General features: G+C 41.4%; 1 pseudogene; it reads left to right on the top strand.

Moving 5' to 3' along the window:
- The first annotated feature begins 10,998 nt into the window (after positions 1 to 10,998).
- On the top strand, positions 10,999 to 45,170 carry LOC141418108 (ATP-binding cassette sub-family A member 13-like; annotated as a pseudogene).
- The last annotated feature ends 6,149 nt before the right edge of the window (positions 45,171 to 51,319 follow it).

Genomic DNA, 51,319 nt, shown 5'->3' with positions numbered 1-51,319 from the left:
ACAGTCATCCCAACAGATGCGAGATGACATGTCACTGAGTTTTAACATACATATTGACCATTCTGTGTCTTCTTTTGGAATATATCTACACAGGTCCATTGCCTACTTTTAAAATTGTGTTGTTTATTTCTTCCCTTATTGAGTTGTGCAAGTTATTGGGAACTGAGCACCAGGAATTTAAGGGCAGGTCACTCAGCGGAATGATGCTTGTTCTCTGCCATGTGTTGAAGAATATGTTATCTTGCTGGGTTTGTTAATAGAAGAGCCAGGAGTAAAATTTGTTCTTTCTTATTTCCCAACCGAGGATTCTTTCTACTCCACCACAATGCACAGGAGCTATGGGCCATGACATTTTTTCTGTTTCCTGAGACTGCTGAAAGTAAACTAAAAACTTACAATGAATGTAACACTGAGTGTGGGTATGTGTTTATATGGAAACAAGGCTTAAACTCATACAAACAAACCAGTTGTTTCTGATCTGTATCACTGCTATGCTTTTTAGGAAATTGGAAAGATATGGTCCTTGCCCAATCAGCTAAATCGTGAAAGTCTTACAGGAATCTTTCTAGCACCTTGGAATGCTTCAAAAGCAGCTTGGAACATGTCACTGACCAGGACTGCACATGCCAGTCCTCACTAGAAACCATTCAGCAGCATGTGCATGTGTACATGCCACAGAGGGTCTCCTGCCTTCTCCAGAATTTTCATTCATAATGAAGATGTCTAACATTCTTAAATTATAAATTTATGATCTGTACCACACAATGGTAATATGCATATTGATATGTGTGTTGATATGTATATTTAAAGTTTTCTAAGTTTTTATGTGCTAAATCAGAAGAGCAGCATTGGCCATCAGGCTGACTGTGACAATCTGGCATTAAATATGAATACATGATCAGTCACACATTTTCACATCACTGCATATTTGCCTGAGTTTTCTCAGTGTTCTACAGTGTAAGCCACAAGAAGAGGAAATCAGGAATTTTGTGTTCTGTAGCTTATTCACAGAATGATGGCCACCCAACTCTAGTCCATCTATTACTTCTGTACTTATGAAAAGCCACTTACTATGCATCCTTACTCCCCAAATGCACCTTACCTGGCAGGGGGTCTGAATAAAAGAAATATTGGAGTGTTGATATTAACGGATATTCACATATAGATGCTGTCAGGGGATGGACACTACCAAGGGAATTCTGAGGAAATGTGATCTTGTTGTCCAGCTCATCTCCTGGAACTGAAGCAATGTTTTCCCTCTGGTGTGTTTTATCTTGTCTGATTTAGTTTTAATTTTCTGCCATTTTAAGGTTGGCCAAAACCTCTGAGGCATGTGGTTATCAAACAATCCCCTTATAACTTTTCTTAGCAATTTCACAGTCACTAAGAATAAGTCTGTGGTTTTCCCAATTGGCTTTATTAAAAATTAAACTTAGTTTCTCCCTCAAATGTATTATCAAAATAAAACATAAGAGGAAAAGTTTTGCTATATGTAATAGATAACAGTTTAGAACTTGGTTTGTCTGACATATTGAGGGTTTGTGAGTAAAGCCCTAAAATCCTGGGGTACCAAAAAATCAAGCAGAGAAAGAAAGAGAAACACATGTGGTATGGGTTTTGCTCTGGCCCTTTCTCCCTGCATAGCCATTTGATGCCTACAAATCTCTTTCCATGTCTACTCCAACTAAAAAATTATTAAAACTTTGTAAAATCAGTGTGCCAAGTCTGAAGATTTTTGGCAAATCCTTAAATGGCATTCTTCTTGTTATAAAGGTAAGATAAGTAGGTACCTGTGTAGAAGAGTGTTTCCTAAAACACTTAGTCATTGTTCCCAAGAAAAACTCTTTGGAAGGTAAGGGCTTAGGGAGAGCAAACAAGTGGCCAGCAAATACTACATACCCCCAGGTTTTGATTTACTTATGATATAAACCATCTCAGTTATCCCTAAAGGAGTAAGATGTAACTTCATTTAGTGTCTGTGATAAGATGAACATTGTGAAGGAAACTATTTTTGCCAGGGGTAATATTTTATTTTCTCAGTTAATAAAAATCTAAACATCTATTTTTATCTTATTTATTTACCTTTATTATCACTGCACTGGGGGTACATTGTGACATTTACAAAAGTTCTTACAATACATCATAGTTGAGTTCACCCCCTCCATCATTCTCCTTTATCCCCCACTCCCTCCATTCCTGGAATAGTTTCAACAGATCTCATTTTTCCATTTTCATATATGAGTACATGATATTCCTACCATGTTCACCTTCCTTCATCCTTTCCTTATATCTTTCCCCCTCCCATGTACCAAACCCTAAACGGGACCTGTTTTACTTTCCTGTTCTCCATTTTTGGGAAAAAAAAGACATTTTTATTTGTTTAAGATAGCTACACAGGGAGTTTCGTTGTGACATTTCCATGTATATATGTATTATAATCCGAATTGGTTCATCCCCTCTATTTTTCTTCTTTCTACCATAGTCCCTTTTAAGTGAAGAGTCACTGTGTACAATGTGACTGTCTGCCACAGTAGTGACTCATGGAGCAGATGAGTGACAACAGGTGACTGACATCTCCAAGGGGATCGAGAGGTGCTGGTAAAGCGACTGAAAAAAAGGCATGAAATTATTAAAGAGCTTTTGCAACAAGTCACGGGATGAGTAACACATACCAGCTGGCTGGCATTTGGATGACTTATCACAGGGGAAGGGAGCAGGTAAAGTTCATATCCACCTTAGCCAATGTCACCTAGATCCTTGGCAGGTGCTTTTTTGAGAGACACCTCAAAAAAGGAGGGTTTCACCTTCCTTTATAGAGAAACAGGAAACTGCCTAACAAGCAAGCTTTCAACTGCCAATCAGTTGGATCTTAATGCACAATTTCATATCAGTTCTGACTAATTGGGGCCAGAATGCAAGTTTGGTAGGTAGGATTTGTTAAGAATAATCTAAGAAAGAGATAAGCTAGGAACTCAAAATTATAGTATTTCCAAGTTGTTAACAGCACCAGTGCTGTGATCAGAAAACTTCCAAATTCTTTGTGATCCACCAGGAAGAATCCGTGGCAGGACACGTGGTTATAAAGGGAGTTTATTAAAAGTTAGGGATGGGACTTATAAAGGGAGCATGGTGAGCGCAGGTGGAGTCTGGAGGCAGAGAGAGCTTCTCTTCCCCAGGTGCTTTTAAAACTTAGGCTAATCTATATGAAGGGAGAACCAGGTGATTCCCATCCAGTAATCAATGAGTGGGGAGGGGCAAGGGTGGTTCCCAGCCAGGTGAGGGTGATCTGGGCAGTCCCTGGGCAACCTACACCTGAGTCCTAAACTTTTCCTACTTCTAGCCTGCCTCAAAGTTACTTAAAGTAAGATGAAACTACCTGAGTTTCAATAAAAATATCAAATTCACCTTATTAAACACCAAATATAAGTGGAGAATTGGGGGATGAAGGTAGAGGGAGGACAGCAAGGAGCAGTGGTGACATTTCTTCTGCTCAGCACACAGGCAGCCTTATGAAGAAATACTGGTGACTTTGCATTTGAAATCTGCAGTTACAGGAACAAGTAACAAAGGAATAGAGCAGTGACTGAATTAATTTAAGCAGCTAACTAGGATTGCTTTAAGAGAAGCTTCAGATTAACTAGCTTTGTGGGTCCCTTTTAACTTGGGGCTGGGCACAGCTGCTGGATGCTTGCTGCCTGCCTAGCGAGCAGCCACCAGGTGTCACTGATGTTCTACGAGAGAGGGCTGTCTCTGAAAAGGCTGAGTCATTAGGCCATGGTGCTACACAGATGATTCTGTAGTGCTTCTCTGTAGTCTTGTGCCTTTCTCTGCCTCTTTGGCAGTGTAAGTCATGTGGTCACCTATGTTACCTATCTGGATAGTTAGGTAGTTGGGAGGGCCATAAAGAAAGTTGTGTTTTCACCATTCAAGCACACCACTGTGACTGGCTTGTTTTTTGAGATAGGTTCTTGCTAACTTTTGCCCAGGCTGGTCTCAAAATACAATCCTCCCATCTCTGCCTCTGTCTCATAGTTGGGAATAGAGGTATATACCACCACTAGGATATATTCATTGTACAAAGGGATTCATTGTGACAATTTAGAACAGGCTCACATTGTACATAGACTAGATGCCTCCAGAACTCCCTCCCCACAACCTCTTCCCCATCCCACTTAAAGTAATTGCAAGAGGTTTTATTGTTCTACTTTGTAGATGAAACCCATCAACCATATTCCCCCTTCTCTTGACTTCTTAAACACTGTAAGTAGTAGAACCATTGTCCTATATGAAGGCATAGAAGGGAAGAGGAGCTGGACATGGAGGCATAGAGGACTGGGTGGAGGGTGGCAGCTGGGGCCACTCCCTTGAGCTGAGCCAGCCAGCTGGTGCCTGTCCCAGAGGGCAGGGGAGCCCATTTGTGTCACCCAAAGCTACTTGCCAGGGCACACCATCAAGCTGGAAAGAGCACAAAATGGTTCTGTTTAGGAATATGGAGACACAGAGGAGTTAATTAGCTTTACCATCTCTCTCTCTCCCTTTAAATGTAATTATCTTCATCAATGAATCAATCTAATTCTTATTCATCGTGTTCTCAAAATACCCTGTAGGTCAAAGTTGTGTCGGTGCTGGTAGGCAGTTCAGTGTAATAACAATCATGGTTGAGTACTCACACACATCGTAACCTGCTGCTGAGTCTTATATCTCTAATTCTCCTAACAAACTGAAACTGGAGTTTTGGACCCAAGGCCCAAACTCCTGAGATTCACATGCCAGGTTCAGCCACCCGCCCCTTAACACCAAATAAACAGGCATGGTGAAGGCAGAGAAAGGAGGTTTATCACACGGCTTGGGACATGCTGTGGGAGGAGCCAGAGTAAGCACTCAGCCATCTTCAGCCATCTTCCAGGTACAGACATGAGCTATAGATTTAAGAAGACAAAAGAACTGGGGACAGGGCACAAAAGGTGTGCATAGTTAAATAGTTTAGTCACAGGTGTGGTCTGGTTGGTCATTACCTCAGTCTTTGTCCTGGGAGTATTATCTGGAGCCTGGCAGGTGATCCATCTTGAGGAAGGTCTACTATTGGGGTAGTTTCTGTTCCTTGTCTTGAAGATGTTATTATCTGTCTTTCCTGGAATCCAGGGTGATTGCAAGATGACTGAAAAGACAATGGCTTAGAGCAAAGACAGATACAAAATAGAGACAGGGATGCCAAGCTTCTCCTGTTTTCATTTAATTTGTGTGCCCAAGTAAGGAGTCAGTGCTTTTCAGCAAAAGTAATTTGAGTATCTCTTACAAAACCTTTAGAATCTTTGGGCCTTATGATAACCCCTACTGTGCAGACAAGGAAACTGAGCTTATAGATGCTCAGTAAGAGCTGAGCCAAATCCAACTAATATTGGCTCTACTGTAGCTCATTCTAACTCATTACCACTGACTTTCCATCCTTCCAGACAGATCCTTGTAGCTCTCTCATGGTCCTCTCTTGTATTTGCCTCCTCACCAGCAGGTCTGAGCTCAGATGCATCCCTCAGGCAGAGAAATGCTTGCAGACATGTGCAGACCTAGTTTTTCTCATCTTACCTGATTTTACTTTCTTTGCTTTCAAGCAGAGTCATTCTTCCTGGTGATCTCTGGGCTCTCATTACTGTCAGTGTTTCCTTCCTGGTTACAAAGAGACTGAGCATAGCATAGCTATCCACTGTATACTTTGACTGCATCTCTGGGTCTAAAATGATTATCTTCGCCACATTGGGACCATCTCCTGTGTTCTCTCTGAATGTAACCAGAGTGTTTACCTGTATAATAAACAAGCTCTTGCTGAAAATGTCACTGCCTCTCCTGGAGATCATGCTGTTTAAAAATGATTAACTAAGTGGCCAAGTATATCTGCCAGGGATGGGAAGCCCTGCCCCTGATCCCTGGTCCTCTTGCAGTGTTTTAAGCCAAACATGGATGCATAGGGAAAGCATCAGGAACTCAGCATCCACATCTCTGATAATTTGTGGTATTAGCCTGAGCAAGGCCCAAGTTGAAAGATTCCTGTTGTACTTTGAACAGAATAACACACTTTGTTTCCAACCTAGCAAAACAGTGTTACCCTAATTTTTTATTCATCACCTGGTTCCCCTAGCTTCAGGTGTCATTCAAATAAGAAAAAAGGCATATATTTTAAAAAGATAAATGGCAAAATTTAGAAAACCATAGAAAGGAAGTGCAAGGAAACATGTCACCAGGGTTGTTTTCCTGTATGCTGTTACTGTGGAGCTTCCAGAGATGGGGAGTGAGGTGGGATCCTCCATATTTGGGAAAAGAGTTGCAAGAAATTTCAAGACAAAGAATTTTGCCCTGGGACTAAATTCTAAGACCTCACCTTTGAACCACTGAGTGATGCAGAGACCATGATTGATACAGAGGCTTGTAGTAAGTACAGAAGGACTTTCATTGAGCCCGTTGGAGTTGCTGCTCACAAAAAAGCTGTGAGAAGATCCTATGAGGTCAAGGGATTATATCTGGATGAGCCCCACATCCCAGAAAAGTTTTATCCTAGAGCCCATGTATGCAACTAACTGGAGAGGGGAGGTGCTAATGAAAGCCAAGGGTGGACGCCTATGTCTCACCCCTCAGAGTTCTCCCAGGAACTGCCTCCTCCCTCCAGAGAGTGCATCTGGAAGCAGAAAACATTAAGAAAACATCAGCAAAGTGTGAGTGCTCCATGCACATCGAGTATGAACGAAGGACTTCTTAGTTATTCATAAAAGCAAACATTGTTTTATTTATTATTTTTTAAATTAATTTTTTTAGTTGTGCTGGGTGGGGAAACATTGCGGCATTTATAAAAGATCTTACAATATATCAAATACATCATGGTTTAATTCACCCCCTCTGCCATCCTCTTTAGCTCCTCCTCCCCTCATTCCTGGAACAATTTCAACAGGTCTTATTTTTCCATTTTTCATACATGTGTATACAATATTTATACCATATTCACCCTCCTAAGCCTTTTCCCCACCTCCTCTCTTCTTCCACTGGTACCAACCCCCTCAGACAGGACCTTTTCTGCCCTCCTGTTATCTGATTTTGTAAATGAAAAAAAAAAAGATATTTCTTTCTTTAAGATAGGTATACAGGGAGTTTATTTGTGGCATTTCCATATATATATGTATTATAACCTGAATTTGGTTCATCTCTTCTATTTTTCTCCTTTCTACCTTAGTCCCTTTCTTATGATAATTTCTATAGGTTTAAAAATTCTATATTCATTCTTTTATAGAAAGTAGATCAACCATATTCACCTTCTGAACTACCTTCTTTTACCCTCCCTCTCTCGTATATGACCTCCCCTTAGCGTGACCTGTTTTTCATAATATTGCTGTATTTGTATTAGGTCTATATTCCACATATGAGAGGAAACATGTGGCCTTTGGCTTATTTTCTTTCTTTTTTTAAAATGTCTCAAAGAAACAACAAAAAAAAGTTTTTTGGCATAGTTGTAGGTAAGAGAAACTACTGATAAAAATGGGCTACTGAAGAAGAAAAGGAGAATGAGAAAAGTTGGAAAAGTGAAAGACAGAGCTGGAGGACAGAGACACTCAGACACATAGCATCTGTCTTCTCCACAGCCAGGCCACTCTCAGTGCAAACTCTGTATCAGCTCCTGTGTGATGGCTCTTGCAATTAGCTTATTTTCCACCAAAGAACAAGAAACATGCAAGTATCTTTAACAGAAGAATTTTAATAATTTTTTTTGTGTGTGTGTGTGTGTGAGAGGTACTTGAGTCTGAACTCAGGGCCTGCACCTTGAGCCACTCCACCAGCCCTTTTTTGATGAAGGTTTTTTTTCAAGATAGGGTCTTGCAGAACTATTTGCCTGGGCTGGCTTCAAACTGTATCCTCTTGATCTCTGCCTCCTTAGTAGCTAGGATTACAGGAGTGAGCCACCAGCGCTCAGCATAAATGGGCTTTTAACACTGCTCAGGTTGGGTTATTGCTGGTTCAAAAAGTGGCAAGAAGAGGTGTATCCGTGTTATTTTTAACTTTACATTCAGATTCAGCCTTCAGAATTAATTTCTGGAAACATCCACACCAGAAATGGATTCTTATATGCCATGATTGAGCACTAGTTTTCTGTTGTCTGAAGGTGGTCTTCTTTGATCTTTTGATACTTATAAACCAGTAAGTAGAGAGAAAAGGTGCCCTCCTGGCAAGCAAAACATGAACATCAGCAGGAGGTGCTGATAGATGCTGCAGCCAGACATGTCCACAGCTTGGAAATAACTGTGCTTTTACTTCTTTTTCTTTAATCAATGTATCGAATATAAAAATCCATAGGTTTGTAATGAAATTAAATGGATCACTTTGGCTACCTCACTCTAGCAGTATTAAAAGGTGAAGTGGAACAAAACGAGAAGGTATTTTCTTAACACCATTGCTTCTCAAAATTTAATGTGCACCATGATCACCTGGAGCTCTAGTTAAAATGCAGACTGTGCATCAGCAAACCTGAGAGTGGGCCTGAGACTCTGCATTTCTAATGAGCTCCCAAGTGATCTCTATGAGTCACATTTTGAGTAGCAAGACATCATACCTTGCTACTTTTACTTTCATTGTCTTGCTTAGGATCATGATTCTGGAGATGATAAGGTACACATGGTGTCCTAGGTTGATAGCTGGGAGAGTCTTCAGCAGCACCAATGGATCAGATTGCCTTTTTTATTCTTTGAAAATATCACCAGAGTTCATTATGTTCATGAGAGAAATTGAGAGCTTGAAGTGTTTGCCATAATGCACTTTTGATCACTTCATCAGCAATTCATTTGGGTTTCTTTTCAGCTCATTTTAAAATGTATGATCACAGTATTCAAAAACTAAGTGCATTTTCCTTTTTCTTCTGAACACCTCATTGAGGTTCACAAGATTTGGGTGTTTTAACTGCTTCAACATATGTATTTCTCTTAGTGCTCTTTTCTTAACAACAGGATCATCTCCAGATTCCTCAAATTTTTTGATAGGTACTACTTGTCCACAGGATTTGTTTCTGCATTTCAATACAACCCTATAAGACCCTTCTCTAATCTTAGTTACTTTTTCATATTTTTCCATTATATTTAAAGTGACCCAACCTTTGTCTTTCTGAACCTGGCCAACTTCTCTTAAGATGATATTCTCCAGTTCCATCCATTCACCTGCAAATGACAAAATTCATTCTTCTTTATGGCTGAATAAAATTCCATTGTATATAAATACCACATTTTCTTAATCCACTCATCAGTAGTGGGACATCTTGGCTGTTTCCATAGCTTGGCTATTGTGAATAGTGCTGCAACAAACTAGGTGTGCAGTTATCTTTATTGTATCCTGACTTACATTCCTTTGGGTATATCCCTAAGAGTAGTATTGCTGGATCATATGGCAGTTCTGTTTTTAGTTTTTTGAAGAGCCTCCATACTGTCCTCCATAGTGGTTGTACTAATTTACATTCCCATCATCACTGTATGAGGGTTTCTTTTCCCTCACATGCTCACCAACATTTGTCATTGAAGCAAACATTATTTTAAATGTCCCCATGAAGCTATTTTTCAGATAACATTAGCTTTAAAAATCAGCAGATACTAGGCAAAGCAGATTGCTCACCCTGGTGTGATGGGCCTCAGTAGATCCACTGATGGCCTTGAGAGAAAAAGAGACTGAGGACCCCCAAGGAAGAAGGAATTCTGCCTTTAGGTGGTCTCCGGATTTGAGCTGCAACATCAGCTCCTTCCTGGGTTCTTGTCTTACTGGTCCTCTGTGCAGATTTTGTGTCTGTTAGTCCCCACAGCTGCATGAGCCTATTCCTTAAAATAAATCTGCATGTGTGTTTTTTTTCCTTACTTTGAAGATGAATTACACACACACACACACACACACACACACACACACACACACACACATACATACATACATACATATACACCCACACCCACACACACTCTTACTTTTGTTTCCCTAGGGAATCCTGACTAATATACCACACTATCTCATTTTATTATTATTATTATTATTGTGCTAAGTGGGGGGGTACAGTGTGGCATTTACAAAAGTTGTTACAATATGTCATAGTTGAATTCACCTTCCCTGTCATTCTCCTTTATCTCCCTTTCCCCTATTCCTGGAATAGTTTCAACAGGTCTCATTTTTCCATTCCCATACATGTCTACACAGGGTTTATACCATATTCAACTTCCCATACCCTTTTCCCACCTCTTTCCCCCTCCCACTGGTATAAACACACACTATCTCTTAATACTTTTTTTTTTTTCTTTTGGGCATTTTATGGCAATGGAAGTATTCAATGAGCCCTGCCTGATCACAGGGCTCCTAAAAATTCAACAGTATCTCCTGTCACTAGAGTTCACACTTAGTCCTGACTTGAGTAGAATATGTCACAGATATCATACCCAGCAAAAGTATAAGAATACAGTAGGAAGTATATTTGTTTTTCTCTTCTCTTTATAATTTTATTACAAAAGTCATGAAGTGAAAGACATGCCCAGGAAGATGCACCTCAGAGCCCCTGAATGTGGTATATGATACTAATAAACTAGGTACAGTACAGACTACTTGGTGCCTCCTTCTGCATTTTATTTGCTTTTCCTTTATAAAAAAGTATGACAAACTTGGTAATTCTGCTCTCAATCTACAAATGGAGGGGGCAAAATATATTAGTTTCAGACTGCTAACAGTGAAATGTTAACAGTCAGCTGATAAACTGAAAGCAAAGGGTAAGACTTAATATCAGAAAAACAAGACTCAGACACTAACCATGAGTGTGGGGTGGAGTGGGTAGGACTCGGATGAGAGGGATGAGAGTGTCTGTGCCCTCAAACAAGGGAAAGCTACATAAGCAATCAGAGGATGATGTGTGTGTGGTTTCTGAAACATTTCCACTCAAAATGTTGCAAACAGAACAGAGTGGGGCTCTGCTATAGTTTGGATCTTGAATGTCTCCCAAAGGCGCATATGTTTAAGCTTGAGCTCCAGCACTACCGGGATGTGGTGGAACCTGTAAGAGGTGGGGCCTAGGGGAAGAGAACATTGGAACCCTAGCCTCCTTTGCTTCCTGACCTCCAGGAGGTGAGCAGCTTATTCTGTCATGGGCTTCCAACCACGATTTTCCACCTCACTAATTCACCACAGACTTCAGTTGAAAAATTTGAACTCATGAACCCAAATAAACTTTTCTTCCTTATAGTTGTTTATCTGAAGTATTTTGTCACAATGACACAAAGCTGACTAACACAGACTCCAAAGTGTGTGGGGTGAGTCTTCAGCACAGTGGGAACATGGACTCCCAGGCTATTATCCTTGAGGAAGCTGAGACTGAGGCTGATGCTCGAAAGGTCCTAGGTGTGCTCACCTCTGATCCTTATCTTTGAAACAGGTTCTCTCCAGTGCCCTCACCTTAGCTTTGTCTGGAAAGTGTGACCAAGACACTCTTTATCTCCTGCTGACATTTCCTGAGGTTAAAACAGTCTTGCTTTGCTATGTGGGAACTCTGTGGCTTGCCTGGTTCTCAAGTGCATCTTCTGATTGTGGCAATGAGTTGAAACCTGAACATGAAGACTTTCATTTACAAAGTACGTGGAGAGGGCAACTGTGGCATGTTGAACTCTGCAGAGGAGCAGCTTCCTGGCTGTGCTGATGAGTACACAGTGACCCGTGCAATTATCCTAGCCTTGTTATATAGGGTATTGGTTCCAGGATCCCCTTTGGTACTAAACTCCAAGGATGAACAAATCCCTTATATAAAATAGTGTAGTGTTTGCATAAAACCAATGCATAACATTTCACATACTTTTAATCATCTCTAGATTACTTGTAATACCTAATACCCAGTAAATACTGTGTAAATAGTTCTACTATAATATTAGGAAACAATGACAAGGGAAAAGTCAGTATAGATGTAGTTTTTTTTTTTTTTTTTATATTCGGTCTCTGAGTTGGTTGAATTCATGGACGGCTCATGGCCAGCTATATTATTTGCAGCATGACATCAACAACCAGTAACTCTGTAGCAGCCTCAGCCACCTCTCTGTCACCTGCTCTCTGACCTTGGGGCTGGGGCTCACAGTTGGCCTTGTCAGACTAAAGGGAGGTTCAGAAGACCTTGAGGGGTGTTCTTGGAGATGGGCATTTGACATGACATTTGTGGCAATCTATACATTGAGTGATGTGAAAATCAACTAAATTGGGTCTTTTCTGTCAAAGGACTAGCTCAGTCAGTGGAGCATGAGACTCTTAATCTCCAGGTCCTGGGTTTGACCCTCTTCCCACACCTGATAGTACCACACTATGAAATATATCTGTCATTGTGTGGATATTAGCTAATTTCCCCAGTTGTCTATGTGCTCATTAGCATGTCGTCTAGCTATAAAATTTCTGCCTTTAAGCAGAGAATTGTCATTGGATGTCCTAAAACTCAAACTGCTAGTTTTAGGATAATCACTGTCCAAAGTAATCTCTGCTTCAAGGTCCCCTTGGCCCATGAGTTAGTTATATACTATTTTAGGTCAAACAGTCATTTCAGGCCTCAGTTTCCCCAGAATCCTAGAAATTCCCAACTTACGGGTCACCTCTTCGTCTTTGAGTACACCAACCAAATTAATTTTCTGTCATGTTCTACAATCGTGTCTGCCCTTCCCCTGTGCCCGCCCCTAAACTTCAACCTTAATCAATCATGAAGACTTGTGAACCCAAGCTCCCTCCCTTAGAGCAAGGGGCAGCAGTCCTGCATCATAGATAAAAGGAGGCAGTCCTTCCACCCCTGTGTGTGTGTTCTGGCTTGCCTAATTTTGCTCAGAGACATACTCATCCTTTTACAGAAGTAAATTTTGCCTTGCCCATCAACTTTCCAATGTGTGTGTCTGATTCATGATTGAATATTTCTAGCAGTAAGGAAGGACCAACAGCAAAAAACACCACTGAGCCTGAGTTGCCAGGTTTCCTTCCTCACTAAGGGCCAGCTTTCTGGAATGTTTGGGGCAGCTGGTTGAGCTGAGATCATGCCTGAGCTGTCAACATAGGTGCCAACCCCTCCCCATCATGGCCCCCACTTCTCTATAGACTTGGACTATGGCCTCTGTCCTGTCAATCGATGTGACACTTGTAAATACCCCAAGAAGACCCTCTGGAAAGTGGGGGCACATAGCTGCCTCAAGTCTCTGGACAGTGTTGGGAGCCAACAGGTGTACAGAATAAGCTGTGGGTTTGAGTTTGGCACAGCCCCAAACTGCAGAAGGGAGCAAGTATAGTTATGCTCAGTAATTGCATGCTTGGATTGGCACAGCCTCAGCTGCAGAAGTGGGCAAGATGCAGTACAGCTGTTTTTCCTAAGATATTTATGTTCAAAGAGAAGCTGTCACAGGTTTCTCCCATTCCCGAGGATTACAGTGTCACACCCCCTCCCCTGAGAATCGCCTCTCCACCTTGTGTTGCTGCTGTGTATAATAAACTCCCTGGAGGTGGAGGGGGCTGGTGTGTCTCCATCCGAGCACACAGTTTGCCTGGCCCCAGCTTTATGCATGTTTGGTCTTCTGTTTTTTTCTGTTCTGGCATCTCCTGTCGCCCTCAGTTAGGTTTCTCAGACAACCTGGCCTGGCTCACCAAAGGACACCAGCTCATTCCCTGCTCTCCATTCAGGAAAGGGTCAGAGGGATGTAAGATGGTAACAGCTCCAGTGAGGAGCTGAACATGGAAGGTGAGAGGAGTTCCAGCCCAATACTTCCCAGGTGGTCCCACTGTGGTGATGCAGGTCCAGCTCTGGTCCTGCATGAAGGCTGTCCTCCTAGAAGTTCCTCCTCTTGGCCTTGACTTACAGTTATAGCGACCTCACTCCCTAACCTTGGGGAACGGTCTTGCTCTGAGTTCTGTTGTATTCTCATTAGGGGCATGTTACAACATTGGAGTTAATTAGGAAGGCTCAGGGCTTTAGCATAGCAAAGTGGGTATGGGGGCTCCATGTCTGGGAGAACTGTCTTGGGGTCAGGAAAGGGTAGATTTGCTGCTCCAGCCATTCCCCTTTTGATCACTCCATCTATCAGGTAACTGTTAGATTTCACACACACACACACACACACACACACACACACACTCCAAAACAGATACTAATTTTCAGAATGAGTGCACTTTGTATCCTGGAGGAAAAGGGTAAATATTTCCTAAATTTCACCATAATTTGTGAACCCCCTCTGTTTTGATGGAATTAATACTTCCAGCTAACTTGCCAAAAGAGCTTAGTTTTGCATTTCCTCACCACAGTTCCCCCTTTCAACTTCATTATGTGCCTTTTGGGAAACAGATACAGCTCCATCAATGAGTCAGTTTTGTAGTGACTGCTCTATTATGCACAATAAAAGGTCTCTGATTTGAAATTGGTGCTTCTAAGGGCCCAAATAATTACTTTGACAAGGGCCATCATCCATGCCAAGATTTCTTTAGAGGATGAAAGATTAGATTGGATTCAGTCTCCCAGACACAGCAAAGATGATACCACCATTAATAGTGACAGTTCCTATTTATTACCTACCTTTTTCTGCATGCACAGCTCTATGAAAATTGATTCATATGTGATATTTCTCAGAATTGGGAGAGCAGTCCAAAATCTACAGTGATATCTATTAGGAAAATGCCACACACCACACGCAAAGGAGGTTCACAAGAGGTATCTCATGTCCAAAAGTTTAATAAGAAGGCTGGCTGGCTGAGAAAAAATGGCTCAGCAGCTTCTTTTGGGGGGTCTGGCCTTAAGTAGCATTTGGGAGAAAGCAAGGGCTAGGGACAGGCAAAAGGAGGTGGCAGGAGATAAGGGACAGTGGGCTTTGTTCTGCAAGGGATGAGACCAGCTGCAGCTCAGGCTGCAGAATGGTGTGGTAAGGGGCAGTTCTTATCATTCACCCATTTTTTGTTTCTTAAAGAGAGAGAGAGAAGAAAAGGGTTGGGTATTGGGACGCAGTTTGATCCTCTGCTGCTTCTGGCTGGCGGGGGGCAGGTCATGTTCTCAGGTGATGTCACCATTTTTACAATAGTCTCTACTTTGGTCATATTGAAAGCAGACAAAGGGGTTGTAAGTGGGGGATACAGACTGCAGGTTAACAGAAATAGTGATTGTAGAGGAACATCCCTGTATAGGGCAATCAGTGGTACCTGAGGCAGAGAGCTGTGTGATGGGGCTATCTCCATTCAGGGGGAGAAGTTGCCTGCAGGCCAACACTCAGGAGAATGGGGACAAGGACAAGAATTACCCACAGGAAGGGATGGAGTGAAAGCATAGGTGGAGTGATTTACAGTAAGGTGAAGAGTAGGTGGGAAAATGAGTAGATTTCTTCAGGAGTAAAGTCTGAGAGTGTACCCTGGAGATGGAGATCAGATATCTAATTTATAAAATAGGGGTAGAGAAGGTATGAGAAGGGAGGAAGACTAATCATATTAGGAGGTGGGAAATCTAAAGTCTCAGTAGAGGTTATACAGGAAGGAATAAAAGTGTGGGCAGGCACTGACAGGAAAGAATGGGAGAGGAGAAATATAAAGAGTTAATAGGTGGGATGTTAGATCCCTGGGCATAGGGTTTTATTTTATTTTCTGGGAGTCTCAGTGGGTGTGTCTCCATCTTCTGAGACCTTAGGGAGGCAGGAGATCTTCACTTTTGTTGGTTCTGTAAGGACAGACTGGTAGATTGTTTGTGGGGCTGCCAACTTTAGATTTTAAATGTGTACCCAGGAAGGGAATCCTGCTAACTTAGTAGCTGTGGATGTGGTGAGGATGACCTTAAATGGGCCTCTCCATTTTTCCTGTAAGTGGCTGGATGTGGTTGTACTTTTTAAATAAACCAGATCTCCCATTTGGAGGGAGGGAGTTATTTTGGTGGCGTCAGTGGGCTGTGGCAATTGATCATGAGCATGAGACCAAAGGAGAGAGCGAAGAAAGGTAAGGAGAGGATTGAGGAGAGTGGGGAAAATGTTGGGGGGATTTGGCTGAACCATGATAGGTAGGAGTGGGAAGCCATAGAGGAGCTCGAAGGGGCTGAGCAGGAGTGGTCTTTTTGGAAGGGCCCAGAGGCTTTGGGAAATAGAGGAAACAAACTCAGGCCCATTGTCTGATTGCAGGGAGGCTGGGAGGCCAAACCATGGGATAGTATCTGTGACCAGAATTGTTATTGTGGAGGCCCTTTTGTTAGTTGTAGGGAAGGCTTTTACCCTCCTGTGGAGGTGTCTACCAGTACCAGGAGGTATTTAATTTTCTTTACTGGGGGCATATGGGTAAAGTCCACCTGCCAGTCCATTGCAGGAGTCATCCTCTGTCTTGGTGGGTAGGAGAGGGAGGGGATCTAACATTGGAGTTAGGGTTTGTGCCCTGGCAGATCAAGCAGAATTGGGTAATCTGTTTAAGGTATTGTATGTCTCCTGGAGATAGGGAAAGGGATTGGTGGAGAAAGGTGTAAAGAGCATGAAGATTAGGATGAAAAAGCATATGTAAATAGGACAGAAGAGTTTTAACTTCAGAAGCGGGGGAGAGAGAGTTTAGTGGGGGAGGAGGAAGCTGTGTTAAGGGGGTACATGGCTAATTGTGGTGCAGTTTGGAGGGCTGTTCGTTTGGCCTCTGTATCCGCTCAGTTATTTTTTGTGGTAATTATGGAAGAGTCAGTTTGGTGGGCTTTGCAATGAGTAATGCCTGCCTGGGAAGGAAGGTGTGAAGCCTCTAAGACCTGGGATATTAAGGCAGCATTGATAATGGGAGTTCCTCTTGTAGTTAGGAATCCCCTTTCCTTCCAGATTGCAGAGTAGGACAATAAAGTGTGAAATGTATATTTAGAGTCAGTGTAAATGTTGACAGTTTTGTCTTTTGCCAGGGTTAGGGCTCTGGCCAGGGCAGTCAATTCTGCCTTTTGGGAAGTAGTACCCAAAGGGAGAGGGCATGTCTCAGTGATGGCAGAATCAGATACGATAGCATATCCAGCCATTCGCTGTCCATTGTGAACAAAGAAGTTGCCATCAATGAACCAAGTGTAGTCAGCCTGAAAAGGGATGCCCTCCTGAATGTGGTCTGGGCAGGGGAGGAGCTCTTCAAGGATCTTGGGGCAGGAGTGAACTAGGGGTGTTGAAGAGAGAGGAAGAAGAGTGGCTAGATTAAGTGGGGGACATGAGATGAACATTAGGGTGGGATCCTCAACCAAGGCCACCTGGAGGGATAAGATATGGGAGGGGGGCATAGAGTAAAGACCCTCATATGTGAGGAGTTCTGAGAGGCTATGGGGGAAGCAAACAGTAAGGGGGGACCCAAAGGTAAGCTTCTTAGTTTCTTGAATTAGGAGAGAGGCAGCCACCAGGGCCCTAAGGCATGGGGCCCACCCCCTGGTTGTGGGGTCTAATTATTTAGAGAGTTATGTTATTGGAGCAAAGGAGGGCCCTATGTTGTGTCCTAAAATTCCTAGGGCAAACCCTTGCCTCTCAGAGACATAAAGGAAAAAAAAGAATGAGTGAGGTCTGGCAGGCAAAGAGCTGGGGCTTGTAACAGGGTTTGTAAGAGAGACTTGAAATAGCCTGACACAGGCCAAGAGGAGTCCAGGGGCTCTTGGATGGGGCCCTTGGATGCCTCATATAGAGGTTTGGCCATTAGACTGAAGTTGGGTACCCAGGCACTGTGATAGCCTTCCAGGCCAAGAAAGGAGAGAATTTTAGCCTTTGTGGTGGGGGCCGGGAGAGAGGCTAACAAGGCCTTATGATCTAGGGTGATGGCCTTATGAGTAGGGGAGATAGACAGGCCCAGGTAAGTTACCTGGGTGAGAGACAGTTGAGCCTTGTTAGGGGACACCCGGTATCCCTTTTTTCCCAGAAAATTAAGTCGGAGGGCGGTGTGTTGTTGGCTATCCTCAAGTGAGGGGCTGGAGAGCAGGAGGTCATCTACATACTGGAGGAGTTTACTCTGGGAGAGATGGAGGGTAAGGAAATCCCTAGCCAGAGCTTGGCCCAAAAGGTGGGTACTGTCCCAGAACCCCTGAGGCAGAACAGTGCAGGTTAATTGTTGGGAAGTATGAGAATCTGGATCAGTCCAGGTGAAGGCAAAGAGGTTTTGGGACCATGGGTGGACTGGGATACTGAAGAAAGCATCTTTTAGGTCCAGGACTGTGAAATGGGTGGTGGTACTGGGGATGAGAGACAGTAGAGTGTAGGGGTTGGGCACCACTGGGTGTATAGGAGTCACTGCTGCACTGATCAAGTAGAGATCCTGTACCAAGTGGTAAGACCCATTAGGCTTTTTTACAGGTAGAATAGGAGTGTTGTAGGAAGAGTGAGTTTGGTGGAGCAGGCCCTTAGCAAGAAGCTCTGAGATAATAGACTTTAGACCCTGTAGGTGGGTTAGAGAGATGTGATATTGAGATTGGTTTGGGAAAGTAGAAGGATCTTTGAGAGTAATGACAACTGGCTTATGATGTAAAGCAACAGAGGGGTTTTTGAGATCCCATACAATGGGGCTCACCAATGTTGCTGGTAAGGGCAAGGAGCTGGGAGAAGCTTGTGGAAGCAAGGCACCTATGATGGTGAGGAGGGACCACGAGGCTGGAGATGAGGGGTTGATGGGTCACGGCTTTTGTGGGAATGGATGTAAGGTGAGGGTGGCCTGAAATTTTGTTAAAATGTCTCTACCTAAGAGTGGAGTGGGACAATTAGGTAGCACTAGGAAGGAATGGGTAAAGAGGTTATCTCCCAGTATGTAAGTTAAAGGAAGAGTCATTAAGGGCTGGGTGGGTGTTCACTCCACCCTGACTATGGAGGATGAAGAAGGCTTGGTGGGTTCCCAGAAATCTGGCAAGGCAGAAAAAGTGGCACTAGTGTCTATGAGGAGAGAGATAGGCCTACCATCAATTATGGCCATTAACCTGGGCTCCCCTGAAGTTATAGTCATCGGGCATGGGAGTCCCGGGCTCCATCAGTCTTCTGCCGTGGTTGCTAGTCCTAGGAAATCAGTTAGGGAGGAGGAACATTGAAGGGGTCTAGCCCTCCCACCTTGAGAGGTGGAGGGGCAGTCCCTCGCCCAGTGGTCCTCTTGTTTGCACTTAGGACATGGTCCTGGTGGGCAGCGTATCTTAGGACAGGCATGGGCCCAGTGTCCCTCAAGGCCACACTGAAAATTTGGGCCAGGAGGTGTTCAGGATTTTCCCTGGCCTTGTGAGTTGGAAGCTGAGGAGTTTTGTTAAAGGACTTGGGCCAACATCTGGAATTCAGTCTTATCTTTCCTCTCCTTATCAGCCCTTTGCTGTTCCTTATGGTAATTAAGGCTTGGGAGAAATGACCCAAGCCTTGTATGCATATATGAATAATAAAAAAATAAAAATAAAAATAAAAGCCTGGAATGCCCAGGCCCTAAATTAAAAAAATATATATATAAACCTTAAAAGCCACATTTAAAATTTCAGCCTGTGGAGTCTGAGGACCATTTTCTGTTGTTTTAGCTTTTTTCTTATATCTGGGGCTGACTGAGAGATAAAATGGGTCATAAGAATAATTGTCCCATCTTGTGTTTCAGGATCAACTTTGGTATGGTGTCATAGCACCTCTGTGAGTCGGGACAAGAAACTGGCTGGATTTTCTTTTTTCTCTTGTTGAATTTCCCTGAATTTATCAAAATTAACAACCTTTTAGGCAGCCCTCTTTAACCCTGCCACTAGGCAAGTGATCATCTGGTCTCTGGAAGTTGTGCCATTAGTTTGATAGTCCCAATGGGGTTCTGTCTCTGGAACTGCCAGTGTTCCCACGGGATGAGCAGGGATGGTGCAGTGAATCTCATCTGCATGTGTCTTAGCAGCATCCCAGACCCTTCGTCTGTCCTCTGGGAGGAGGGTTGAGGAGAGGAAGGTATAAATGTCATGCCAGGTGAGGCTATAAGATTGGGCCAAATATTGAAATTCTTTAATGTAAGAGTCAGAGTTAGTGGTGAAGGAACCAAGGCATTTTTCAATTTGATACAGGTCTGTGAGAGAAAAGGGAACATGAACTCGCATGATACCCTCGGCTCCAGCCACCTCTCGGAGGGGGTAGAGGGAAACCAGTTGGCTGGGGGTTTTATGAGAGCAAGTGTGTGGGGGACTCAGGGGATCCGATGGTTCTGAATTGGTAGGAGGGTAGGGGGAAGGAGAAGCAGAGGGAGGAGTGGAGGAAGGGGTGGGCGGAGGGGCGGGGTAAGCCACGAAATGAGGGGCAGAAGGAGCAGCGGAAGGAGGGGTGGGGGCCAATGGTTGAACAATGGCAGCCTGTGTCTGATAAGGCAGAGGCTCATCAGCAGGATCGAAAGAAGGGAAAGCGTTGGAGTAAGGGAAGGTAGTTGGGGTCTTTTTAGCCAGAAGGACCTAGGCAGGGGAGCAAGAGGTACAGAGAGAAGGTTTAGAGTGGAGGTAAGAGAAGGCCTGGACATAGGGAATCTCCTTCCATTTTCCAGTGCATTTGCAGCAGTTATAGATATCCCTGAGAATCTTGGCCATTAAATGGCCATTTTGAGTCATTGTCCAATTGGTATTGTGGCCAAGCCTGATTGGAAAGAAAAATGAGTTTTTGGGCTTTGAGATCAGGTGAGAGCTGTAAGGGCTCAAGGTTGGCCAGTAGGCAGCCCAGAGGAGTGTCTGAAGGAATTTTGGAAGGTCCAGTCCCCATGGTGAGACCCAGTCCGAGGAAGAATATGGTGGGCATCTCCAAGATATTGCTTTCCTGAATGAAACAGAGGAGTGGAGGACCTCAAGGGAATATCTTCACTAAGAGGATTGTCCATGTCCCAGGAATCCAGTTCCTGGGGGGAGTGAGCCAAGACCTAGTACTAGGATTTTGACCAACCGAGAGAGAGAGAGAGAGAGGGAGAGAGAGACAGACAGACAGAGAGAGAGAGAACCATGACTCATGGTGCGACAGTGCAAGGAAACTCACCAAGGGAGGACCGAGGAAATCAACTGGTGGTGGGTGAGTAATGGGAGTGCACTGGCCTTGAGGAGGTTTGCTGTGAGTGAGAGTGGCAATGGTGGCACTAGTCTGTGATCAGGGGTCCTGGCAAAGCAGCTCAAATCCCAGTAAGTTTATCCAGGCTTAAGGAAGACAGCTCCCACCTATGTGGCTTTGGCAGGCCGGTATAATCCCCCATCCAGGCACCCCTCTATAGGGGATGTCTGCCTGTGGCCAAAGTAGGCTTGGGAGCACAGTGTATATTGGGAGGGCCTGAATTTACTAATTGGGAGAGCAAGATCAATACCGGAAGCTCACCTAGTTCCAGGTTTCAGCACCAAAATGTTAGGAAAACGCCACAGATTGCATACAAAGGAGGCTCATGAGAGGTATCTCATGTCCAAAAGTTTAATAAGCAGGCTGGCTGACCGAGAAAAAATGGTGTAGCAGCTTCTCTTGGCGGGTCTGGCCTTAAGTAGCACTTGGGAGAAAGCAAGGGCTAGGGACGGACAAAAAGAGGTGGCAGGAGATGAGGGATAGTGGGGCTTTGTTCTGCAAGGGATGAGACCAGCTGCTGAAGCAAGGGCTTAGGGGCGGGCAAAGGGAGGTGGTGGGAGATAAGGGACAGTGGGCTTTGTTCTGCAAGGAATGAGACCAACTGCTGTTCAGGCTGCAGAATGGTGGCAAGGGGCAGTTCACCCAAGTTCACATTTTTCTGTCTTGCTTAGCTGGTGATGAATTCCTGAAGCCTTTTATACAACATACTTTGGTATATTAACACTGCACCTTCCATCAGTACCATGACTGCATCCCAATCACACCCTACCATGAGACAGGTCATACTGTGCCACTTCTAAGTCACAGCTGTAATTCCAAAGGTGAGCAGAAAGGCTGACAAAAACCATACACCTTTTCCTGCTTGAGTTGTCCCTATTGTGTTCACAAACAAAATCCTTTCATGATTAACAAAGCATGTCTGTGAAGTATGGAACTGGAAGCTCTAAGCCCCACAAGTCAGCTGCAAAACCAGCAGCTGAGCATCAGGAGCAAACCCTAATAAGCCCAAATAAGAAGCTGAGACCACTGAGTTTCTCACTTTGGTCTGGAAAACTAAAAAAATCTGTATGCAAATGGCATACAGAAGGAGGAGACTCACTCTGATTTTTTCCACCTGTGGAAAGAGGTGGTATTCACTAATTTATCCATTCACCAACTATTACTTATTGTGTAACTAATTTTCTAATGATTTTATTAGCATATAATAGTTGTACAGGGGGATACATTGTAATGTTTATATATGTGCTTACAATAGATCTTAGTTGGATTTTCCCCATCCATCATTCCCCTCTTTCCTTCTCTCCCCTTCTTAGAATAATTTCAACAGTTTTCATTCTTCTGTTTTCATGTATGGATATAACACACATCCACCATATCCACCCTCATTCTCCCTTTCCTTGTGTCCACCCTCCCACACTGTGACCCACCCCCAGAAAAAAATTATTTTCCCTCCTACCCTTCAGTTTTTAATTAAGTGCATATTGATAAGTCCAAGGGGGTTTCGCCTTGGTATTCCAGGCCTGTATAAATCATGCTTTAATCAAATTGACCCCCTTCCTATTACTTATTCTTTCTCTGTCACCATGCTCCCCTAATATTCAACAGCTTATAGTATATTATATTATTTTCATGTATAGATGGGTTGTTTCAATATTTTTCATTCTCTAACATTTTCTTTCCCTCTCCCACCTCCTACAGTCCCTTCAGACAGACTCACTGATACAATTTTGTTTTGTTTTTGTGTGAGTGTGTGTGTGTGTGTAAATATATGTATATATATATATATATATATGTATATATATATACATGTAAATATATATATATACATATATATACACATACATATATATGATCATATACATGTCTATATATCTATTTAACTTGCAGGTCTAGCTTCCATGTATGAGAGAAAACATGGGACCTTTGATTTTTTGACCCTGGCTTACTTCACTTAACATGAAATTCTCCAGTTCCATCCATTTACCTGTAAGCAACTTAATTTCATTGTTCTATGTGGCTGAATAAAACTCCAGTGTGTATAAATACCATGTTTTCTTAATCATTCATCAGTTCAGGAGCATGTGGGTTGCTTCCAAACCTCGGCAATTGTAAAAGTGCTGCGGTAAACATGGCTGTGCAAATGGCTCTATCAGATTCTGGAGCACATTTTCAGTACATTTTTTTTATTCAGATATATGCCTAGGAGTGGTATTGCTGGATTATATGGTAGCTTTTTTTTTTTTTTTGAGGGACCTCCATATTGTTTTCCACAGCAATTTGTGCAACTAATATTGCTAGCTGCTGTTTCATTTCCATTAGCTACATAAATTATCAATACAGAAAGAAGCCCTGCCTCTGTGTAATTTACCTTCTAGAACTAAGTATATGAAACTGTAAGATCCATAATGTGTCAGATGCTGACAGCACAGGTAGGCTTAAAGAGCACTGATGGTTTTAAAGAACCCAGGTTAAATTTCTGCACCTCTTTGACAGGGAGACCTCAGGATACCATTCATCACAAAATGAGTGTACTACACACATCCCCAAGGTGTTAGGAGGATTGAGGGCCATGTGTGATTGTTTGAATTCACTGGAGAAGCAACAGATAAATGTAAATTGCCTCACATAAAAGCATTGTTTGATTTTGAGCCACTTCTCAAATTTCCACCATTGTCACCCCAAAGACACAAAGAAATATTCTGGAAATGTTTTGAATTTTAGCCATAGATTACATTTGTTCTTGGCTTACATTTTAACAGAAACTGGTACAATTTAATGTGCTCAAAAAAAAAGGCAGTTGTTCCTGCTCTAACAAGGAGGATTTTTATAGAATTCAACAAGCTTGTCTCTGAAATTCAAGAGAAATAAAATCAAACAACCAAGTTTTCACTGTTCAAAGTTGCTTGTGAGAGTAAAAATAGTGTTGGTTATTTCTTGCTTTTTTCTTCTTGTCCTGTAAGACTCTTATACCTTCTGAAGCAAGTGGCTTTCTCAACACTCTGTTGGGTGTCATTTCCTGCCTTAGTTCCATACTTGCTAGAGTCCAGCACATCTTCCAATACCTTCCTGAATTTCTTTACACACTTAAAATTACTGCCTGGCTAGATATTGCAGACTTTGAACAAGTGTGTGCTTGATCTTTGTCCCCAGGGATATGTTTGAGTTTTCTCTTTCTTTACATTTTTTTCTTTTGCCCTTATTTATTTTCCAACATCTAGAATTTGTATTGTACAAGCAAGTATGAGGACAGAAATACCTTTTGATGACTTTGGAGGCAACAGTGTGACAGAATAAGGACCGACATCTGCATGTAAACTGGGTAAAAGACATGAAGTTGATCCATATCCCACCATGTGGGGGCTGGGAAAATTCATGCTTTGTCTATGAAGTAAGAGATTACTAAGTCAATTATTAGCATAAATGAGATTTTAAGGGCCTGTTTAACTTAATTCAGAGAGCAAATTGCTTTCAATAGTCTTAAGATGTTTATTTACATATAAATAATTGGATTACAAATTACAGATCATTTTCTGTTAATGCAAATACAAACTTAAATTAAGTTAGTGACTTGATATTAGTTTTTGCTTGAAATCTCTTTGCTTGGGATGGAGAAAGTGTGGGATTATACAGAGTTGGAGAAGTAGAATGAGGAGCCAGATAGCAATGTGCTCAGTTTCCTTGGAGGTGGTGTCAGTATGATGGATAATTCAGACAGCTGTCAAGTATAAGGCTATTTTGGCAGGATAAGCACAAAATGAGACGTTAGTTAATATTACTTTATAGATGAACATTTCATTACTCGTCAAACAAAAAAGACTCACTGGTGTGTGTGTATGCTTAAATGTGTGTATGTGTAGTGCATGTGTGTGTTTGTGTGTGTATATGCATACATGTATATATGCATGTGCATGTGTGTATATGTATGTGCACATGTGTGTGACAATTTTCTCTTCTATCAAGCATATTGACCAGCAAAATCATTGCAGCAATTGGGATGGCATCCCTAGGACAGAAAAGAATAAAGCAGATATTCTGTCCTTTTAACTTGTTTAATATCTCATACATATAGTCAAAGAAGGGACTGTGCTTTCTGAAGTCTGTGGGAAAACTGTTTTAAATTACTGTATTTTTTCTTACAGGCTCAGGTACCACAAAATGGCCAAGCTAGAAGTTCAGTCTTTGGTTCTTTCCAGTCTGTGATGAAACTGGTTTGCAAGGACCAAGCATCTTTCCTTAGTAATTCTAACATGTCTGTTAATTTACCAAGAGTCAATGAACTCTTGGAAGTTGACAAAGGAAAGTTCAACATTCTTGGTTTCAAGTAAGACAATAGTAATCCATATTTAGTTTAACTGGTTTAATGATAATTAGAGCTGCTCTATTAATGATAATTAGAGCTGCAGAAGGCTAGTGGTACACACTGGTATAGGTTTTTATTCTTCATTTTTAGTATAGTCACTAAATGCTGGCATAGCAGTTGGCTGTGGAATGGCTCAGTGCACTTGAACACAGACTAATCTTCCCACGGTGTCACCAAACAACTGAGTCTGAAACATTTAACACACCTATAACTAGGCAGTACTAGTGAGGGGCCCAGGGTGATGACTATGATTACCATTTTAGCCTTTGAAAAATGCCTGTATCATGCAAAGAGAATTTGAAATCCCAGTTCAAGTGGATACTTATTCAATTGAATTCTCCTTCTCCTTCTTCCTTCTCCTTTTTTCTCCTCTTTCTCCTTCTTCTCCCTTTTTCTCCTCTTTCTCCTCCTCCTCCTCCTTCTCCATCTCCTCCTTTTTCTCCCCCTCTTCTTCTGTGATGATGGGTATTGGACCCAGGGCCTCATGTATGCCAAGATGGGACTCTACCTTGGAGGTACATCTCCAGCCCATTTTCAATACATTTTAATTAGAAAGGCAAACTAAACACGCTGGAAGTGTTTTGGGTTCCCAACAGTTCAGCCACATGCTTCCAATAAGTAGTACATCTTCGATCACATGTGTCATGCCTCTGAATCATGTTCTTCTCATCTGAGGCATGGGAACAATAGTATCTACCCCCTAAGTTTGTTGTGAGGAGTAATGGAGATGATGCACATTTGCTGCTTAGCACAATGGTATAAATGTTTCCTCTGTGACCTAACCAATCACCACTTTCTAGTGGCTAAAACCAACCCATGTTCAGCATGGTGTGGCTTCTGGAGGTGAGCACCAGGTGCTTGCTCCTCTGCTCAGTCTACACAGGATAGAGTGAAAGTGTTGAAGGCTAGGCAGGGCTCAATCTCAGCTTCTCAGTGGTTGTCTATAGAATTCTTTTCTTTGCTGCTGTGAAGCTCATGCATATTATGTCAAGGATAGCAGAAGCATCTCTGTCACTGATGTTTCCAGTCTCTTCTAAAGAGTTTACCTGATGGATCAGCCAAAATAGCTGATTGCTCAGCCCTTGAATAAGCTCCAAGCCAACAGATTGAGGGATTTATCTACATCTTCAAATTTTCTTCTTTTTGTCTGTGAAATCTAATCCTGGGTATGGCATCTATCACATTTACAAGTTCTCTCTTCACTCAAGAACAGGAGACTACACAAGACATGGGTTCTAGAAGGTTATCTGAGAGTTCTTCCTGCCATATTCAAGATATAGCTTTATATACTTTGTGCCTAGACTGGAACTGAAGACAGAGGGACTCTTATGTAGAACTGGAGGTTTAAAAAAACGAGCCAGACACATGGTAGAGTGCCTTCCTAGCAAGAGTGAGGTGCTGAATTAAAACCCCAGTACCACCATGAAAAAAAGCCAGATACAATACCCTCAGAGTTGCCATAGAAGCAGTAGGTCAGTATATCCCACAGCTGATGGGTAATTCAGATAGCTGATGGAACAATTTGGTAGTGGAAACACACATCAATGTTATTTGTATTTAGCAGTTTTTGTTATCTCTTTCTTTAGTTCCTATTTGCTCTTGTGGTTTATATTTGAGATTTTTGAGAATGTTGATTGTCTCTCTAATTCAATCCATCCATCCAACCATCCATTCATTTACCCACCCACCCATCCATCCACCCATCCATCAAGAACTAATTTTTGTTACCCCTTTCATACATTGCGTTTTATTTTAATGGTGTGAAAGGAAATATTAGGTAATATCAGTAACTTCATCTTACAAAAGACATGCTAGAAGCTTAGAGAACATTTAGTGACTTGCACAAGTTCACTCAGCTCATGTGGCAGATGTCTAGGCTTCATATTTCTTGTTCTGTGCATACAATATTTATGTCTTTTCTAAAATAAGAATTGCTACCAATCTATATTAAGTTTGCAACTTAAAGAATCACTTGTTAAAATACACATCAAGCTCTGTAATTAATGCTTTAAAATGTATTATGTAGTCATTCACTTAATTCATATTTCAGGGGCTTGTTTCCATCTATTTTATTGTATTTGGAATAAAAGGAATTTTTTTATGTTCAAGTGGAGAATTTTGGGAATTTGAAATTAGCATTTAAAATGATCACAGCAGTCCTCTATATATCTTGGATATTACAAATCATGATACCAAAGCTAAGATAATATTTCCATTTTAAGTGTTTTTTTGTGGGTAAAGAATTAGTTCTATTGGCATATTTGTTAGTTTAAAACCTTATAATATTTGATACTCTCTAGTCATTATGGTGAAAAGTTACCTATTAATTTAGATAAATTATTTAAGTAAACTTAATTGAAATCAACTAGCCTTACAACAATGGTGAGAGCCGCCATGAAGAGGTACATATTTTGGTGAAAATAACATGCTTTCATATAGCAAGAGTAGCAAGTTTAATAGTTCTGTATAAATCCATCCAAGAAACTTCAGGAGCGACTTGTAATGCTGATTCCATAAGAAAAAAGTAATTCTGTTTGTAATCTTGTGATTGTTGAAATGAGAATTTTCATGATCAAAAACCAGATTTTTAAAAATAATTTGCACTTTCATATTTTTAAATTTTATTTTTATTATCATATTTTTGTGACATTTATAAGAGTTCTTACAATATATCTTAGTTAAATTTACCCCTCCATCATTCTCCTTTATTGCTCCACTTTCCTGCCTCCCAATCTTTCATTTTTAAATGCCCACCCTTAATGTTTATGGACAACTTAGTTTGGAAAGGTGAGAGTCCTCCTTTCCTTTCTTTCATGTCTCTGAGGCAGAAATAACATTCTGAAGTTTCTTAGGGGACAAGTGCTGCTGAGCACAGGGACATGATAGATATTCCTCTGTTACTTCACAAGTTCAGAGTTAGATCATGAAAAATTTATCTAAATTGGTGATTGAAAAGTGAAGTATTGTGGATATGTAAATGAATTTTGCTATCAACCTGGGCATTCTGTATCATGTAATACATTCTTTTTCTCTTTTTATATGAGAGCACATTTTGCTTGAAGCTGTATCAGGAAATTCTACAGTCTGCAAATGGTGTGTTGATGTGGTCCTTATAAAAAATTTATTACATAGAAAAATATTTTATACACTAAACACTCCAGAGATTAATAAAGTCATTCAAAATGTAAGCTGAAATGAATGAGAATCTGGTAGACCATGCACAGTGTACCAGGAAAAAACCTTTTAAAATGTCTCATGAAACTTCCTGTAGAGCTATTTTAAACAAACAAAAACGTCTTTTTCCAAAATGGAGAACAGAAAGATAAAACAGGTCTTGTTTGGGGGTTGGTACCAGTTGCAGGGGTGATAAGGAAAAGGTGTAGGAGAATGAATATGGTGAAAATATTATGCACTCATGTATGAAAATGAAAAAAATGAGAACTGTTGAAACTATTCCAGGAATGGGGGAGGGGGATAAAGGAGAATGATGGAGGGGTGAATTCAACTGTGATGTATTTGCTATATTGGTAAATGTCACAATGTACCTCCAGGCAACAATAACATGATAATAGAGAAAAAATAAAAATGTTTTATGTAATTACCGTATGCATTGTGTTAAATAAAAACTTTGTGTTGATTATAATTCATTTTGTCCTCAGTTTTTCCTGTGACTCTTGTTAAATGTGGATTTGCTGAGTCCTTTGTTTAAGGCACAATGTGGAAGCAGAGTGTGTTACTTAGAATCACTAATGCACTGAAGTCACACAACTTTAATATTAAAAGTTGAGGACAATTAGAAAGAAGACAGTTTTAGGTTGGGTCATTGAGAATAATTCCACGATAACAGAGAGAACAAATCTAGTTTATTTTTCTTGGTGCATCTGGAACTTAAGAAAGAATCAGAGATGTATGTAAAAGCCAGTGTGTTAACAGCTAGTGCTTTGGTGAGTGATGGTTTCTGAACTGACTGTGAGGGTTTGCCTGACCCTGTGGAGAATAGGTGACATGAAAAGCCTAGACCATCGCCCCAGCAGGGATTTCTGCACTGTGTGGTTTTGCTTGTTTTCTCTTTCCTGTATTATTTAAATTCTCAAAGCTGTTTACTACAGCATCTGTCATTGTTAATATTTGCAGTTTCTTTTTTAGACAATTGTGTTGTCCTGGGCTTTACTTGTCTGGTTTCTTTTTAAATGAAGTTCTTGCATTTTCCTGCAGTCCTTTCTTATCTCACAGTGGCTTATGAACTTGCAGGTACCTTGAAAGGGGGGACACTATACCAGGACATGGGACCATTTGATCTTACTGTCAAACATAGAAGAAGAGATCTCCGTTGTTCTAATGATAAACTTCCAAGCTTCAAATAGTATTAGCAATTTAAAAACTTAAAGGTGCTGTATGATCATGTGATCAGTTAAGCTGATATTGATCAAATTCACTAATTTTTATTTTTTTTATTATTGTGACATTTACAAAAGTTCTTACATATCATAGCTGAATGTACCCCCTCCATAATTCTCCTTTACCCCTCCTCCTCCCATTCCTGGAACAGTTTCTACAGGTCTCATTTTTCCATTTTCATACGTGAGTACATAGTATTTCCACCATATTCATCCTCCTCACCCTTTCCTCATATCCTCCCCCTCCCACTGGCACCAATCCCTAGACAGGACCTATTTTACCTTCTTGTCCTCATTTTTGAAAAAAAAAAAGATGTTTTGTTTGTTTAAAATAGTTATACAAGGTGTTTCATTGTGACATTTCCATGCACGTGTGTATGTGTCATAACCCGAACTGGTTCATCCCCTCTATCAAATTCAGTCTTGTAGTGTGAGGTCACAGCAAATCTCCTGAGAACTTTCTACCTTGCCACAGAGCTCAGAGACTGCAGTGACCACAGCCTGGTCTTGGTCTGATTTACATCTTCTTTTATTATTAATTTAAAAAATGTCCTTTTGGAGGGATATTGCCTAAAGTCTGGCCTCTCACAATGGAATGATAATTATCTGGGGATTAGATGAGGGCCTGGTGCAGCCATGCTGTCTAGTGGTGCTTAGCCTAGACTCTTATGCTAGGGATGTGCTTGGAAGTAGTGCTTTGGCCAGGGCTGGAGCCAAAGTCAGCATTAGTTATTCCCTTTGTGCATTAAATTTTTAAGGGTCTTGCATCATTTAGGAATTTCATAGAAAATGGCTCTTTCTCACAGTCTTATTTTAAATTAAAAATTTTAAAGAGAGTAAATTTTTATGATTATATCATATATGATTACATGTAATAGAACTGATGTTTCTGTAGTATCTCATATGAAATATATTTTCAATACAACACTTGGTACGATGGTCTCTGCTTTGGATGAGCTTATCTTGCCTTGGGGAAGAGAAGGGAAACAGCTGAAGAAATACTTTAGATGAATATGATGAGAAACATGTTCAATGCAGCAGAGGCATGGATTGGGTACTGACTCATCTCCTCAAAGGGAACCTGGACAGAGGTGTGGGTAGGAGGACACACCTCAAATGTGTGTTCTAATAAGGAGAATTTTAGAAGAATTAGGAAAGATTTCACTGGTTCTTTCTTGGTCCCTTGTTGGATTCTATAGTCAGGTTTTCTACTTTTACCAATTTAATATGGGTGAAGACCACAAGGTGTCTTTGTTTTGTGCTTATAAAGATAACTTTATGACATTGGACCTGGGGTGAATTATTCTAGCAGTCAATCTTGGCCACTTAGTTTTATGAAAATTGATTCTGGTCCTTAGACACATGGTCCCACACAGCAGGCAGATGCTTGGTGCTTGGCCACTTGGGTTGCACAGAGAAATGTTATTTGTACTTGGAGTGACCAATACTATAAATTACATCCGTTCTCCACATAATGACATTTCAGTCCATGATGGACCATTCCATTATCATCTTCTGAGATGATAATGGAGTTGAAAAATTCCTGTTGCTTCATGGTGACATAACTGTCATAATCATAGTATAATCATAGTATAGCACATAACTCATAGTGGTGATGCTGGTGTTCTGAAATCTGCCTTGCTGACTGTCATGTGAAGGATAGCACAAACAATATTGAGTACATACTACTCAATGCAATAAACAATTATATGGCTGCTCTGTGCACTTACTACACTATGCTTTTGATTGTTACCTTAGAGTATACTCCTTCCACTTGTAAAAAGCTTTACCATGAAATAGTGTTACCCCTGGCAGCAGCCTTACACATCTTGTGTGTACCATGCCACTTGATATAGTTAATTAATTTTGAGGCTCGGTCCAGTGGCTCATGCCTATAATCCTAGCCAATTGTGAGGCTGAGCTAGGATTGCAGTTCAGGCCAGCCTGGGATAAGTTAGTGAAACCCTATTTCAAAGAACAGGTCAAGCATGGTGATGCGCACCTCCAAATAATTAAGATCCCTGTTACTTGGGTGTGTAGGTAGGAGGATCACAGTTGGAGGACATCCGTAGCAAAAAGTGCAAGATCCCACCTAAAAAAATAAGTAAAGCTGAAAGGGCTGGAAGTATGGCTCAAGTGGTAGAGCTCTTGCCTAGAAAGTGCAAGGGTCTGAGTTCAATCCCCAGTAAACACACACACACACACACACACACACACACACACACACACACACATACACACAGATTTTTATAATATACTCTTGGTTCATTTCATGGCAGATGCGGTTTTGCTGTTTTCTGAGCACAGTGTTCATTTCGTTATTAGCCAGTGTTATCAGTCAGGTACTAAGCAGAAAAGGCAAACAGATCAAGTTTAATATCAGTAATTATTACTATAAAAAGTATTGGAGAAACAGGGGGTTGTAAGAGTGAAGAGAACACTAAGGAATACAGTAATGGCAGATACAGGGGGTATTCCTATCCCTAGGGTTAGGGATGAATACTCCTGGGAAGCACTAAACTCACAAGTAGCCTCTCCATTCTGGCTTGAGATCATAGCTTCATGGGAGGGAGCACAGCTGTGGCCCACTGGGTGGCAGAACAGATTGTTGTGGATTACTTGAACCTTTATTTAGACAGGGTACTTATGATGTAGGTTGATTATAAAAAGATAACATGAGAGACTGCCTTAGTTCTGGTGGTAGATACAAGAACCTACACAGGTGACAAATTTCTAAAATTAAATACACACACACACACACACACACACAAGTGAAACTGGAAAATCTGAATTAAGATCAGTGAATTATACCAATGTCAGGATCCTGGTAAAGATAATGTACTATAGTTTAATGAAATGCTACCACTGGGAAACTCAGTACAGGGTATCTGAGATCTTTCTGTTATTCTGTACAAATGCAATATAAAACTACAATAACCTCACAATGAGAAGTTAATTTTTAAAGGATATAGAAACCTAATTGAAGAGGTACCCACTGATGATAAGTGGTGTAATTTGAGAATCAAAAAAATAAATAAGTACTACAATGAACTGAAATACATTAAATAGGTTTAAATCTATGAATCAATGCTATTTAACTGGTTTTAGAAAATGGCCCATCTCTCTCTTACTTGCAGTTATTTTTAAAGTATAAATGAAAAAAAATTTAAAGGTGATTGGGTCATAGCATGAGATAACAAGTCTGAGTTTATTTTTTTTTCTGTTGTAACTAAAATGTTTTATTTATGTAATGTCTTCCTTCACACTCAGACCTTCTGCTTATTGTTCAAAGGGGAATGAGGTAGAGGAATTTTAAGATTTGAAAAGTGGAGATATTCGAAGCAAATAAAAGATAGAAATTTCTTTCTCATTTTTCTGGAATCAGTAATGACAAAACCCCAGGAGAGCGCATCTTCCATTCCAGTTCATACTAGAAAAAGCCCACTTCTTTGCCATCATGGATGGATGCCTGTATAAATGGATGTATGGATGGATTCATAGATAGACGAATGCATGGATGTATACACGGATAAATGGATGTATGGATGGATACATGGGTAGATGAATATATGGAGAGATGGATGGATGGAAGAATGCATTGATAGATGGATGTTTGGGTAGGTGGATGGATGGAGGGATACATGGGTAGATGGATGCTTGGATGGATACATGGATAGAAGAATACATTGATAAATAAATGGGTAGATGGATGCATGGATAGATGCATGGATGGGTACATGGATAGATGGATGAATGAAGGGATGGGTGGGTGGACAGATGATGGGTGGTAGAAGGCTACTCTGAAGTTACATAAATCAAAGGGGCCTGTGCCTGACCTTCCCAGACAGATGGCATGGGCTGAATGACTCAAAGGACTCCATGAGTCCAAGGACATGAGTTTGAGCCCATGACTGGTCAAAAGAACTTGAGCAAGTTATCTCAACAATCTGGGAGAGGTGTTCTATTATTGAGTGGACACAGTACTAACATCATATCTTACACTGGTTGATGGGCTAGTTGTTTTCTTGACACCTTCCATGTCATGGTTGCTAACATTAACTGGTGAGATTGCATCTGAAGGCTAAAATAATGGAAGTTCACAGATGACCCAGGGCTAGAAAGGAATAATGTTCAAATATCTCAGGATTTGTATATTAGGATAGGCCTACTGATACTGCTTTCTTGAATACCTGCTGTTTTGCAAGGAATTATATCAAACAAGTTTAGTCATAGAGTGTAATTATTTCTACTCTGGGTGTACATTCCCGAGTTTTGATAAAAATGTTTCATGCTGGACGTTTCACCCACCTGAGCACTTTGCTACAGGCTGAGCCACTGAAAACATGCTCTCAGATCACTGATTAAATGCCACAGTCAGAAAGCAGATTGCTATGAATTCTATTCCTTCTGCAGGGCTCTGTGGGGTGAATTTATCCTGCCTGGAGGTATAGTAGGTCCCCTTCATGCACTGCTCTGTCCATGCAAACAGTCCCCATTGCAAAGCTCCCAAGTTCACAGCCTCTGTTCTATGAATAGACCCCAGACCTGGGTAGCTTCTACTCCCTGATAATCAGTATCCTCAGTAAATGTCTGAGCCAAGTATTTTCATTTCTAGTTAAGTTGCTTAATTATCAAGGTTTATATCCATTCATTGACAAAAATAGCAATCACCTGTGTTCACCTTTAACCTGTGTGACTTCCTTTCATCCTCCCAGAGATGTGCCCGTGGGATAGTCAGAGTTCGAAGGATGTACAAAATTCTATACTTTGCTACACAAAACCATTAAACATGCTGTCAATGTGTTTAATTAGCTAAGCAGTATTTCAGACAGGTGACAATAAAGGCAGCCTTTGTGGATAAAAGCCATACTATTTGATAAATAACATCATAAATATGGCCAATAAAAAGAACCATGGCCATATAGCCCACCAAGCTTAGATTTGAACCATGGACTTTCATTTATAGGTCAGTAACTTGGAAGTGAAAACCTCCCAATCCTTGCTATTTTTTAGTAGGTAAAATAAAACTGTCCAGTAATGCCTATCCCACCTGATTCTTGGGAGAAATAAATGAGAGAACATCTGGGAACTTCTAGAACATTTAGAAATTAGTGCTCAATGAATATTGTGTTCGAGCTTGAACTTGTTCATGGTTCCAGAACAATGAAACTATGTTCCAGAACTATGAGCAAAAGCAAAACTGTCCAATTGCCCTTCTCTCTTACTCCAGATCCAAGCAGAATCTATTATGCCAGAGAGATGAGACTGAAAGTCAGACTTTCCCCATTATAACCTAATATCCCAATTCCAAAGCTTAAGGCCAACTAGGTCTTTTTATAAGAAACTATCTTCCTCATCTTCTCTGTCACTCAGCCTCTGTCCCCTTCACACGATGATCAATGACTCTGAGGCAGAAATTGAATTTTATTCACATGTGAATCCTTAGGAGGAAAAAGCATTTAAGTGAAGCAGATAATAAAATAAAACTCCCACTGTGGAGTCACCACAGATCTGGGTTTAAATGCCATTTCTGCCACATGGTAAGAAACCTTGGCAAGTTTACTTCTAAAAATCGAATTTCACCATCTGTAAAGTAAGGATGACAGTTGCTAATCTCTACAGTAAAGAGAGGCATGAATGAGGTTCCCAGTCAATGTAGGCTACTCTTATAAGGATTAAACTAGATCATTCTTTTCCTATCACTTCTATCTTTACTCAAATATACATTTGATAAATTAGAAATTTCATGTAAGAACTGACAAGTTTTATAGGAACCCTGTATCTCAATAGTCTCATGTCTCTAAAATAAAGAAACAAACTTTTGACTGACTGCCACTTATCAATTTATTACCTCAAAATTCTCAATTTATCCTTTATTGTCTGTTCAACAGTAATGAAGATGAGCCATTTAATCTTTCTACTCTGGCATCATCCCTATACTGCCTCTCTCCCAGTCCCTGGCTCCTGGTAACTACTAATCTGTTCTGTATTTTGTCATTTCTAGATTATTAAATACATGGAATAATGTAAAAATGTAATTTTGAAGGATTAACTTTTTTCATTTAGCATAATTCCCTAGTTGAGCAACTCACTCATTTTCCTTGCTGAGTAGCATTCCATGGTAATGTATAACTCACAATTTAACAATGCATACATTGTACAACATTTGGGTTGCTCCTAGTTTTTAGCTATTGTGTTCTCTATTTCCCTTTCTTTACCTTCCTGTAGATTGCTTGAGTCTTTCATAGGCTTACCAATCCTAAACAAATGATTTTAGGGTCACCATGCTATAAAATGATTTTTTTTCTTTGAAAACTGTTTTATTTTTGCTGCTTTTGTGTGTATCTATATATAATGCTGGAAGTGTGGGTTCTGTATGTTACCATACACACATGAGTTTCCAGTCTTCTGGCATCAACATTGTATTACTTTGAGTAAAGGGTAGCCATCTTGTTTCTTCTTAGGACAATTTACCTTCCTTATATTTAAATATATAAAGACTTGCCATCTTACCAAAGAGATATGTTACAATAAACTCAAGTGTAAATTGAAAACATTCTGAATGGAACATGAGGCTGATACACCTAATCCAATGAGTGTTTCTCAGTTTAGCAACATTGTGCACTGTGGAGCAGTGGTCTTGTGGATGACTGGGAGCTGTGGTTGTTGTTACCGCTCAGGATCTTAGGTGAGGATCACACCATGTGTTGCTAGCCTGGGAAAAGATTATAATTCAAAGTTTGAATTTCTACCAAATGTGTATAACTTTTGCATCATCATAAAGTCAAAAAAACATGTCAAACCATTGTAGCTTGGTGACCATCTGTAGTTCTTTTGACTATTAGATGGGGTTACATTTTTTTAATCACTAAAAATGACTTACGTGAAATAGGATAGTCTGTTGCATTTATTCATACTTCTGCTCTTTCTGTTTTTTTTTCCTTTCCAATGCTGTAAGATTCTTTCTCATACTTCCTTTTTGTTTTCTTTCTAAGTTTTCCTTTATCTGAGAATGTCTTCATTTTCTCTTCATTCTGGAAAGATATTTACATTGGGCATAGAAATCACTGTTTATAATTATTTTCTTACAGCAAGAAAAATGTTGGGCTACTTCCTTCTGGCCACCATAGTTTCAGATGATATACCTGCTAACCTCCAAATTGGTGTCCCCAGTAGGTAACATGTCATTGTTCTCTGGTTGCTTTAAAGATTGTTCTATCTTCAGTTTTTAGAAATTATCTTCTGTCTCCTTGCCTCTCCTCTCCTCCCCTCCCTTTCACTCCCTTCCCTTCCTATCCCCCTCCTCTCCCCTCACCTTCTCTTCTCCCCTTCCTCCCTTTTCTTTCCTCCCCTCTCTTCCCTTCCTTTTTCTCTCCTCTCTGATCTCCCATCCTGATCTCTGCCTCCGGAGAAGCTAGGATTGCAGGCATGAGCCACCAGTGCCTTGCCTACTCTAACATTCTTATAATTCTGTTTCTCTTCTCCTTCTGAGGCTCCAATATTATCAACTTTGAGTCAAATTATGGTCATGCAGGTTCCCAAGGCTGTGTTCACTTTTCTATTGATCTATTTTCTCCTTGGTTCTCAGATTGAGTGAAGTCTATTGATCAGCCCTTAAATTTATTGGTTCTGTTCTATGCCATTACTTCCCTTCTACTGAGAACATTCTGAGTTTATTTTATTGCTTTTATTGCATTTTCGGTTTTGTGGTTTTCATGCAATTTGTCTTTATAGAAATTTTGCCCTTCTATTTAATTTGTTGCAAGATAATTTATAATTATTTCTTGAAGCATTTTATGATGGCTGATTATGATACTAGCCAGATCACTCCAGCATCTGATTTATCTCAATGATAGTGTCTGGTGATTGCCTTTCTTGAATGGTTGTGTTTTCTTGAACGGTGGCTGACTTTCAGTCATACCCTGGGTATTTTGGCTATGATGTTAGGACTCTGGCTCTTATGCTAAAATCTTTTATTTTTGCAGAAAGTTATCCTTAGATTTAATACACAGGTTTTGGCCTACTTTGTGATCTGTGGCTCCAATGATAGTTCAGTTTCTATACTTTTGTTGTGCTACTTTGGTCTGCTTGGTTTATATATTGTTTCTGGTGCTCCCCTAAGTCTCTGAAGATGCTTGTTGAAGGGATAGTTAGGATTTCTTCTGACTCAGTGTCCATGTCCTCTCTGTGGAGACCTGTAGTGTTGGGTGGTCAGAGAAAGAGAAGACTTGGCAGGACAGCCCTTGTCCAGCAGGAACCCTCTTGCTACGGGAATAGGGAGTGTTTCCAGGTCAGGCCAGTTGTGGCAGAAGAGCCCTTATGGCTGACTCGAGCCTGCTTAGTGTCTAGACATTGGTCTGTTGTGGCAGGAGCCCTCCTGATGGTCATCTCAGGACTCATTCCCCACCCCTAGGGGAGGAGAACGATTTTCTGGCTGTATGTTACTCACAGGTTTCCACACTGATCCCTCTTGCTGGTGTTGTGGGGCTGCTCTATTGTTGTACCTGAAACTCTGGATCCATGCAGGGAGGAAGGATCCCAGCTGGGCCACCCTCTGTTGCTAGGCTGTTGGTTGGGAAATGCAGGAGTTTGTCAAATTCTGTTGAATTCATGTCATAGGATTCCCTCCTGCCATGTTGCTTCTCCAGTCCTGTGGTCCCTGGTCATTTTGCCTTCTTCTTCTCCCTTCAGTCCTCTCTCTGGAGGACTCTTATACTGTTTCCAAGGTGTGTAGAGGTACTTACAGGATGGGAGCAGGGAGAAAGGAATTTACCATGTCTTGTCTAAAAAGTCCTTTCCTAGGTCCTTCTGACATGACTTGAGTGCTCTTTGATGACTACCTCACTGTCCAGTGAGGGCTCATGAAGCGTGTTTCTTATTTCATGTCTGGAATTGGCCACATCTCCAACAAGTTCTGGTCTGTTTTAAAGGCACACAACATTTGATGACCACACTCTTGGTGACAGGGATACTCATTGGGACTGGTGACTGTTTCCAGAACTGTTCAGATGACACAACCAATATTAGATGTTTGTATGAGGCTGTAGTTTATTGGTAATTTGTCATTTTGTGCCTAAAATATATTTCATTGAGATTTAAAAATCTATCATCATTAGAGCTGTGTGCTATAGAGATATTTTATATTTGATAGTTTTGTTTTCCGATACATTATTTTGTTAATGTTTTTGAGGACCTGGATATGTTAATTAGTTTAATTATTCCATATTATATACAGAACATAGTATCACATTATACCTTATAATGCATTCAACTTGTCAATTAATGAAAAAAACTTAAAAATTAAAAAACAACCTTAGAGCTTTTGGTGTCAATGTCATATGTAGTACCTCCTAGCCTTCTAGTATAGCTATTGTCCCTTGTTAGAGGTCAGAGGCTCAGCCCAGGAGCCAAAACGCAGCTGTGCATGGGATTCCTAGAAGACAAAACTGTCCTAAGAGCTGGAGGATTGCTGGAATGGCAGCTACATTTATATTCATGGTCCCACTGCAGAACTGAACCTATCCTTGAAAGGCTAAGGAAGAAGTTTTCACCACTCAGACTCATGACTCATTTTGGTAAGTAGTTTTTCCTCTCTTATGTTAGCACAGAGTGACCAGGGAAAGATTTAAATGCTTCTGTTGTGAAGAGACAGTCAAGAACAAATTTTGCTCCTAGTTGTGCAGAGGGATCCGGTTGGCTATGACTAGCCTGAGTGCTGAGTGGAGGATCAGAGGGCAGTATGGCCACAGGAATGGCTGTGTTTGGGCAAGGGAGGAGGCAGAGCCATAAGTAACTTGTCCCAAGCAAGGAGGTCTGAGCAGCATGGGAACATTCTATGCCAGATTTTAGTCACTGTCTGGGTAACTTCTTTCTTATACTCCTTTCAGAGGATGAGAGTTGTATAATGTCGGAAGAATGTGTGGAATTGCACTTAGGTTTTGAATACATATGGCATCTTTATTTTTCTTCACCTAAAGGAATCAGAATGAAATAACCACATCTGAGCTAGGATGCCTTCCTTGCTTTAATGAATTCCCCCACCAGGCGGCAGCACCAAATTGTACCTGGAAGCAGAAGTCTTCCTCTTAGGAGGGGAAGGGATCAGAAAGGATGCTTCAGAGGTTCCTCCTGTGCCAAGGCCTCTGGCCACAGCCAAGGGAAGAAGGGACTCACCTCCACATTGCTGAGGCTCAGGGGACCCCCCCCTCCTCTCCCTGCAGGAAACGTTCCAGCCATACTCCTTGGAACATATGAAATCCAAGAAAAACACGATTTTTAGGGGTGGTGCTTACAGTTAGCCTACAGGAAAAGGTTCCTTACTTTCTCACACTCATACCACCTACTGCAGACAACAAAGGATTTATTTGTTTTAATTAATTCCAGAAATGAGGTGTCTACTTCTTCACACTGATGTGCTGGCAGCTCTACCCAGAATTAATTGTCCTCCAGCAAAGGAGCATGAGTCCTTTGCTTAGGGGGGACAGGGAAGCTTGGCTATGCAGAATTCTACACCTTATTTCTGGGAGGCCAGGTTTGCAATTTCATGATGAGAACTGAGTGCACAAAGCAGGAGTCATACCTGGCATCAACTCTCTGAAGCTCAGCTCCCTGAAGGCACATTTTCTGTCCACTCTTATTCCCAGTGCTTAGATCAGTGCTTAGCACACAGTAGGCACTCAATAGTTGCCCATTGGTCTTCTTCCATTCCTTTATTTTTATTCCTCTCAACTTAAAACCCCTAATTCTAAGCAACCCACCAAACATATGAATGACATCCTGGCTCTAAGTCTCTCCTCTACCTGGTTTACCATTAACACCGATAGATCACTTCTGTGTTGTAATAATACCTCCAACTAACATCCTACTTGCTAATAGTTCAGAATCTGGGCCTCAGTTCCACCATGTGCCATAAAGAGCATAGGCTTTGGAGCTGGAAAATGGGGGTTGGAAGCCTAATTTGGACAGTCACTAGTCATGGGCATATTTAAAATAGGAATACAATGACAGCATGTGGTTTGAAGGTAAAGGGATACAGTTGGAGGACATCATGTTAAGTGAAGTAAGCCAGGCTCAGAAAGACAAAGGCCGCAAGTTTTCTCTCACACGTGGAAGGTAGATCCAAAAGATAAACTCATACACAAAAACAAACATGATCATATACAAACTCAGATGTAGAACATGTTTGTCAAAGTGGAGCTACTCTATAGAACTTGGGGAAAGAGGGAAAGCAAAAGAGAATGATAGAACATCAACAAGTCGTAACAGATAACATCTGTGCAGGTAGAGGATGTAAGGATATGTATTGAAAGCTGTTGAATAATGGGGGATTGGAGGGAAAGGATAAGAGAGAGCAATGGAAGGGGTTGAATGGAACAAAGGAAAGGATATTCACAGTGGGGATAGATTGAGCATTGACTTAAATATTAATAATGAAAGACAGGTCTATAAAATAGGTACAGTGTGGGGGGTACTTGTGGGAGGGTGAGGGTGAATGAAGGAGATTAAGGCAAGGGTATATGGTAGATGGACTTCATATACTTATATGAAATAGAACAAAGAAACCTCTTGCAATTGTTTTAAGTGGGTTAGGGAGGGAGTCAAGGGGGAGAGAGATGGTAGGGGTGATGTCACCAATGTACAATGTAAGCCTGTTTGGAATTGTCACAATGAATGCCCCCTGTACACTGAATATATCCTAATGAAAAAAGCAGGAATAAAAATACCAACCCTCCTAAATTCTGAGGTTCATCGATAAGATTGTAGGGAAGCTCTAGGCATACAAAGATATTTCATCATTACTTGCTGTTGTTCTAACAGTGTAATTCCATGTGGTCTAAATTTACCATGTGCTACCCAACACATTACAGCCTAACATATCCCAATGTCATCTCAAATGCTAGGTTCATTCTAGATACTTTTGCTCATGCACAGCTTCTCCATCCTTTCCACTGTCTCTGATTGTCCCTGCGCTGCTAACCTGTCACAATTATCAGTTTATATAATCATACATTCCTGGATTATTTTTTCTCAGGCATGTCTTAAAATTCTCTTCTGTGGCCTCAAGGTAGAGCACCACACTAGGTATGGATAAGACCTTGGCAACTGCTTACTAAATCCAAGTGAACCTGGATTTAGCTGTCAATGACAGCTTGCTGAGGGTATCACTCAAGTGGTAGAGCACTTGCCTAGCAAGCAAGACCCTGAGTTCAAACCCTAGTACCACTTAAAAAAAAAAAAAAGATGTCTTGCTGAGTCTATCCCTGAGTCCCACCGTTCCTGAAGTACTGGTTTTCAAGTGGCATGACTGTGAGACTTTTTGGTTGAATACATGTCCTTGGTTCTTTTCTCAAGTTGGATGGATGTAACACAGAAGATGAAAAGTGGCATTATTAAACAAATATGGTCACCTGGGAATTGGGGATACTGGGTCACCAGCACCTTAGCTGCTTCCTACACTCTACTCACGTTCACTAGGAACACCCCCCAAATTTCTATTGTTAGTCTCCTCACCATTCACTCTGAGTAAATTCTGAATCAGCATTTCCTTTCTGATCTCTCTTCTGGGTCACCCAGATCTGAAACTACCATGACAGCTCCCTTCTTCATCAACCTCATCAAAAACTATTAAGCCACCTTTCCTCACAAGTGTCTCCCATCTGGACTGCCTGACTGAGCCTCTTAATATATGGAAAACCTAACACCTCCAACATCTTTCCAGATCACCTGCCCTGTACCATAGGTCATTTATGACCCTCCCTCAATCAAAATCCTTGGAGTCCTAGCAAATGCCACCTCCTCTGTGAAGTCTTCTCTAATTTTGTGTTCCTTTAATCCATGCCATTGAAACTGCCATGGGCATGTTCCAACAGTCCATCTGGAGTCCCTGATCTTAGATGATGCTGGCCTCTCTGGGGGTGGTGCTAGTTTCCAAGGAAGGTATCTGGGCACTAAGGACCATGTGGTGAGTGGCAAGGATGGTTTGGCTGCAGCTGCTGACCCCAGATATGTTTCCTGCCTACTGCCCACAACACTTCTGTGATCCTCCTGCGCCTCTACCTAGCATTATTTTATTAATTATTTAAGTTTTAATGACATAAATTAACTTGAAAAATTTTAACTAATTATTTGATCATTTTATTATATTTATTAATATTGCTTTCATCTTAAATGATTTAGAAGACTCTTAATAGTTCAGTAAATATTAAATAATTGATAATTAGACTTTCTATAGATTTACATATTTTGTTACTTATTTAGTGAAATAACTCATGCTTTCATTGTTTATCTTTTTCTATAAATCATTTATCTTTTGGCTCAGGAAACCCTTTACAGTAATATCCTTATCAGGTATATAATGTTTTTTTTTTCTTAAACTTAAAATTAGGTGAAGGGTATTATTTTTATTGACCTGGATTTTCTTTTCTGACTTAAAGCATTTAATGGAAAAGAAGCCACCAAAACAGAAAGATATAGTCATAGATATAGACAAAAATTTATAAGAGAAAATGGCTCATATGATATTCACATCACATAAATTTACATATTTTATATTTGATGGAGTCAACAATGATTTTTCTAGAATCTCATGTTCCCTCCTTAAGACAGAAAGATATTCTCATTTGTGTTTTCATTCTCACTGCCTTTCTTGACCTTGATTGTCTATCATTTTTGGACTCTTTGTTCTGTTTTTTTTTTAACTTTCATTTATCTATACCTTACATTTGATCCTTCTGTCTTATGTAAGTTCCCTAGCTGACTCTTCAAACCACCAGCATAAGTGAGGCAGGTGAGGATTAGGGAAAGTTTGGGATTGAGATACCTCCCTGACTCACTTTAAGAGCTCCATTTTAGTTACAATAAGTTTTGATATTGTGGACAAGCTAAAACCTTTATCAGAAACACTGCTGAAGATGTCCAAGCTTTCCCAGAGAAGAGGAAATGACCAAATGTTCAACCAACTGCAGGTGAGTGATGACCGAGCACCAGGCAGCTACCTCCTAGGGTCTGTCTGAGACATTGCAGCAACCCTTTAGAAGATTCTACAAGGTTGTAGCAGGCATGATTTTCCCAGCTGACTAGTATAACCTTTAATAATTAGTTTTTATTAGCAAATATTAATTGTACAAAGGGGTTTCATTGTGATATTTCCATTCATGCATGTATATACTTTTGGTTGAATTCATCACACTCTTTCTGATGGGTAAAATTGACATAAAATGGGATATAAGTGAAAACTTTGTGAATTTTCAGTTTTACTACTACAAGATGCTACTATTGTGAGACTAATTAATAATTACTAATGTATGCTAATTCAAAATAAAATAAATAATTCAATAATTGCCTGTGCTTTAAATTCTTTCTTTTATTATTGTTTTATTATTCATATGTGCATACAAGGCTTGGGTCATTTCTCTCTCCTGCCCCCACCCCCTCCCTTACCACCCACTCCACCCCCTCCCTCTCCCCCGACTCCCTCAATATCCAGCAGAAACTATTTTGCTCTTATCTCTAATTTTGTTGGAGAGTATAATGTGCTTTAAATTCTATATTAAATTTAATTCTCTTAGATAGTTTGAATTCTTTTCAATTATGAATCTATTAAAGTGATCAATTATCACTTCCTAATATTCTATATTGACAACCTCATATTGACAAAAATAAGTGGGTTTTGGTTTAAAATGGCCCAAATTCCTCAGAGCCTGACAATTATTAACTGCAAAATTTTCACTCAATAATTTTGTGAGTATTTGTGAAATGCTGACTTACCTTAAATCTTGTAGCATGAGAAAATATTTTGTTCATATTTGGCTTATATATTTCTCATCAGTTCAGGTCATGGACTCAGGAGTCAGACTGTCTGGGTTTGATTCTAGCTACTTTGTTTGCCACTAGCTGTGTGGTTGTGGACTAGTCACTGAGCACCTCTGTCTCTTGAGCTTTCTTACCTGTTGAATAAGGAAATAAATGATAGTAGCATATGTGGTATAAGTGAGTTGGGATATGTCAAGTACTTGGATTAAGGCTGGACAGGGAAGGAACACTACTGTGTGAATCCAGGTCCTCCAAACAGCAGATGTCAAGGAGCAACTAAATGTGCAAGAATTTTATGTTAGAAAATGGCTCTCAGAGCAAAATAAGAGGGTGCTGAGAGAGGCCAGAGTAAGGTCATCCAACATTGATGTAAATCTGACCCTGGTGGAAGGAGTGAGGAGAAAGACAGAGTGCAAGCATCCTGGTCAGCCCTACAGCTCAATGAACACTGGGCCAGACTGTGACGAAGTCATGGAGCTCAACAGAGGAGGTCTAGGTCAGTGGAGTCCAGTGGTCCTAGGAATAGGACACAGTGGTCATTGTCCAGAAGCAGCCATGGAAACTGTGACCTCAGGGCAAGCAGATTAAGTCAGAGCAGATTTGTGGGGCCTTGGTCCATTCTGGTCCTTGGAGTTGGATGCTCATTTTCCTGATGGCTGTGGCTATGTGCCTTAGTTGGTGGTATAATTGTAGTATTTTTAATGTGATTGCTCTCAGATTAATTTGATAATACAGAGATAAAAGTTAATCAGCAAACTTTTGCTGCAATAAAGCAGATAGTAAATAGTTAAGGTTTTGACAATGTCTCTGCTGCTACAATGAATAATGACATGCAGTATTGTGAGTTCTGACTAGACCATATGCAAAGTACTATGAGAGCCCAAACGGCTTCCAGGCTCTGCCCCAAGCATTGGGGGAGCTCATTGAGTCGTCAGATTAGCTGAGTGTTCTTCTTAAGTAGTTATGTAAGAAACTAAATTTACATATTCAACAATTTGAAGAACTTTTTACCTTACATAGGATGTAGTGTCATAAATTGTTAACTACTTTTTAGCATTGAGATTATGTTCTGGAAAGCACTTGAATGTTTTTGGATTTGTATTGAAGTCCAAGCCTGGTTCTGCCACCAGATGGCGGCGTGAGTGCCTTGGGTGATCCCTGAACTGTTCCACAGTAGGCTTTCCTCAACAGTAAAAGGCGTCTGTGTTGTCTTCATGGCAATGCCACTGAGATTAAATAACATAGTCATGTAATAAAGTACCCGGCACATCGTCTGGATAGTAGCCAGGTCCACTGAAAGCAATAAATTAAATGTAAGAAAGAGCAAACACTCAGATTTCATTATAAAGTTTTGCCATCCTTAGACCAGATTAGGTAAAAATCATCATGTTATGAGGTATGAATCTGACTAATAAAAGAGCTAAATATAGAAGGTACAGATTATTTGAGAATTCCTAACCTGAAAGTTCCACATTATAAGGATGTGCACTGCAACAAAGTCTGGATGCCTATGCATATTCTCTGGGAACTAGCATATTCCAGAATTCACCTCCACTTAATTCTGGTGTTTAGTCCCAGTGCATCAGTGATTTCCCCTCTCACTTTTTTAGTTGGTTGTTGGATGTTGGATGTGGAAGTACAATGGAAGTAAATGCATGGCAATTGCAAAAATCAAGATACAAAATTTCATGAAGACGATGATACTAATTTTGGAGGACTTTACATAGCAAAACTATTGAAAAACGAGAGACAAGGTTAGAACCATCAATAATGAGCATGTTGGGTCTGGGGAATCAGAAGACAAAAATAAGCCAGTGCCCTCACCCCCAATAAGAGCATTGTGAGCCCTACATCCTAAGGATGCCTCAAAATTCCACAAGGCTGATAAACAGGAGGCTGTGTATATGTTCCTGCAGAGTATGTCAAAAGACCACTCCACCCCTGACTCCTGACTCCTCTCCCCAACAAAAAGAACCAAATAAACTTCCCCACGTAAACAACAGGGAGCTACTGATTTTCCAGGCTTCCTGTCTGTCTCTAGGTGAAGCTTTTCTTTTCTCTCTAATAAATCCTACTTGTGTGCTGACCTTGTCGTCCCATGACTCAATCTGCTGCCTCATGAGCCAATTCTTTGGCCTGTGAAGGCAAGAACTCTTGACACTGGTCCACAATATTTCTGGCAACCACACAAAGGGACAACTCTGTTGGACCAAGGTCAGTATGACTGAGCACCAAACCAGCAGGAGTTTGCCTAAGGTGTGACCGTGAGCCTCTGGCAGCCTGCTGGATACTCCTGCTGGGGGAAATCCCCTGCTAAGGATTAGCCAAAAGCAGACTTCCCTGTGCTGATCCCCTTGACTATCTCTCTGTTCCTGTCTTCCTGGGACAGGACTTTCCCATCACAGTATCAGACCAACCGTGGCCTCATAGCACATCCTAGCCAACTTTGGCCTCATGGCAATTCTGGCTCTGGGAGTGCTCTCTGCTCCCTCCCTGAGAGTCAAGACCAAGCTCAGGATTGATTAGGGTATGCCTTGTGCTTTGTTGGAGGAAGCTTGTTTGGTTTCTGCACCTGGTGCTCTTCTTCTGCCCTTACCTGTTGTTATCCCCTTCTGCCAGAGGCAGCGACTGGAGAGTAGAGATTTTGTGTGGCTGACTGCTCCAGTATCACTCAGTGGGAGCTACCTGAAAGCACACCTAATCGTTAATCCCTCTAGGATGTGTTGTGTCTTTTGGCTCTGTTCCCCTTCCTTCACCTAGGATACCAGGTTACCCCTTCTGTCCTCTCCAGAGGTGGTGAACATTCTTCCCAGCCTTTTGGGAACAGATGCTCCCTCATTCCTCTCACTACTTCCTAAGTTGTCTTTGTCCTCCACTCCCTGCCCAAGTCTGCCCTTACTGTGACCCCACTTCCATATGGGGACTATGCTTTCTGTCTTTCTATGACCTCTTTGACTTCCTTCGGCATTTATTCTACCACCCACCCTTGCCCAAGGATCATGGTTGTGTGATGATTAGGGAAGAGCCTAGGGAATTTGGCATAGCCATGATGGCTTAGCCTTTGCTCTGGGCTTGTCTGGGTGAACACTCCTGGGAGGAAGAGGAACACCCCTTCCACTCTTTTAAGTATATTGTTCCCTTTGGGGCCCCCCTGGACTATACCTCCCCAGAGAAAAGAATACATGTTATCAGCCTTCTCTCCTCATGTACAGAACATTTATGGTGGTTATCAGTCCACTTATTCATAGCATCCTATTTGAATTAGCTTGCTTCTTTTGGTGGAAGCATCTCAAATGCTTGAGACATAGGGTAAGGAGATAAGGCACCATCAGTTAGTGGCTTCAGTAGGGTGGCTGGAATCTGAATCACAGCTTTATTTCCTTCAGTCCTAGCCATGGGCAGCAGAAGGGAATCAAGACATCAAGGGGACATCACCATCATTCAGTCAGCCCCCATTGGGAAGCCGATAAAGGGGGGACTCTGACTATGAGTTCTTTGGCCTTGTAGATGGAACCTGCTCCTTCCAGGCTTCTGGCCTTAGTGCCTGAAAGATCTCCACTGGCTTGCCAATTGAAACACTGGAAGGACAAAGACCCCGACAACCTTAAGAAGAAGACCCTCACCTTTCTCTGTACTGAAGCATGGCCCAAATGTCCTTTGGGGGATCAAGAGAGGTGGTCCTCTGAGGGCTCTATAATGCCATCCTACAATTAGATCTTTTCTGTAGAAGGGAGGAAAAATGGACCAAAATTCCCTATGCCTACCTTTTTTTTTCCCTCCAAGACCATCCAGAATGGCTTAACATGTGCCATTAGGATGCCAGGATCATGGCTATGGTCTGTGGCCCCTAACCCCCTAGGAAACTTAGGGACAAAAACCATTACAAACACCCTAGAGCCAAAATGAGGGATCAAAAGATCCTCCCCAATTAACAGCCATAGCACCTCACTTGCTGCTTAGCTATCCTGGGCCTTCACATGGGTGCTATCCCTTACAACAGGAAGTGACAGGGAGAGGTAGGATCTATGTTTCTTTCCAACTGTCAGACACAAAAGAGATGAAAAAGAACCTGGGCAAATATACAGACAATCCTGATCAATACATCCAGGTCTTTATCACCATAATCCAAACCTATGACTTGGACTGGAAAGATGTCATGCTCTTGCTGGACCAAACCCTTACTTCCCTTGAAAAACCGTGGGTTTTGGCCCAGGCCACACAAATGGGAGATTATTTCCACCTCCAATGGGCCCCTGTGCCCTCAGCCCCAGGGAATGAGGGAATACAGATGCCCCAATGCCAACATGGCACAGGAACTTCCCTAAGCAGACCCCTACTGGGACCCAAATGATCTGGGGGATAAATGGAGAAGGCATCACTTTATCTATCTAGTAGTGGAGGGACTAAAAAGGGCAAAGGCCAAGCCACTAAACTATTCCCAGGTGGCTACTATACAACAGAGCCCTGATAAATCTCCCTCTGCCTTTTTACAGCGTCTTAGGGACACATTTCAAAAACATACTACTGTGACCCAGAGTCACATGTGGGGGAGGTTCTCCTCAAGGATAAATTTTTGACTCAATCAGCACCTGACATCCATAGAAAACTTCAAAAGGTGGTAGCTGAAGGAGAAAGATCTTTGGACCAACTGTGCAGCTTGCCACCTCAGTGTATTACAACCCAGACCTAACTAGAAAGAGAGATAAGGATAAAAAACACCAGGATCTTATGGCTGTGCTCAGGGAGTTTCCCACCAGATTGGGCCCCACTCTCAGGACATGCTATCAATGTGGACAGGAAGGACAATTCCATAGAGTGTCAAAGAGGAGGGCAGCCCAGGAGACAGCCCGGACCCCCTCTGGGACCATGTCCCATATGTAAAGGCAACCATTGGTAGTCTAATTGCCCCCATCTCTGGACAGACGGTGTCGTGCCACCTCCCCTTGGATTGATGGGTCCCAGGACCTCCTGTCCAGGCTCCACTCCTTGATATCAAAAATGAGGAGCCTCATGTTACCATCATGGTACAGTGAAAGGTCATTTTCCTCCTGGACAGTGGAGCCTTCTTCTCTGTCCTCCTTTGCTCTCCAGGTCTCAGGTCCAAAGATAAAATAGTCATTGGAGGCATATCTGGCCAGCCTTTTGAGTATTATTTCACCCAGCCACTGGCCAAATCCTGGGGAAACCTCCACTTCTGCCACTCTTTCCTTGTGGTCCCTGAAACTCCAATACCCCTTCTGGAGTGAGACTTATTGTTCCAACTTAAAGTTCAAATTCTACTTCCTCTCAGGGAATAGTTGTGTCCACCTCATTGAAGAACAGGTAGATCTACAGATTGGTCTGACAGTACAACTGTTGGTTGAGCAAAAACTGCTCTTCCTGTACAAATAAAGCTAAAAGAACCCCTCCAGTTACCCCATCAAAAGCAATATCCCCTAAAGCCTAAAGGGTAACAAGGTCTATTTCCCATTATTAACTCCCTAAAACAGCAACTTTTAGTGAAGTGCTCAAGCCCCTATAATACTCCTCTTCTTGCTGTCCTAAATGGGCCAAATAAATGGAGGCTGGTTCAGGACCTCCAACTCATTAATGAGGCTGTCATTCCCCTTCATCTGATTGTCCCCAACCTCTATACTCTATTGGCCTAGATAACCCCAGAAGCTCAAAACTACTCTATGCTAGATCTAAAGGATGCCTTCTTCTGCATTCCTTTACATCCTGATAGCCAGCCCTTGTTTGCCTCAAAAGGACCCCACCAATCCCTCATAACAGCTGACATGGATGGTGTTGTCTCAAGGCTTCAGAGACAGCTCCCACCTTTTTGGGCAAACCCTAACCAAACACTTACTAGATTGGCAACACCTAGGGGTCACCCTTCTCCAGTGTGTTGATGACCTACTCTTGTGTGGATCCACTGAGCCTCTTGTTTTCAGAACAACTGAATCCCTTTTAAAACTTTTGGCCTCTCAAGGCTACAAGGTCTCAAGAGAAAAAGCAAAACAATGTCTTCCTCATGTTATCTACCTTGGCATGATTCTGGAGGGGCAAACCTGTTCCTTAAGCACTGAATGGATTAAGCCAATTTTGGGATATCCTTTGCCCCAGACCTGTGCCAGCTGTGAGCCTTTTGGGGGGTCACTGGGTTTGGTTGTATTTGGATTCTGGGGTATGCAGACTTAGCCAGGCCCTTTTATCAGCTTCTTGAAGAGGCTTAACAAAACTCTCAGTCTTATCTTAAATGGGACCTGGAGAGCAAAAAGACTTTCCAAACTCTCAAACAGGTACTCCAGTCAGCTCTGGCCCTGAGCATGGCTACTCAGGATTGTTTCCAGTTATATGTATATAAAAAGGGAGGCCTAGCCCTTGGGGTACTCACTCAGTTCCAACGGCCCATCCCACAGTCAGTGGAATATTAAGAGGCAGCAATCTGTCTCTTAATCCCAGAAGCCCAAAAACTAATTCTTGGTCAGCCCCTGACCATTGTATATGATCATTTCATGATCTGGGAGGACTACTAACCTCAAAAGGAGGACTATGGCTGTGATAACAGACTGCTCAAATACCAGGCTTTAAATCTGGCATCCCTTCTCCCCACAGAGAAAGGCCCAGTCACAGACTCATGTGAGGAAGTACTAGCTGAATGCTATTCAGCTAGGCCTGACCTCCTTGATCAGCCACTTCCAGATCCAGACCTCACCCTCTTCATAGATGGGAGCTCATCAGACCAAAAGGGAATT

The sequence above is a fragment of the Castor canadensis genome, chromosome 2, assembly GCF_047511655.1.
Source record: "Castor canadensis chromosome 2, mCasCan1.hap1v2, whole genome shotgun sequence".
NCBI classification, from domain to species: Eukaryota; Metazoa; Chordata; class Mammalia; order Rodentia; family Castoridae; genus Castor; species Castor canadensis.
This window is presented reverse-complemented; position numbering and strand designations above follow the sequence as displayed.